General features: G+C 33.8%; 7 protein-coding genes across 8 annotated transcripts; 2 read left to right on the top strand and 5 right to left on the bottom strand.

The window, feature by feature from the left end:
• Positions 1 to 17557: 17557 nt before the first annotated feature.
• LOC7463101 (GRAS family protein RAD1) lies at positions 17558 to 19430 on the top strand. Its single transcript, XM_002322191.3, has one exon. It carries the CDS (start codon positions 17634 to 17636, stop codon positions 19203 to 19205), a length of 1572 nt encoding a protein of 523 aa, XP_002322227.1. The 5' UTR covers positions 17558 to 17633; the 3' UTR covers positions 19206 to 19430.
• Positions 19431 to 21313: 1883 nt separating this feature from the next.
• On the bottom strand, positions 21314 to 23167 carry LOC7463100 (uncharacterized). Its single transcript, XM_002321642.4, has 2 exons — positions 22767 to 23167; positions 21314 to 21967 (listed from the first exon to the last, which is right to left on the bottom strand). The coding sequence occupies exons 1-2, from the start codon at positions 22858 to 22860 to the stop codon at positions 21492 to 21494; spliced, it is 570 nt and encodes a 189-aa protein (XP_002321678.1). The 5' UTR covers positions 22861 to 23167; the 3' UTR covers positions 21314 to 21491.
• Positions 23168 to 25896: 2729 nt separating this feature from the next.
• LOC7463099 (uncharacterized) lies at positions 25897 to 31936 on the bottom strand. The gene is made up of 12 exons (XM_006374492.3): positions 31544 to 31936; positions 31316 to 31444; positions 30690 to 30884; positions 30408 to 30455; positions 30208 to 30336; positions 29114 to 29238; positions 28280 to 28390; positions 27909 to 28017; positions 27526 to 27644; positions 26999 to 27152; positions 26268 to 26412; positions 25897 to 26191 (listed from the first exon to the last, which is right to left on the bottom strand). Exons 1-12 carry the CDS (start codon positions 31658 to 31660, stop codon positions 26127 to 26129), a joined length of 1446 nt encoding a protein of 481 aa, XP_006374554.1. The 5' UTR covers positions 31661 to 31936; the 3' UTR covers positions 25897 to 26126.
• A 1549-nt stretch (positions 31937 to 33485) lies between these two features.
• Positions 33486 to 39238, bottom strand: LOC7454687 (26S proteasome non-ATPase regulatory subunit 6 homolog). The gene is made up of 8 exons (XM_024586860.2): positions 38994 to 39238; positions 38791 to 38905; positions 35123 to 35213; positions 34880 to 35025; positions 34554 to 34773; positions 34357 to 34465; positions 33970 to 34138; positions 33486 to 33878 (listed from the first exon to the last, which is right to left on the bottom strand). The coding sequence occupies exons 1-8, from the start codon at positions 39127 to 39129 to the stop codon at positions 33704 to 33706; spliced, it is 1161 nt and encodes a 386-aa protein (XP_024442628.1). The 5' UTR covers positions 39130 to 39238; the 3' UTR covers positions 33486 to 33703.
• Positions 39239 to 44084: 4846 nt separating this feature from the next.
• Positions 44085 to 47035, top strand: LOC7463098 (probable ubiquitin-like-specific protease 2A). The gene is made up of 7 exons (XM_002322190.4): positions 44085 to 44383; positions 45578 to 45830; positions 45915 to 46082; positions 46170 to 46301; positions 46383 to 46464; positions 46551 to 46661; positions 46753 to 47035. Exons 1-7 carry the CDS (start codon positions 44323 to 44325, stop codon positions 46822 to 46824), a joined length of 879 nt encoding a protein of 292 aa, XP_002322226.2. The 5' UTR covers positions 44085 to 44322; the 3' UTR covers positions 46825 to 47035.
• An 805-nt stretch (positions 47036 to 47840) lies between these two features.
• Positions 47841 to 54515, bottom strand: LOC7463097 (uncharacterized). 2 transcript variants are annotated; one of them, XR_002978229.2, is made up of 13 exons: positions 54235 to 54515; positions 54057 to 54165; positions 53787 to 53961; positions 53370 to 53555; positions 52876 to 53036; positions 52053 to 52329; positions 51520 to 51734; positions 51178 to 51276; positions 50558 to 51087; positions 49420 to 50189; positions 49023 to 49221; positions 48398 to 48541; positions 48023 to 48254 (listed from the first exon to the last, which is right to left on the bottom strand). XR_002978229.2 is itself a non-coding variant. In XM_024586943.2 (12 exons), the coding sequence occupies exons 1-12, from the start codon at positions 54433 to 54435 to the stop codon at positions 48096 to 48098; spliced, it is 3081 nt and encodes a 1026-aa protein (XP_024442711.1). In that variant the 5' UTR covers positions 54436 to 54514; the 3' UTR covers positions 47841 to 48095. The 2 variants fall into 2 exon arrangements, 1 of the variants encoding a protein (XP_024442711.1); XM_024586943.2 differs by lacking the exon at positions 48398 to 48541 and having other exon boundaries at positions 47841 to 48254; positions 54235 to 54514.
• Positions 54516 to 57601: 3086 nt separating this feature from the next.
• LOC7454686 (uncharacterized) lies at positions 57602 to 59985 on the bottom strand. The gene has a single exon (XM_002321637.4). It carries the CDS (start codon positions 59502 to 59504, stop codon positions 57726 to 57728), a length of 1779 nt encoding a protein of 592 aa, XP_002321673.2. The 5' UTR covers positions 59505 to 59985; the 3' UTR covers positions 57602 to 57725.
• Positions 59986 to 63234: the final 3249 nt, after the last annotated feature.

Here is a 63234-nt window from a genome sequence, read left to right as displayed (position 1 = left end):
AATTTAAAATTTAAATCAAGTAAGAAATGGGGTTAACAAGTTTGAAGATCATTTGATTTAATAATATTAAAAAAATACAAAAACCTTCATTCTCTTAATATTTTTAAGTGTGAACACAACTAAGGATTTGGTGTCAGCTTTTCAAGGTTGTCTTTTGGGTATAGCAAGTTAGTTTCAAAGTTAAATTAGTCTCTGAAAAGACTTTAGTCACATGTAATAAATAATCACCTAAGACTATACAATCCCGTCATTGTAATTCCATGTTTAACGCAACTTCAAGATGTATTAATCATCATTGAGAAGTTATAAATCATAATGTACCTATACCATGTTTGTTTTTGAAACACAAAAATAAATATGATATAAGTCTAAGTAATATGTTTTATTTTATTTTATTTATGCAGAGAATTCATAAGAGATTTAATTAACAAATGTACTACTATTCCTTTATAACTTAAAGTCTATAAGATTCAATAGTAAATACAACTTTATAAAAAAATTAAAACTACAATTGGCAAGATAAATCTACCAACGAATTACATAATGTACATTAATTATTAATAATTTTGGTAATTTATTAAATTCATTAAAATCCATTATTATTGGTAAAAGCAAGGTTGTATTAGTCCACTTAAAAATGATAAATAGAGGCTATTAAGTAAAAAAAAAAATCACTAAAAAATGTTAGATTTCTCTCATTTGCATTTCTTAGAAATGTTTGGCTAACATAGATTTTTTTTTTCAGACGTAAACTGATTTTTCCCTCTTACAAAAAATGGTCCTATTTGGATTATCTCACTCTTGCAATTTCCAAATACCCATGTCCAATGGTTCGATAGTCTAACACAATGCCAAAATTAATTTATAATAAAGAGGAAAAAATATCAATATTATGAATATTTCGTAACCAGGGGTGGACAAAAAAACCAAAAAACCGATTAAACCGAGAAAATCAGAAAAAAATAACCGAAAAAACCAAATCGTGAAAAAAACCAGATTAAACCGAGTAAAATTTTAAAAAACCGACCGGTTCGGTTCGGTTTCGGTTTTATAAGCCTGAAACTGAAAAAACCGAACCGAACCCAAACCGAAAAAACCCAAGTCAAACAGGAAAAAACCGAGCCAAACCAAGCCAACCAGTTTGAACCGGTTTTTATCTAAAAAAACCAAACCGAAACCAGTCGGTTTGAACCGGTTTCGGTTCGGTTTCAGTTTTTTTTTAAATTCGGTTTGGTTATTTTTTTGATAAAAACCGAAGCGAACCGAAAATGATCACCCCTATTCATAACTAATACCTTTGTTGGATATCCATGCATGCATGTATGGGGATTTAGGATGGTAAGTATATAATTCTTATCATAAGAAAATTTTTTTTTTAAAAAAACTTTTTTATTTTACTTATATCTCTACACATATTTAAAGTTTTTTTTTTAATATATTTTTCTTAAGTTTCACTATATATTTTTTTATGTATTTTATTATCTCAAGTTAACGAAAATAATGATTAAAAGGTTCAAAACTTTGTTGTTATATCCATAAATTCTAATGGATTATTGTACTTAGAGAATGAAGCATATTATATTTAAAATTATTTTTGTGCAGAGGAAGTGTTTTTTCTTTATGAATAGCATCACTACATGCTACAATCCTAAATTTCTTCTAAATCTTTACTCTTTTTCAGATTTAATTTTAATTATAATTATTTTTATTATTACTTTTAATTTCTGATTTATTAATAAAAAAAAACTTGGTGGCATTTTGTTTACCTTATTCTTTCCATTTAATTCCCGAAGGAGAAGGGCTGGCAATGCGCGACGTTGAGATGAGCCGAACCTTTCACTAATTATATATACCAGCAAAACAGCCCAAGGAAACTAGGAGGAGTAGGAGCATCCTCCATCAAAAGCTCAAAATGGCTGCCCCAACATCTATCCCGAGCCCAATCCATAAACACAATCACCACTTAAATACTACCACTACATACATAGACCACTTATTTTCTCGTTAGTCCACGGTATGCAGAGAGGACGACAAAAATCCAGTTTGCAGCATATATTGCTAGCCCAAGTGGCCAAGTGTATCTGTGTGTCCTACAAGAGATTAGATTAGCGACGGTATATAAAATACTATAAATTATATTTTGAGATTTTATTTAATAATCTAAGTTATTAAATTTAGATAATTTTTTAATAATTTTGATGATCAAATAATTACGAGTTTGAATCTTATTATTTCTATTTATTTGATAAAAAATCAAGTGTAAATTTTAAATTTAATTTTTTTTAATTATAAAACTATATTAAAAAATAATATAAATTATATTATAAAATCTCTTTTATTAGTTTAAGATATTAAAAAAACACAAAAGATAAGATCAATGGAGTTGTCAGAGGAGCTGCCGTGCTCAAACCAACGAAAATGACTTGTTCGAGCGTGTTTGATAGTGTGGTTGCGGATGCTTTTCAAATAACTTTTTGTGCCAAAATACATGCCAATGATGTTTTTTTATTTTTTAAAAATTATTTTTGACATTAGCACATCAAAACGATCCAAAACATACCAATCATATTAAATTTTAACAAAAAAAAAAAATTCAATTTTTTTGGAAACACAGCTGCAGCCGCGTTCCCAAACGAGCTCTGGCGAACATCACATTTTGCCGCTGCCATGTTTAGAATTATGGGCTCCTTGCTTCAACCTCCATCAATCCATTAATTGTTTGTTTGATTCAATCACAACAAATACAGTTTCGAAGCTTGGTCCCTTGATGAGTTGATGATGTTCAAAAGAGCTACAATAATGCACTGCCTGTTAATTTCAAGCATGCTAATTAATTAACTACATGAGATCATCCCCCATGCTATACCTAGTTCTTAATTATTTCTACAATGAACAAGTTAAAAGACAGCTTCCTCTAAGCAGGGTGATGTGAACCATCCCCATGTGAAAAGTGATCATTACCTGAGTCCAGTTTGCATGATTAAACATATTTAATCGAGAAATTGCATTTCAAATAATATTTTATTTTTTTTTAAAAAATATTTTAATGTATATTTTAATTGTTTTGATGTGTTTATATTTAAAATAATTTTTAAAAAATAAAAAAAATATTATTTTAATATATTTTTAAACAAAAAAAAACTTTGCAAAAATACCACACACCTTCAAAAACTAGTTAGCCTCTAAAACTAGTTAGAAGGCTGGCTTGGGGGCAGTGTGACAATATGGAAAACTGAACATTCACCCTTAACAAATCAATTGATTTCCGTGCTTTGAGTCAAACAAATCAACAAAAAGAAGTGTTTTGCTAGATTGCCATTTTCTTTCTATGCCTGCAGGGACTGAATTAATGCCGAGACATGCAATCGTGGGACTGCTACACAATCCCATTTTCATTCCATGTACATTCGCCAGTGGCAAGTTACAAAGTATAGTTCATGCACCATGTAAAAAATTGTCTGAACCTAGATGTTTGCGACCAAGAATTAGCATTGGTCGTGTAACTCAGTTAAGAGCCAACGAGAGTAAACGCCAAGTAAGATTGAAACTTAAACTATAGTACTATAACTGTGATTATAGAACAACAATGAGTGAGCGGAAGAGCAGGGAAAAAGAAACCTCTGGGCCCTGTGAAAAAGGGCTGGTCTAGCTAGGACAAGAACATTAACACATGATCACATGGCTTTGCACATGCAGACTCCTTTCTCTCAGAAGTGACGACAAACTGCAATACGGGTCAGCTCCAATGGCTTGAGACCTGGGGCTTAGAGTTGCTAATACTACACTCAGACCTCTCATGTACACAGTTACAAGCACTGCTTTCATCTTCATGGGTATACATAATTTGATTAATGCTGTTCTCTTTTAGCGTACAAATCCAATTCTAAGACATTGTCTCTGTGTGATCTATGATTAGCTAGTTACTCGGATATGTCTTTTTTTTTATATATTTTTAATGCATGTTCTAATTAAGAGCCAACTTCTAATCCATGTACTAATTCTTTAAATTCCATACCAGCTAAGGACAATCATTGCCCTACTAATCATGTAGTAGATGATGATCATTGGGCATTCGAAGAGAATCCAATGCGCCAAATTGCGAACACTTCCAGCTGGAACGATCATAATACGAGCTTGTTTTACAATGGCAATAATACATGCTAAACTAATTATTAGTACTATGATAATTTGGAAATGAATCATGAAAATGCTTGTAGAACTTGACCTTTTTAGACGACTATATATCTTATTCTGCTCAATGCATATTTATAGGTTCATTTCTTCTAATGATTGCTAAGTCCAATTTAACTCATTTGCTCTATCAAATTCTTGATCCGAATTATAAACTCTATATCCTATTGATGATATCCCAAAATATCCAAATAACTTAAAAGCAATGCTTATGTATTTGATAATTGGTTAATTTTAATTTTAAGAATCTGATCTATTTCCCCCCAGCCAAGATGACTAGTAGCTTGTAACTAGTAGGTCAAAATGATCGATGGTTAGTACTTGAAAAAAATCTTTTTTATATAGATTTGAGACTATTAGATACTTAAGTAAGTATCTTTTTAGATAAAGAAAGTGTAAATATATTTTAGAGATATAGACTCTGAGAATATATATGCTAAAAATATTAAGAATGAAGAAATCATGAACCTAAAGCTTGAAGGATTTATGGGGTATTTATAGCCTATAAGTATTGTTCTTTAGCGGAGAGGAGGGGCTGAATTACATTAATGCGATGGAAAAATGATAGGCCACTGAAAGATTTTTTATATATCTAGAGATGCAGGGAGAGTAGGATATAAAATGTAGTTGAACTCAAGGAAACTAAGCTCTTCCCTTGGCCGTTCCCATGACATTAGGTCTAGGCACGTTGCGTGAGACTGTGAGTTTTTGGATCTTCAAGTTCTTAGGCTTGTTAAATTTGAGTTTGTCAGTAGCATCCCAAGTCTTTATAATATTTATACGCAAAGACTTGTAAAAATACCTTGTACGACGAGTTTATCAATTTTCTTTGTAAAAAAAAGAGGGGTTGAAACCATAGGTAACACACAAGCGAGTTCGTGTGTAGGGGTGTGCACCATGGTTGAAAAAGAATTTCTAAGTATGTAAAGAGAAAACAAGGAGGAACCAATACTTAGAAAAGTTTTTTAATAGGTGAAGAAACCTATGAAGGGTGAGCCTATACTTAGAAAATGTTTCTAAGAGGCCGGGGGGAACCCGTGGAGGGTGGAGCCTATACTTAGAAAATTTTCAAGTGGCTTGAGGGAACCCAACGAGGGTGAGCCTATATTTAGAGAATTTCTAAGTGGTTGGAAGAACTCAATAAGGGTGTGCCTATTCTTAGAAAATTTCTAAGTGACCGAAGGAAACCCATATAGGGTGGAGTTTGTACTTAAAAATCTCTACGTGGCTGTGGGTTCCTTGGAAAGTGGTGTCATTGCACTAGAAAAACCAAGTCCATCCCTTGAAGAATGATGTTATTGCACTAGGAAAACCAAGTCCATCCATTGAAAAGTGATGTTATTGTATTGAGGAGACCAAATCCTTTCTCTTGAAGGGTTGTGAAGCTATTTCCCTATGAAGACCTCATACTAGTCTCTTGGAGAATTGCAAAGCTATTGCTCTAGGGAGACTACATACTAATCTCTTAGAGAGTTGTAGGGCTATTGCCTTAGGAAGATCAAGTCCATTCATTTGAGAGTGGTGTTATTGCACTAGGAAGACCTCATACCAATCCTATATGAGTGATTTTATTTTGATTCAAGGGAGTAATGAATTTTTAGGATACACCAAATGCCTATAGGTTGGTCCCTCATGGCTCTTCCTTGAGCTTTTATTATTTCATTTGAAAGGTCTTTTATGTTGGTTATCTTTGTAAAAACAAGAAGGCTTATGTCGTAGCAAACTGACCTTTTCCACCTGTATGTGATTTTCTATGACTTGCTTTACCTTGAGCAAGTTTTTGTCCAATAAGATATAAAGTTTTTTCTAGAAGAAATGTTCCCTTACCCCTCTTATCAAGGCCTCTAAGGCTACTTGCTCAAGCAACTCTTCCACCTTGAGCATCTCCTCATTGAACCTTTTTAAATATGCCCGTGTAAACTCATCCTCTTGCTGGGTAACACCAAATAGCTCCGTAGAGCTTTTATTGATAGGTATGCTTGTACTGAAATGCACCGCCAGCTTAATGTAGAGATCTCTGAGTCCTTCAATAGAGTCTGGTTCCAAGTTGTTATACCAAGCACGCGCAGCCTTATGAAGGTTGTATGAAGTATTTTGCATACTGATTCACTGTTTTGGATGACCAATTTTAAGCTATTGCGCACATTCTATACATGTTTTCTCGGGTCGACCAAGCCATTATAGTTGTCCAGACTCATTTTTATAGAAATATAGTCCTTAAAGAGTCGAGCGTTCAATAATTATTTGGACAAGGGAAAACCCCTCCACTAATAAAAGATATAAACATTCTCCTAGGTATGCTCATGTACATACATTCTCTTATCTGTTAGGCTCTTAGGAGCTCATAGAGTTTGACATGGAACGACGGTTACGGTAATTGGTGTCCATCCCACAATAGTTAGGGGGAATACGTTCGAAGTACTGGCTCTGTACATGGGTATTATAATGGTGTGAGTGGCCCTTTGAGGGACTTTTATAAATGTCATTCTGCCTAGTCTACTCTATGTAGTGTAATTGTCTATGAGTGCCTGGTGCGGCCGATGGCTGTGACACTAAAGCATTTTGTGTTACTGAAAGTGTTAAGACTTGTTAGGGTGACAAGGTCTAATTTTGCCCTCAGGTTGCCAACACGATCTGAGTAAAGAGTCACACTTGACTAATGAGTTGTTGAAGATCTAGTTGGGTATGATTGTCTACAATAACAAGTAGACTTGTCTCGCATCCTGGCCTAGGTGAGTTTTAGTTATGTGTAATGGAATAACTTGAAAATCCCAAAAACAAGTTTTAGGAAGAAACCAATGACTTTTTGATCAGTTTTTTTATAGACGACACCACTAATGATGTCCCAAAATATACAAGTAGCTTAAGAGCAAGATTTATGTGTTGGATAATCGGTTAATCTCTTGGCTATAACAATCTGATTCATTTTCCTTAGCTAAAATGACTAGTAGCTTGTACCTGGTGCCTAGTAGCTTGTACCTGGTGCTTAGTGGCTGATACCTATAAAAGGTCTTTATTTATAGATTTAGGGACTGTCAGATGCTTAAATAAGTATCTTTTTAGAGAGAGAGTGCAATGATATTTTAGAGAGATAGACTCTTAAAATATGTATGATAAAAATATTAAGAATAAAAAGATTATGAACTTGGAGCTTAAAAGATTCACGAGATATTTATAGCCCATAAGTCTTGTCCTTTAGTGGAGAGAAAGGGTTGAATTACATTAATACAATGAAAAATAATAGGTCATTGAGAGATTTTTGTATACACATAGAGGTGGAAGAAGAATATGATATAAAATATAGCTGAGCTTAAGGGAGATAAACTTTTTCCTTGGTCGTGCCCAAGAAAGCTGAGCTCTTTCCTTGATCATGCCCATGACATTAGGTCCATGAATGTTGCTTGAGACCATGAGTTTTTGAATCTTTAAAGTTTTCAAACTTGTTAAATTTGAGTTTATTACCCATCAATTTTAGAGTATTTTACTCCCTTCATCTCCACCTGAATTACTAGCTAATTACTAATTATCTTCATACTTATCATTTTTATTAAATGGGAGATTTCAAGTAATTCAAAGCAAGACTTGCTATTTAATTTTGCTTCAAGCAATTGATTATTTTTAATTGATAACTATAATAGAACTAAAGGTGTTGACTTAGATACAGTAGAAGATCATTAATTTGATGTTGGACCGTCCTTTGTAACATTGGATTGATTATAAAGTACATGCATGTATATCATGTATTCTAGCTAGACAGCATTTGTGGCAAAAAAAAAAAAAGAAAAAAAAGAAAGAAAAAGAAACACAAAAGGCCACAACCCCACCATGCAATTTATCTCACCGGATATACAAAACACATGTTCAGGGAGTATAAAATTTCTTTCTTTCTAAAACATGTGGGGGTGGGCGTGGGACCTGGAGATCCCAGCTCCCAAGGTCCCACAAATATTAGTCCTATAAGGTGATTATGGAAGGAAATCAAGGGCATATTGGTATAGCTATGGGCTATAAACTGAGGGCATGCGTGCCTGTTCCCCTTGCACAGACTTCTTTCTCTCACTCTCTTCTACAACTTGTTAGTCGTAGTGACAACTGAGTTTCCTCTATCAAGGTCTGAGAAGAAGAAGATCGTAAGCAAAGAAGTCGAGTCATGAAGAAGAGGCAGCAGCAACCACAAGAACAACAGAACAAGGGGAGGGAGAATTACAACTATCAACAATACAATCAGCACCAACAGCATATGAAGAAGCAGATTCAATGCAACAAAGGAAAAACTTGCAAGTTCAAAAGAAGCAGCTCCAGTCTTGAAGAAGATGGTGCTTCCTCAGCTATTCTCTTGCTTGCTTGCATTGCCTGCTCTCCCTCGTATTGACTGCGAAAGAGAGCTAGCTAGATACATATATATATATATATATATATATATAGCTAGACTGGTGAAGCTCTCTAGATCTCTATTCACTCTCTAGTCTCAAAATCACCTTTAATTCTACCCCCCAGACTCTCTTCTTGTTGCTTAATTTTCTTGGGATTTAAATATTTCCTAGAACATGCATTTTATGAAGCTTTTTTTCTGTTAATTTCTGTCTTCCATACTGGACTTCGTTGCCATCATCATTCCCTCTTTGGTACGAAGAAGTAAACTAGAAAATAAAAGGTTTATGTTAAATATTTCATAACATATGAACCATTAATGAAGGTAATGGTACAGAGTAACGCCCAAAGATTTCTAAAGCCAACAACAAGAACAAAGGATAAAAAAGAGAACACAGGAGCAGGATCGGTTATATTTTCAGACAGTGAGGCCCATTTTCATTTCAACTACAGTTTTTTTTTATATATATATAAAAGATCTTTCGGTTTCTAGAGTAAGTTGAGATTTTAATTATTTTGTTTTAGAAATGGGAAAAGAAGAAAAAAATTCCATGAGAAAAGAAAACGAAGGCTGGCTAATTATGGAGAGTTTATTGATTTATATTGCCCCACCAAAATTAAAGATTTTGTTTTGCTTGTTTGCTGAAAAATGAATTCCAAATTTCAAGGAAAATGATTTTTTTTAAAATAATTTATTTTTAGATGTTTAATTATAAGTGAAAAATGAGATGAAAAATCATATTTTAATGTTTGGTTGTGTAATGTAAATAAGCTAGAAAATAATATTTTTTAGTTATTAGATTTTTTAAAATAATAGAATTTCTAAATTATTAACTTCATTCACGGGACTCATTTATTCATTAGAAAATAAAATTTGAAAAAACGAATTACTTTATCGTAGTTGGTTGTGCAATAAAAAACAAGTTGAAAAATATTTCATAATACTTGTATTTGATGTACATTAAAGAATTAATTATAAAAATTGACCTGTGACATGAAAAGCGAAAAGTGTTTTCCATACCTCGAAATTAAAATATAAATGTAATATTCATAATTAAAATGAAATTATTTTAGTTTGTTTTATAATTCATATTGAAAGTTAAATATGTGGAGAAATAAAAAAATAAAAATGAGAGTGAGAAGTAGCATGGAATTAAAAAAGATTTTTCACTGAACAAGAAACTTCAAAATAGTTTAAACTAGCAATATGTAAACATAAATAATAATAAAAATAATAACAACAACATCATAAATTATAAAATAGATTTATTTTAAAAAAAGGTTTAAATGAGTTTTTAGAAATGTAATAGCGATTACTTTTTAAAATAATTTTTACTCAGAAATATATTATAATAATATTTTTTTAAAATTTATTTTTAACATCAGTTTATCTAAAAAAATTTTAATTTTAATTTTAATTTTAAATTTTACAAACCTCTATTTGGGCGTAAAATTGAGCTTGGAAGAACACTTTTCTCTCTTAAACCTTATATTTTTCTTTGACTGAACAACTCTTTTCATTGACTTATTTTCCAGGAGTTATCAAACAATCGGAAAGTGAGAAAAGTGTTTCCAAAGAAACAAATTTCTTACTACCAAACAAAGCGTAAATGGTGATTTAACTGCAAAAGAATGCGTATCTTCCACTTGTAAGCAAGATAACAAAAGTAAAATAATAAAAAAATGAATTCTTTTGAGTGGCCTGTGTTAAAAAGTAAAGACCATAATTTTTGCTCAAGAAAATAAATATTATTGTTCAACCTAAAAACAAATATTATTCGAAATATTTGATTTGCACAATTTCATGTCTTCACAAAAATCTCAATATCACATTACAATTACAAAACATAATAAAATGCCTAGTTCTTTTACTGTAAAAATTTACAGTACTTATAAATATTTTTTCTTTTCAATTGCATTCTTTTTTTTTTAATTTAATGATCAGTTTTTTTATGAATCGTTAGGGAAGGAAAAAATTCAACAAAAAAGGACTAATATATAAAAGAAAAAGAAATTGCATGACAAATCTTAAATTCACGTGAAATATTTTTTTTAGTCCACGTACTTTTTTCTTTCTTTCTTTATAGTCCATTTAGTTTTTGTAATTTTAATTTTGGTCCAACATTTTATTTTTGTTTTTCAGTCCCTAAGTCTAAGAGAGAAGAGAAAAACTCATCGAAAAATAACGAAAAAGAAAGAAAGTCGCTGGTTGGCTATATTCTAGTAATTAAAAAGGTCAATCTAAGCATCAACAAGTTTCATTCGACAAAAGAAATCTCATTGTGGTGTTTTTAGACTTTCATCTTACTTGAAAAAAGTAGATTGAGATAGAGAGAGAATTTTTTTCTCAGTGTGATTTTGTATTTTTAGACCAATTTAAAGGGGTTTTGAGTTGAGATATTAATTTATTGAAGTGCATGCTAAGGATGTTTATTTGATATTTTTGATCAAAATAGGTTAAAAATAGGTTTTTGAAGCCAAAAAACCCTACCTCGATTTTTTAGATACCTCTCTGTTGGTTAGAATTTGGGCAAACAAATGACACGTCATCTAATTTTTCTTTCAAAAAAAAAAAATAGACGACATGTCGTTCATCTTTTAAAAAAGAAAGAAAAAAAGGGCCACCGGCGTGGGCCTAGCCTTGTAGGCCCGAACATGTGTGGCCCTCTATCTATTGGGTCAGGCACTAAGTCGTGGCCCATTTGTATATTTTTTTTTATATACATTTAAATGCACTAGAATTTTTTTGAAACATTAAATTTGAATTATTATTAAATTTTGTCAAATTTCTCAAATAATATCAAAGGTTTTTATGATAATGTTAACATTTTTTTCTTCCAACTATTACATGCCTAACATGAGAAAAAGCTCACTAATATTCCATTGAAATAAAATTTATTTTTCAAAAAAACTCTTAAATTTTTTTTAATATAATTTTATCATATTTATCAATTTTTTTTTATCTTCAATCATATACGGAATACCATGACTTTATTTTAATATATTTTTTTAAAATTTATTTTTAATATCATGATGTGTTTTTGTTTAGAAAATAGTGCTCGTAATTTAAAAATATGTTTTTGCTAAATAAATAAAAAAATAGATTTTAGATTGAAGAAATATATTTTTTTCTTCTTATTTCAAACAAATGAAATTTTGTTTCAATAGAGTATAAATTATTATTTTGGTTTGTACAACACTTGAGTCGGGGGATAGGATGCTGGGATTGTTGAAGGGTTACACTCCAAATTTCATATCCACTTCCATGTTTGGTAGAGATTTAATTTTCAATTCTTCGTACCAATTTCCACTGAGACGTACCTCTAATAAATGGAGGTCCATATTTTTTTATTTATCATGTTCTATTTATATATTACACGCATGCCTGCAACGGTCTCGGTTACTAGCTAGTTGGGGTAAATGATCTGCAACGGTCTCTTGGATTTTCATGAAACCTTCATCCCAGTTGCTAAGCATGCTTTCATTGGTATGCTTCGAGTGCTTGCACATCATCATAAATGGAACATTTATCAATTAGATGTCTCAAATGATTTTCTCCATGGCCATGTTGACTCAACCACCTGCAGGTTATGATGTTCCATCCAAATCTCACTATGTTTACAAAGCTTCAAATATCTCTCTTTATGGGCTCGAACAAGCATATCAAGGCCATGGTAGTACTCTTGTTTTTCACAGTTTCTCCATCATCTTCAATTCAAAATGAGCACAACAGAGATTCTTCTATATTTAATCAGAGAGACAATGGCCACCTCATATATATTCTGGAATACGTAGATGATATCATTATTACTGGAACTAACTCCCAGTACGCCTTTTCTCTTATCAGTACTCTTGGATAAAAGTTTTGCATTAAAGATCTTGGCTCTTTGAATTATATTTTGGGTACAATCCAGGTGCAAAAAGATGGAGATAGTCTCATTCTTCATCAGTATAGATATGCTCATGACTTATTGGTATGGGCAAAAATGTAAGATTGCAATCCAACTCCACCACCTTGCTCTACCAAACCAAACAGAAGGACTGTCCAAGATGATCCACCTTGGATGTCAAACGTACGTATTTTACATTAAATCAAAGGCATAATGTCTCACGGTTTAGCATTTTCTCCCAGGCCACTCACCATCATTGCCTACAGTGATTCATACTGGGAAGGTACTGATCCTCTTGATCGAAGTCCTGTAAGTGGTTATTGTGTTTTTATTGGTTCGATTCCAGTTATTTGAAGTGTAAAAAAACAGAAGATATAGTTGCTCATAGCTCCATATAGGCAGAGTACCTTGCACTTGCCCAAGTAGCAACTGAAGGTTACTCCTCCTCACAAATATGAAAGTTTCAATGGCTACTCCTCAATCTCTATTTCCTTGGCTTTGAATCCAGTCTTTCATGCTCGCACAAAACACGTCAAGGTGTATTTTCATTTTATACGAGAGCAAGTTCTTGCCAAAAAGGTTGCCCTTCATCGTATCTCATCAAATGAACAGCACACATGCTGCTGAGTTGTCCATTTCTCAACATAAATGTCGAACACACAAGCTAATGACAGTACCTAGCTAGCTACTCGACAGCCTGAGGTTGATGTTAGATCGATCATCTGTCATCAGCAACTGCATTTCATAGATTATGCATATTTCTGTTGTTGAATGGTTCTTATCTACAAATAATTAATGTAACAGCAAACTCTATAAATAAGAGTCACTTGAAAATCATTGGAAAATGAATAATAAAAACATTCTTTTCTTCTTCAAAAGGGACATGAAAACAAAACTCCGGTGCATTTTCAGTTAATGGACTGTAACATGATCCTTTGACTGGCATGATTATTATTATAAGAACATTTTATTTTCTTATTTTAAATTGCTTTGAATTTTATATGTTCTTTATATTTACAATTACAAATTTAAATTTTATCATAATATTTATAAAATTCATTTCATATCTCTAGAATGAATAAATTATCTAATCACATTATTACTTTTTTTTTCTTATTTTTTTAATGATATGCAATAAACTAAAAAAGAATCAAGTTTAATAATATTTTATTGAAATAACCATATAAAATGAAGAAAAATCTAATTTCGTAATATCAAATTGATAATACAACAGTTACACATATAGTTGATATGAATGTTGATAAAATGGCATCATTTGACAAGAAATTGTTAAAACTAGTTCTTGATATTTTTATTTAAAAAAATTAGTTGAAAATTCCATGTTAATTTCTCAAGTTGTTGAAATTATTAATGGTAATCAGAAAGATGCTCATGGAAACAAATCAATTGCAGCAGTAAGCCAGCAACATGGAAACAAATCAACTCTCATCAACTGCAACAGTAAAGAAGGTTACGATGGAGGACATGACAGAAACAGAAAGAGAAGTTGGCTGATTAGAATTAGATCAAGACCAGCAACATGAAAACAAACCAACTCTCATGGTAACAAAACACAAACAGAAAGAGACGTTGGCTTATTATGAAAACAAATCAACAGCAGCAGCAAGGAAGGTTATGATAGAAACCAGAAACAGAAAGAAACGTTGGCTGATTATGGAAACAAATCAACTAAGAATTAGGCAATTCAATTTATCCAAATTAAGGAACTTGTACTCGTACAGAATAATATGTTGTATATTCACGTTAATGTTAAAAGAAATAGAGAAACCTTCTTTCCATTGAAACATCCTTTTTTCTCTAAATTTCTGCTGAAATGATTTTTTCAAATAAAAATTTATTTCAATTTGACATTTTTATTTACGTGAAAAGATTCATTCATCTCTTAATTAAGGCCAGTTCATTTGATTTTTTAATGAAGGAAAAAAGTATAATTTCACTGTTAAAATCTATAATAAATCATGGTATATATATGCACAATACTTTTCCAACATTGCTTAAGTTTTTTTTTTTTTTTTAAGAATAAAAAACAGAAACTACCCTTGGGTCGCAGAAAAAGTTATTGTGGTCATTGTCTCAAATCAAACTTGATTATTCCTTGATCCATTTAATAAACACCTTCTTCTATATCTAATTATAATGGGAATGGATGAGGTCAATTTTCTCATCTTTCCTTGTTGTGATCAAAGAATATAATCTGCATGTCTTCTATATATATCTTGTATCCCTTTTGAATTTGAGCTGTTGGAGTGTGTGTCCATTTCCAATATTAATGGCTTGTTGCTCATAATAGAGTCAAATCTCTCTTCGCAATTTGCATACTTTAAGGTGGCGGTATGGTATTTATCCTCGGATCAAACAAAACTGTAGCCCTTTCATTATCCTAGAAAAGAGAGATGAGAAGATTAGCTTAATATATATCTCTATCATTGAAGAATTATACCAAGTTCTTGTTCGAGAGAGACCATCACAAGGTTCGTATTTCTTTTGCATGAAAGCGATATATATGTTTTGGTCCTCAAGGTGTCTAGCGTGATGATAAAAAGTTTGAGATCTGTACAGCAGGTCTTGAGTTCGAGTCAGGGCATGTATTTCTTGTAAGAGCCTAGAACAGCCGGGGTTTTACTCACTCACCTGGGCCCATAAAATATGCTCTTTCCGGGAGGTAGGGTTTCCTCGAATAAAAAAAAAATGAAAGATATATATGTACGAGCTCAAATTGAAATGGAGATTTTTCACATAAGCTATGATCAAGAATGATGTGTCCTGTCTGAAAATCACGTTAAGATTAAAAATATTTTATCTTATTTAGTTCATTGAAAGGTCCAAATTAACTGGTATCAAAACTTTCATCTTCCCTTAAGTTAAAAGAATGCCGCCAGAATCCTAAGAACTCTTTTATCATTTGGGTGGTGGAATTTGATAAAAAAAAAATAAAAAAAAATTCATTCAAAATATTTATCTTATTCTTGGCATGGAGATTGCTGAAGTAATTCATCTTGGTTCTGCCTTTATTACTAAACTATAAATTAATATGAGATGTTATACAGCTAATAACTTGAGTTTAAAAACGTGCTTGTGAGATTTGAAACCAAAGGACCAAAAGTCAATTTTTTTTATAAAATTCATTAAAACAATTGTAAAGGTAGTATGTTAATTCTAGTTTAAATATTTTATTAGAAAACTACGTACAATGTTTCCCACAACATAGTTTATAGGTAATGTCGAACTCGAAATGTGACCTCGCCACTCTAGCAATTGCTTTCACAGCTGTGTTCCCCCGTCCTTGTCCAAGGCACAAGGAGGTTCCTCACTTCTTTATTGATACGTTTAACTAGTTATGCCCGTTGTCTCTTCTTTCGTGTCCTGTATTTCACACACAGCATATGCGGCTACAAAAAGGAACCTTCTTAATTTCTATAATGAAAATCGGACAGACAAATTATATTCCGAGGAGCATCCCCGCTGTCCAATGCAGGATCATGACAGAGACAGTGACGTTGACAAAGTCTGTGCGACAGTGGCATGAATGTCTCTATAATTTCTTGTTACTCTGATATTGCTAAGTTTCAGAATATGCTAGCAAAGCCGGAAAAACCATAAAAAATGAGTCTTGTAACTTTGAATGATCCATGCATTAGAGTTAGGATGGCATATACCTATTTTATTTGTATATGGTGTATGTATTCTTAATCCTCTACTGGAACTACTCCATGCCATCTGGATCATGTGTGTTCACATTAATCCGATTTGCACTTTATGGATGTTCTCGATCATATGAGCCGGCGAATCATTCCACATTGAATTTAAAGTTTTTTTTAAAAAATTATTTTTAAAATTATAGTTAATTGGTTAAATTAAAAATGAAAATTATTTTTAAAATATTAACTTGATTAAAATAAATTATGGGTGAAAAAAAAATAATCTAAAAAAATTCTTAGTAGGCATGTTTTATGTACGTAAAAACCATTCATCTCATGTTGAAGAATTACGTGACCTTCTTCTTCTGACTTATATAGTGAAAAATTGAAGAGTTAAAAATTGACGTATAGAGCATCAAGGTTTTCAGACAAGAGAGACCTAGGTAAATAAGTTCTGAGTTTAAGCCACACGCACTCAACTCAGGCCTTGAGTCCTAAAGTCCCAGGTGGTTTTTTTTTTCAAGTACATATATAGCAGTGAAGTATCAAATAATATGAATGATATCAAAGTTATATATAGATTATGATATAGAATGAACAATAATTTCCTCCGGAGGAAATTCTCTCCTGTCATAGAATATAGGTTATAGTGTCATTAGACCTTGTTTGGTCTGTCGTCAATCTATTAATTTGTTAATTTAAGTTCTTGCTTGGATTAGATTTATGTTAAATTAATTGAGAGTTGATTAGTAATTAAAATTTATTCGAAAACTACAACTTGATTAAAACCTATATGAAACATATTTTATTTTAAAATTCTAAAATAATATTATTTTAATTATTTTAAAAAAAAACTTAAAACAAAGTAATTTTAAATTTACGCGCTTAACGGGTGACCCGTGACCTATATTTTATAACTATGGTCACATGTATACCGAATTAAAGCAAAGTATTAGAGAAAAAAAGGAAAGATTTATCAAGATATAAGTAGAAGGGCATGATACTAGTGGGTATATAAGGAAGTTTTCTCCGATCCGGAATTGAGGAAATTATTATTCTTTCAAGATGGTTATATTTTGTTTTTTTTTTTCAAATATTTTTGTTGGGATTAATTTTCGGCTTGAATCCGAAGACGTACATGGCCGTTTTCATATTTGTCAATAGTTAGAATTAGGAATAAATAAAGTGGCCACCTGAGCTGGTCCAAAAATCTTGGAGAAAGTAATGGGCAACGATTGCTCTATGCGTTTGCATTTATCTTATGCCACAGATCAGGCAGACATTTAATGCGGACAGATTAATAAATTTGTTTTTACTTGCTTGGTTTCATATGAAATTAATATGCATTGGCCTAGTGATTCTCGACAAGGATATCGATCGATAGCGTAGCCGCTACCTCTGCTTTATATCATGCCTTTGCTTGGTGAAGGTTCTTTCAGGGCATTAGTGATATATCTATAGAAACAGAGAAGAATTTTGTGCGCCCGCGCGCGTGTGTGTGTGTGAGGGGGGAGAGAGAGAGATGGCTCATAGTTTCTTGTCAGGGGAGTTCAATGATGAAAACGTAAGTGAAACGAGTGGCCTTGATCTCAGTCTTTCAGCTATGGCTTGCTACCCGCGCCCCCCTTATTTGCCAACATTTGATAGCAATGCCGTTTCATGGATCCTTCCTTTTTCGGATGACACCAGAGATGCTAAGAGGATGAGACGATCCTCGAGTCTGGTTGAATCCATAAGAAGTAATAATAGCAGCCTTTATAGTGGTGGAAGCAGCATTTGCCGCAGCATTAGCACTAATATCTTGAATAGCATCCCTAAGCTTCATTTCAGAGATCACATATGGACTTATACGCAAAGATATCTTGCAGCTGAGGCTGTCGAGGAGGCAGCATCAGAAGCGATGATCAATGCTGATGAAGGTGGAAATGAAGAAGAAGGGAATGCTGATGGAATGAGACTTGTTCAGCTTCTAATTGCTTGTGCTGAAGCTGTGGCATGTCGTGACAAGTCACATGCCTCAGCCTTGTTATCTGAGCTCCGATCTAATGCTTTGGTATTTGGCTCTTCTTTCCAACGTGTGGCTTCTTGCTTCGTCCAAGGCCTTACCGACAGGCTCTCTCTGGTTCAACCACTAGGGGCGGTTGGTTTTGTTCCCACGATGAACATAATGGACATTGCCTCGGATAAGAAGGAAGAAGCTTTACGCCTTGTTTATGAAATTTGCCCACATATTCGGTTCGGTCACTTTGTTGCCAATAATGCTATTTTGGAAGCCTTTGAGGGAGAGAGTTTTGTTCATGTGGTGGACCTAGGAATGACACTTGGATTATCACACGGTCACCAATGGCGCCGGCTTATTGAAAGCCTCGCCGAACGTGCTGGAAAAGCACCCAGCCGCCTTCGAATAACTGGTGTTGGCCTTTGCGTTGATAGATTCCGGATCATCGGTGATGAACTCAAGGAATATGCAAAAGACATGGGAATCAATTTAGAGTTCTCAGCTGTGGAAAGCAACTTGGAAAACTTAAGGCCTGAAGACATCAAAATCAATGAAGGTGAAGTTCTAGTAGTCAACAGCATTCTTCAACTCCATTGCGTGGTTAAAGAAAGTAGGGGAGCTCTGAATTCTGTCCTGCAGATTGTTCATGAGCTCTCACCAAAGGTTCTTGTTCTAGTTGAACAAGATTCAAGCCACAACGGTCCATTTTTTCTAGGAAGATTCATGGAGGCACTGCATTACTATTCCGCGATTTTTGACTCCTTGGACGCCATGCTGCCCAAATACGACACCAGGAGAGCCAAGATGGAGCAGTTTTATTTCGCAGAGGAGATAAAGAACATTGTGAGCTGTGAGGGGCCAGCAAGGGTAGAGCGGCATGAGAGGGTGTATCAGTGGCGCAGGAGGATGAGCCGTGCAGGATTTCAGGCTGCCCCCATTAAGATGATGGCTCAGGCAAAGCAATGGCTGGTGAAGAATAAGGTTTGTGATGGATACACAGTTGTTGAAGAGAAAGGGTGCTTGGTTCTTGGCTGGAAATCGAAGCCTATAATTGCAGCTTCTTGCTGGAAATGCTTAATAAATAGCAGCCAATAAATTTGCAGTTCTTGAATAAATTGGTCGAGGTTTCATGAGGCCATAATTGGTTGCTGTGTAATCGCATGGTGTGTTTGATCTCCTACGACATGTCCATGTACGTAGTAATGTCTATCATCAGTAATGTGCAAGCACAGACCTTGCACTGAAAATAAGTACAGATGATTTTCAGTTTGAATTTGAAACTGTTCAGGTGACTGCACAGATGAAATAAAGAAATTGTATTGTTCGTTTGGTGTGCATATCTGTATTCTGTTGTATTAAAATTGTACATATCAATATTCCTTGATTCTTTAATTCTGATATTTGTACGGTAGAAGATCTAGCTGCTTCAGGCATGAATAATTCTCCTGGTGATTCTATATGGGGCCTACTAAGAACATGGAATCTCGAAAAGATTAAATATATAATGAATCAAAGCGCAACATTTATGAGAAATATCATATATCATTAAAAAAAAAGCTTTTTATTTAGCAACAAGTATTCATACATCACCAAGTACAAAAATGAAAAAAAAAAAAAAAGCAAAAAATATCCTAATAAACTACTATGATGACCTTCCTTATCACCCTTTTTAAACAACCATAAGCTCCCGGCTCCCCCTCACAAGCCCCAGAGGAGATGCCTACCCCTTTCATCTAAGAAACCTCGCATACAATGGTAATTATTCAGAAACTACTAATGGTGACTTATCAACATCGATCAAAGACATTTATCCCTTAATTAGTTTCTAAGGTTATTGGTCATCGAAGGGTCTTCAATCTCACTAGGGAGTCTTGTTTGCAGGTTTTTCAATGATCCCGGCCGCCGTTCTCCACCATCAAAAACCTCAATCCAGTCTCGTAAAAAGTCATCTCATCATGTTAGGTTTTCCAACCTCGCCACACATGGCCCATTTAGGAATAACCATTTTTTTTCTTTGCTTTTTCTCCTATATTCTTGTTCTTCTTGTTCCAACTTATTTTTAGAATAATTTTAAGTTCTTTCTCTATTATCAAAATGATTTGCAACAATGGCCAAACAACATCGTAATTATCTTCACCTCCTGAAAGCATTATAATACCATAAATTGATACGGCAATCCAATTCTTAGATTACTTCCAGATCCAAATATTTACTTATGGATTTTTTTTCCTTGTTTTCTTTGGAAAAAGAGCTCTAAAAAAAGGGCAATAAGCTCCTACAACTCTATAGTCACCAACCAAAACTCAGGCGCCTTTATAAACTAACACCAGCGGCCTTTTTAGACTCATATTCCTCATTTATTGACTTAGTTATTGTATGATCACTCATCCCGCCAAAGAGACTTTTATTGCAATTTTTCTAGCAAAACCGACCACCGTTCTCCACCACCAACCACCTCAATTCAACCTTTTGAAAGTCATCTCATCATAGTAGGTTTTCTAACCTCATAGCGCATGATCCAATGAGTGATTTCTATTTATAATAATTTCATTGATCGGTTTATTAATTGTTTACCAACTAGTGTATATAAACCGCGTGGAGTGTTTTTGTAGTTTATCTCCTCTCTTGTGTCTCTTTCTTTGTTACTTCTAAAGCCAAAATTACCAATCTATTTGCACTAGTATTGGCCTCGAGGTAAAAAAAAAAAAAAACCTGCCTACAACTCCCATGTACCCTGTTGATTATTTAACAAAGACACCAACCAAAATTCATGAACCTCTATAAACTAAATACATGTGCACCTACACAGACACCAAAATTACCAATCTACCTGCACAAGTATTGCCCTCAGGGTAAGCATGCAGCGCTTCACTCTGCAATTTCATCAAGTTTTTTATGTTCCAATTTATATTACTTTCAGTGCCAGTAATATTGATAATGGAATTCTGATATCTGCTCTTTGTATAATCAACGTAGATTTATGATTGAAAATTCTCCATTTTTTTTACATCCACCAATAACAAGGTCATCCTAATGTTTCCAGGTAGAGAATCTTAAGAGTAGCATAATGTCCATCCATTTATGAAAGCTGCCACAAAATGTAAATTGTTGTAATGAAGTGAATCCAACCCCTGCAGCAAACTAGTTCTATGGAAATTTTTATTGCATTTAAATGAAGAAAAACTTGATAAGCTGCCACTGTCTTCCAAGAATGATACACTAATTCCATAAACACTGAAAAAACTTGGTGAAACAAAAAAGAATCAAATCAAGATACAGTTGAGTGATCAATCAGGTTGCAACCCCTTGTTTTTACCCGTCTAGGGATCTCCCAATGAAAGATAAAATAAGGAAAGAAAGGCATAGATGTGAATATAAATCCTACATCTGACAAGCAGAAGAGGAACTAAGACATTCATGTTCAGATTGCTCTTTTGAGATGCCCAGAGATTGAGAGTTGCTAGAACTAGCATAAGTACTCGCAGAACAATTGCTTGCTATCAGCATTGCCTCTCCAGAAGGGGTTAATGCTTGTCGAGAATAATTATATTTGGAAAAAAGATAAAGCACTGAAACATTCCTACTCCGCTGATCTTTTGAGTCACCTGTAGATTGCATAGCACTAAAACTTAACTGATCACTGGCAGAAGAACTATCTGAATCTATTGTCATCACCTCCTCATCGGGTGAGGTTATAACATGCTGTAAGCTTTTCAAGGCAGTTGTTGAGGTATTATTGGACTCCACGAAACTTGAAGCACTTGTAGTGCTACTCTCACTTTCCATTTCCACAGTCTCCTCAAAGGGTGAACTTTGATCACGCTGGGAACCTAGTTTAAGCTTCATTAATGTAGCCTCTGCATCAAAAAACAGATAATTCAGCAACCTTGGCATTTTATTCAACATCATGTCATCTTGTAAACACAAAGACGCCAAAGAGGAAAGGACCTTGGATGGAACACTAACTTTATAAAGCACTACTACATACATGCATACATACATACATACATTTATTTATTTTTCAACTAAAGGAGAATTAGCGCAAAGCAGTTGCCACAACGAATTCTATTACTCCTATGAAGGCAACAAACAGCCCAATCAAAGAACCTTATTATACAGCAAAATTCACAAAGTTTGCCCTTTATTGTCTGCAAAGAACAAAAACGATCCTCCCTCGCCCACGGTACTAGCATGAAAGTTAAATCTTAAACAAAAAATAAAGACCCAAATTTTATCCTATAAATGACTAAAAAATAACCATCTCACAATCACTATTTGACCAATTACGAGAAGCGGTTCCCACAATTACAACTTGCAAGGCTACTCCATTTCATATTTCTACAAGCAGTGGGATATCTTCACCATTTGGGAATAACCGTGCCAGGTCAAGCCAGTTATTGGATCGAAAAGGGAAGGGCCGCCTTGCTCGTTTACAACGCTACTTGTATAAAGGCTGATTATCAAACATTTAATTAAAGACTGAAGGTTTTGGGCACTGCACTGTTAATTGTGAAAAAAATTCTTAAGAAATTCATTTGACCCACATCCTCATTTATCATAATCTGCAAAACCCATAATTTGCTTCTCAAGTTCAGGGCTTAAACCTAATTAAAACAAAATAAAAGAGCACATGATTTTATCCAAGAGAGAGAGTACCGTAGATAGAGAGAGTGTCGTCTTTGAGGATCTTGGAAGATGGTCTCTCCAAGCTGTCTGGTGAAGAAGAAGAAGCCCTTACTCTCCCAAACATCCTCCTTTCCTTTGACACACACACACACACTGTCTCAAAACAACAATCTCTTTTAGAGAGTGAAAATAAAGATAGGATCTGGTTTTGAGAAAAGACGAAATGAAAGATAAGAGGCTTCTTGGGTGGGTGGACCCCTTCTTTGACATTTGGCGCCTTAATTCATTCCATAAGGGCGGGAACCGTACTTGACGCTCTTCTGATTATTGAATATTCTCTTGGGCTGGGCTGGGCTGGGCGCTTCGGAGAGATTTTTGTTCCACACTATTAACCCAACTAACTTTGTTTGTTTAACCAGAGAAATTGATATTTTGAAATAAATAACATTATTGTTTTACATAGGCCAGCCCAAGCATATAAAGTCCCTTCCCTTTTCTTCTTTGACTAACAAAAACCTATAGCATACCCAGCATGCGCTTAACATGATCCAGGAGTTCGGGTCAATTTAGAAAAATAAAAAAAAATTATATTTAAAATTTTAAAATTTCATATAAAAAAGTTTTGAAATAATACATATAAATATAAGTTATAAAAAAATAAATATGAGGTATGAAGTATAATATAGTATAATTATCTCACATTCAAAAACTTAAAAAACAATTCATATAGATATAATATAAAAAAAATCTGAACTTTCAAAACTTAAAAAATAATCCATATAAACATAGATTATAAAAAAAATTATGTCATTTAAAAAATATAAATTGACCATGTTAACCTGGGTTAATTTATTTGATCCATGATTTTTAATTTATCTCGTGTAAAGCCGAGTTAGATTATATTTAAAAATTATGGAATAGAGAATTTGAAAACACTGTGCCCTGTGAAGCCCAGATTTATTGAATATGAAGCCTGTAATATTGTGGTTGGGAACCACACATACACATAATATCACATTAAATAGAAAGAAATAACCACACAACACAGTGAATTCCAAGTACACTCAATCCTCGTAACACACAATAACTCATAAGAGGATACAATTTGAAACAGTAAAGAGAATCACATGTATATAGGGAACATGTCTTGTCCTTAATGGGTAAGGGATTTGTCACAAATCCTAATCCTACAAGGTTTCCATTCCTACCCACAGCCAATCCTAAGCCAAATAATAATTATATCAAGTCCTTCTACAATTATAATTAAAATTCACATCATATCATATCATAACAAATCTCCACTTTGACTAAAATTCTTTTAATATCCAAAACTCTCCAGCTTTTCCACCAAGCCCTTTACAACAAAGTCATGTTGTTGATGGTTATAGAAAGCAAGTACAAACAACTTTTGAGTTTGTTAAATGGAAGTGACATAATTGTGTTTGAAAACGCGGTTCTACCCGTGTTTTTAAAAAATTAAATTTATTTAATTAAATTTTTTGTATGTTTTGGATCGTTTTGATGTGCTGATCTTAAAAATAATTTTAAAAAAATTAAAAAATATTATTTTAATGTATTTCAGCACGAAAAACACTTTAAAAATCAACCGCAATCACATTACTAAACATGCACTTTTATATCAATGTATTAGATGGATTATTCCAGTACCGATTCTCTTCACAATAATATCACCCAAATTAACACTATCATGAATAAAATGACACTTGATATCAATGTGCTTCATCCTTTCAAGAAACATATGATCCCTAACCAAATAGTTTATTTGATTGCTTCAATCACTGCTAAGTACTTTGCCTCCATGGTAGACATCCAATATATTAGAATATAGAACATAAGACATGTATTCCATATCCTCATCTGATTACATATAGTAGATGACATGCAACTTGAAATGAGCAGCAAAGAGAGTACCAACAGGTTTAGCATTCTACATGCTAAAATGTTCATATGCCCTTTTAGTGTTTTTTTTTTAGTTAAGTACAAACATCATCTAGATTCATCTTTTTTGTTAACCATCCTCGTAATCATCCAATTCTTTATGTAGAATGCAATCTTGACATCAAGTTTTTCTAACTCTAAGTGTCAAATAGCAACAATAGACTCCCAAATTAGAGTAATCAAGAGGGCTACCAAACCATACCTTATCAAGAGTTTAGCAATAGGAGAGGGAGACTGAAATTCTTAGCCATGGCTTCCCAGACTGATAAATAAATAACAACGCCGTTAACAGTAATAGGCATAAAATCTTGCTGGCTGCTGGCCTGCTCAGATCTGCTATGTCAACTTGCTCATATTTGGTGTTTAGCCACTAAAACATGTGCGATTCGGGGCTTTTTTCGACAGTCAATTGAAATGTTCGGGACTAGTCCAGAATTATCTATGGACACAAGATCGAGGTAATCTAAATAATTATCACTGGATCAACCCCAAGAATAAATAGAATGGTTTACTGGTTAATTCCCAAAGCCAGTGATCCATACATAATTTCCTTATCATGCTCTGAACTCTCTCCTACCGTAGTTTTATAACATCAATCTACTTTTTCTTTCATGTCTCCCTGAATCAGTGGATATGAACCGTAGATTTTACTCTCCAGTTAAGAGCAGTTTAGGATGAAAGTAGAAGAGACTTCTCATGTTGGCATTGTTTCATTAAGTGGTTTCCTCTTGAAAGAGTTGTAATGGGAATCAGGGGATTTGAAGAAATACTTTCACATCCAGCTCAAAGATTTCTTGATTCAGTTTCAGGTTTTTCAATTAGGTGTGAAGAAGTTTTGGATGGAGTTTGAGAGATAATTTTGGGGAAATTTTGAGAATCTTGTCAAGAAAAAATCAACAAGGAATCTACAAACTAAAAGGATAGAGGAAGTTGAAATACTCTGCTGTTAGGGGGGGAAATCAAATTGAACCAGTCATGAACTTGCTATGAACAGTTACCATGACATGAGGCAACCATTCATACATTCGGTACCAATCCCAGCATTTGTAATTCGGGATCTTTGAGCATATTTTGGAAAGAACTTGACTGAAAAGATGAAATATAACTTCAAAAAAAAAAAAAAAAAAACAAAATGAGATACAAACTGTCATGGGGGTCGCAAGTTCAACTTATGCCAAACCCAAACAACTCTAGGGATCAATGAAGCGCGGAAGAGAACTGTTGTGCACAGATAATCATTAAATATCACGTCTGACATGAAATCATTATAAAATTTCTATAAATTGTACATGGTGGAAACAAGTGCCATATAAGGACTTGTGAATAACAACTACAAAAGAACAATGGCGTGTGATAAGCAATCAGAAAACCTAACCATTCATTGTCAATGAACTCATATGGATGCAAATGCTTAATTCATCAATAGCCAAGTCACTCACTTTGAAGTAATCTCCTGAAAAAACGTTGTTTGCGATGCTTAGTCTTGAGATCTGTATCTGAAATGATAAAATGAAGGATGAATAACTTCTGTTATATGGTGTTTATGAATTCAGCTGCGATTTAGAAAGTCACCTTTTAATCTTCCAGCAAGATACAATGCTTCTTCTGCAATGGGTCTCCATTGTTCTGCACACGAGTAGTTGATACCAAGACCCACACTAAGACCTCTCAAAAGATGCACTGTGCGAAGAACAGAAAATAGTTCCTCTGGGAAAGCCTGCATATCCAAAACACAGAATCTTATGATGAATAAAAATTGCAGTAGCATGATTGTCCTTGTTCATTTTCTTGCTCAAGTTCCCAAGCAAGGTTATCGAACTCAATCCTTATCTTTTTCTAATTTCCCAAGATTGGTTATAAGACACAGAGAACACATCCAGCAATGAAGCAGAATCACCAATTTCACGGGTTCAAATTAAATTCAGCTTGTTTACAGCCTAATTCCTTTCCTCAGGTGGTTCAATAAAATACTGAACGACCAAAGGGGCCATGTGACTGGTTCACTGGTCCAGACCACCCTGGAAACCGAATGATAACTACAGTTCCAGGTTCAATCGCACTCTTCAAGTTCATGATGCTAATTAACACTTTATGTTGTTCATTACTGGAACAACAGCACCAGACACCATATTGCTAAGAAACAACTGACAATCAAATGGAACAAAAAAACCTTGAGAAACAACGAGGAAATGAAACTGACAGTAGTTTTTTATTCTGTTCTCCAGTGGAAAATTTGGATACCATCCAACTACCAGCACGGCACTGCATAGATTAATTCATCTTCTATTATAACTACCACTTACCTCAACAGAGACCTTTTTGATGGAAGAATCCTCTGCGAAAGGTTGCAACATTGCCACTCCAGGTGGCAGTTTTGTGTCAAACATTGTTTCTGCCAACCTAAACAATTCCTGCAGTTCATTCTCGCATTTGCTTGAGGTATCTATGCCGAGGTCCCTAGAACAGGATAAACAACAAAATATGAACAAAATATACATAGCAGTACAAGAATTTACTATGGTTGAAACATAAAATCAATCCAAAGGTATTTGCTAAACTTTTTAATTGTATCCTAGATCGTGTGAACTGAATTGATCGCAAAATGAACTTCTAAAATGCTACCAACAATGGACGAATGAAATATAGAAAACAACTAGGCAAGCATTAGAATCACCAAATAATATCCCCTGCTCATCATCAGTCCTTTAGAACCCATTACTAATCCATATACTAATATGCACCCAGTAGCACATCAATTCTGGCCCTAGTTTCTCCTCTTATCTTGGAAAATAATTGATAATTTTCGAATAGATGGTAATTACAAGCATACCTGTAGCTTTCTGCTGCTCTGATTGGGTCACAATCAGCAATAGCAAGTACCAAATTTGCATATCCAAGCCTCAACTTATCCGGGAGATCCTTCACCTGCCCGTAGTCTAGCAAGGCAACCTAACTTGAGGTGAAAGTGGCATACCAATAAGGTTCAGAGCTGAACATTAAATTCACAGAAATCAATTATTTTACAGATAGTCTACATCTTGTTTAGATCATTTCATGAACAACTTTAGGTAACTACTGGAAAGAGAACTATAAGCACCATTACAACCAATTAATAGCATACCAATCAATAGCATATAATATAAAAGATCGCACACCAAAATTCAAGGAATATAAAGCAGAGCACAAAGAAACAAAAGCTAGTTGCCTACTTGCCTTGGAACCTTTACAAATCAATATATTTCCTGGATGGGGATCTGCGTGGAAGAAACCACTCTTCAGTATCATTTGTCCATATGCTAGTGTCAAACTTTTAAGTATGTTCCTGCACTTACAAAAATTTTAAAAGGTGTGTCATGCTTTTCTTATTTGTTAGGGGAAGACTGCAATTTATGAAATTGTAAAGCGACAAAAAAAAATACACATTGATTTGTTAGGAAGTACAATGACAAATTGTGTACCAACAAAATGATTTCAAGAAAGCTTAAGTCATAATTTCAGGCGAGAAGCCCCTTTAAAAGAAAAACCAGAAACAAAAAATTTGTGCAGAAGGACTCCATACTCTCTGGGATGATCTAGGGGCTTACTGCTTTGCTGCCGCTGCAATCTTACCACCAGGATTAATTCCTCTTTTGGCTATTTCATCACCAAGATTCAAAATCGGGGTCCCATCAATGTATTCCATCATTAAGGCCCTCCTGCATAAATAGAAAGACATTGATCACTGAAAGGTTCCTGCCTGATGTTATATGAGCAATGAAATAGAGCAAAAAAGTAACAAACAAACACCACAAAACAAGCAGCCTGACAATTTTCAGTGTTTAGGGCAAAAAGAGGAGGTACAGCATATGAATGAAGGTACAGCATATGATCGAGTAAAGTGGAGTAACTATTTGAATGGCCCCAAGCATGAACCACAAAGATCATTAGATTAGTGTCGTTGCTAATTGGGTCAATCTACAGAGAGATTGTCATCCAATCAGTAAAAATGTGATCACTGTAATTTCTTCTCATCACATGAAGCGGTCCCACAACTTATGTGGTATCTAACTTTGACACCATAAGTCTATTCTCCTTGTTCATTGTGTTCAATCTCATTTTCACTACTCCGACTACAGCATGACAATTTATCTATGTTCCTAGTATCTCTGACCCACCAGGATATTGCTCTCAGTTTGGGACCTTTGACTAAACCACCAGTTCCATCCCTTAAATGAAAAAATAAGTAGGAGGGAATTCTGCAACTGCTACAAGAAGAGCACATTTAAATAGTTTGTGTGTCCAAAATAAAACTGTTTACAATGTAGCCAATATAAATGAAATAGAAAGAATGCATCTCACTGCTTTAATTTTTTTATGCAACTTGACACGGGGTAACCAATGAAGCAAAGCACCTCATAAATTTTGTAGGACAGACATACCTGCTGACCATATCCTTCAGCACTCGTGGCACTATAACCGGACTTGCTTTATTATTCTCGTACAGAAATTGCCGGATTCTTTCCATAGCATTAGCCTCCCTCTTGAAATCAAATTCATATCCAATCTTGAATGGGATAGATGAACAAAGAAATATTACTGGGAGTATTTTATTAGAATTGTAGCCATGCAGAAAGAATCTAAATATTTAAGCACTTCACAGTTTCTGGAGTAAATTCCATCAGCACAAGGTTTAAATCGTATAACTGCAGAGGCAGCCACAAACCTCGGTTTATGAAAGTCAAACAAACAAATAAAGAAACAACATTTAACTTAAAAATGTTAAGAAGCAAGAAAAACCAACAGTCTCTTGGTTAAAATACAAACCCACAATTCACAAAATAAAAATGAAACATAATTCATTTCAAAATTTGAAAGTAATCTGCTTGTTCTTAAAGGTAAAATAATTATATTGTTACCAACTCTTCAAAGAAAGACTCGAAAAAAAATCTTCAAAGCAAGAAAAAAAATTTGCAAAGGCCCAACCAAAACAGGAAAAATCAGATGACTCATTAAAAATGAAAGATTTTATCGGCATTACAAACTTTAAATACCATTTCAGCAAGCTATGAAGAACAGTGAAGATGATTAGTTGACTGAGTCAAAAGATTAAGATAGCTGTAAAATGAGCAGATTTTGATATGGACTTGATCAACTACGGTGATTCTTTGTTTTGGAAGAATGTAGATAGTGAAGAATTAGATAAAACACACAAAATATGAATTTGAGAAACTCCATCTCCTTGGGCTTAATAGTCTGATATTACTTGTTCACAAAATGTTGATTAAGATAACTAATGCTTAGTGGTTGAAGAATAAACATTTCACTCTAATTTGCTAGATACTTGATCTGTTATACAATATGTTTCATTGACAGTGATGGGCATTTTTCTCGTGCTACTAGTAGTAATCCAGAATCTTAACTTGGAATCCAAAACTTCAACTTTACCAATTGAAACAATATCTAACCATAAAAAACAGAAAGGTAAGAGTACTACCATAATCTACAAGAATTGTAATACAAAAATAATGGGCACCTGTTTCTCCATTTCCTTTGTCACAGAGTACAGATCAAATTTGATATCTGTCTTTTGCATGTATAAAGCAAACGCTTGAAGGTTATAGATGTCTGTCATCATCAGATCCTGAACTCCAGGATGTTGGACCTATAATACACTTGAAGTTATAATCTTGCAGGCATTACAGAGATTAGAAGTTAGCATCCAAGAATCCATACCTTGACAACAATATCACTCTTGCCACCTTTCAATCTTGCCCGATGAACCTAATTTGGCAGGGAAAACATGTCAGATACACATGATACAGTAAGCTGCCATCCATTCTGAAGTAACCAACTCTTCAACTTCAAAACCACAGTTGAAGCTCAAAAGCAACTTATATCCCAATGTTTATTAACAGCAACTTCAAGATTCCAGGTAATGCCTTGATGAATAAAAAATGAGTAGCATGAAACATCTACACTTCTAGCCAGGCAGAGATTTTATATGAAATGCATTACCTGTGCAATTGAAGCAGAACCAAGAGGTTCCACATCAAATCTTTCAAAAATGTCCTCAATGCTTCGACCTAACTCTTTCTCCAGCACAAGCTTAACAGTATCAAATGGAGTAGCCGGAGCTCTATCACACAAAGTTACAAGCCTTCTCACCCATGCTGCTGGAGCCAAGTCAGGCTTCCCAATGACTTGGGCAACCTAATTCAAGTCCAGTAAATTAATTTGAAAAGGCTTATAGTAAAGAGCAGCTTTGTCAAACCAAAACAGCATAAAACATCATTAACACCCAATAATCAAAATGGACTACAAAAATAAACCAAAAAGAAAAAGGCTTACTAACAAGGAAAAGATAAAGAAGAACATAACGGATTGATTCAAACAGTTCCTAAACCAATTTCTACAGCAGAAAAACGAACCTATCAAACCCCTGATCCAAAAATAACAAAACTAATAAAAAAGCAAGACAAAACATAATGAGTAGAGACAAGTGATAAGATAATTGTGTAGAAAGGAAGCAAAAAGGTCAAAAATTAATTGGAATTAGACTAATTCCAGTACATGATTCAAGTTCAAAAGGTTCACAAAAGCAAAAGAACCCTACACAGTAGAGTTACAAGAAGGAAAATTACCTTGAGAAAGAACCCACCAAGATCAGAACACATAGCATAAATCTTGTCAGCAGCAAACTCATGCTGTCTTTCCCACATTGCCTCCTGCTTTTCCACATCCTTCACCAAACTCACTCTCAGTTGAAACACCTACACAAAGCCCATCGACCAAATCCAATTAAACGTTCAGATTAACCCACTTAAATCCACATGCATGCAACAATATCAAGATAAAGACGAGAGAGGAACCTTATAGCCAGTGTAGATATCAGCAGCACGAACCCAGAACTGAAAAGAGCGTTGCCATGGTCTAAACTGAGTAGAGAGCTTATCTTGAATGTCTTTAAAATCTATAAGAGGAGGCATAGTGGCATGGAGCAACAACAATATCTTTCAATTTTACTGTCTGAGTGGAAAAAAAGGCAGATTCCTGAGTCTGAGTTTTCCCGGGTTAAGTGGTTACAAGAATGGATGTGATACTAAGCTATTAGAGAACGTGACGTGTATTTAAGGTTGTAGCTGAGGAACCAAAGAGTGATGGTGCAGAGAGACAGAGAGAGAAGGAGGTGATTTAACGGAAGGAACGTTCTATGACTACGCTTGTGAATTGTGTTGTCTTTCGTGTGGGGGATATGGAAAAGAAAAAAGACAACTGTATCTTTGTTATTATTGGCGACTCTGGGTAATATTTTTGTTGGGTTTGATTATTTAGATTTTGTTCCTAACTTGCAATTAATAGTTAAATTTTAAATAAGATTTGATTTTTAAAAATAATATAAAAATAAATAAGAGGTGAATTATGAATAAAAAATTAATATTTAAACTAGTTTTTTTAAAATATTTATCCCCTTATCTCTATTTTCAAGAAAATAAAATAAAGATGAAGAGGTTAATATAAAAACTAAAATGAATTTAATTCAATTCAATTCAATCTCTTTTAAATACATGAATTCAAATTATTTATCATTTGGTTCCAAACATGATATAATAAATTCATAAAATTAAAAATTAAAATAAATGTTTTTAACCACTAAACTAACAAGAGCATACACAACCAAGCTTCTTATTTTTTAGTTAAATTTTAGCTTAAAAAATCATTTTAATTAACTCTCTAAGAAATGTAATCACATCCATGCTTTTCAAAACAAAAGGACTGAAATTTTGGTTATAAATTAAAAGCAAAGTTGCTCCTACAGCAGCACGTCTAGCAAGCAAAGTCACTTCTCTGTCTTTTTAAGTTTTTAGATGTCTCCCCGAAAAATTAGTTATTCGTTTTCTAATTGTTTCTGTCCGCTGTACAATATTAGTTTTTTTTTTTTTTTAGTTTAATGTGGGTGTTCGAGCCAGCTTGCGTGTACCTTAACTAATTCTTCGGGCTCTGAAATTAACAATCATGTAAGCCTTCAGTGGTCATCATATGAACAACCACAGAGCTCGAACCTAAGACCAGAAAAAAAAAATATTAGCACTTGATGATGCCTGTAATGCCCTTTTGCTATGCTGATAGCCTGTTACAATCCACGCCATGGTGATACGTACATTTTTATACATATGCTCGGGGACCATTGTCCTTCGGAGAGCTATCCGAATATACAGCAGACGACATGCTCGTCCTAAATGGACCATGAACTCCCTAGTATTTGTGGCCATCAATTGATTTGGTTAGAAAAGGTATCCTCGTCTCGTTCCATTCCAAGAGATCGAAAGCCAAAGCTTACATCCATAATGGAGAAGTGGAGACCAGTCGGAACATCGTAAAACATGAAGCTTCATGTTTGAAAGTGCTCTAACCACTTTCTTTATTGAGCGAGCAGCGACAGAGGATCGACAATTACCGTCTAACCCTTCCAAAACCAATGCATGCTGGTGAAGTTGAGTGATGAGTGTTCTTAAAGAAACATATCTCCCTCCCGACACTCATCCTTTTGCAAGCAATAAGAAGCTTGATTTAGCCTCAAGTTTAGGTCCATACGCCAAAGAAAACTGTTTAGTCGACGAGTAGAACACAAAAACAGGAGCAGCCTAGTTAATTCATGTGTCTTCATCGATGGAATCATGTTCCATTGACAATGACCATCAACTTTCATGCCAAGCTACTTATAGGCCCACTTTGGAAAAAGATTCGCTGGTATTCATTATTAGAGGAGGCGGCAGCTCAGGCCGCTTGGATTGATAACTCCGACGGTCAAAATAAGCATCTGAAAAGGAATTCAATTCAGAAAATAAAAACTGACACCCGTGATCATGCTCAGATTCTTAACAATACCTGGGCAAATAAACAAATAAGGAGCATTTTAACTAGTATCACATTGATCAAATGATGAAAAAAAAAATCAACATGCTCCATCTTTCTCTGGGATTCTCAAGTTTCAGAATCATTTCTGAATCACAACAAAATGTCTACCTACTTCAAAGATCAATCACGCGAGACAGCTTCTGGATCCGGTTCAATAAGAAGTCTCCTTGCTTGATAGTTGCTTGGTAGAGAGCGTTCTTCGCATCAGGGCGGTTGGTTTCAAGAACACCTGCAACCTTATCAATCTTGCAGTGAAGCTTCCCTGCTGCAATGAAACGTGATAGTTCCCTGCAGGCACAGAAAAGTTTAATTCAATACAAACTTCCATGTAACACAACTGGAAAACTCTAGTTAAGGAGCATGAAATTCAGCCACTCACAGATCAATAAAATCCACTGTCACCCCGAAAGCCTTAGCCATTGCTTCAATGGTAACACTCTTGTAGGATTCCAAGAACTGGGAATAGACAACAGTTCTGACCTCCCTCATGTAATATCGGAAGTGTGGATGCAAATAACGGTCCAGTTTAATTTGCTCGGTCAGGCCAGCTGCAAATAAAATTGAAGAAAAAGGAATAAAACTGTTTCCATTACCAAGGGACAGACTGTTTCCATTACCAGGGTACACTCTTACCTCATATGACATAATGGGGGGGGAAAGGCTACATGATAGACATACTTATTTGCAGAGGGAGTGACAGTGACAGAAACAAGAAATGTGTAAAATATATTCATACATGTTGTGATGCATGCGGATATCTACTTACCAAATGCTGAGAAAAATGATTTATATTGACAATCATACAATGAGTTCAAAAACTCTGAAAGATATGGGATTTTCCCAATCACTGTCAAGATCTCAGGAGCATCTACCACCTGCCAAAATTCAAATAGAATTAGAAACACTGAGGCATAATCAGATAGGAAATTATACGACAGAAAACCAAATCATAACCATAGATACCTTTTGCTTCAAAGAAACTCTATCCAGTGATATGATGCTTGTAAGGACAGTATAAAATATGAAGGTATCATATGGGAAAAGTTCATATGTAGTGAAGGTTGAGATAGAATCTAAAAATAAGTCAGCTGCCTTCTTGAAATTTCGAGAGGACATGCAATACAAGCCTTCATAAACCTTTAAGCGGTTCTTCCTTTCCCAGTCACCTCCCTCTTCAAACAAGCTGCCATTAAAACACAAGCACTTGTAAATGAAAAACACATCTTCAATGATTTTGAGAAAGCAGAATCAGTGCAAAATGCAATTAAAGAATTTATGTCTGTACTTACTTCTTTGCTTTGTCAATGCTCTTGGAAATGAGATCAAAATCCATGTAGAAAAATGCAAGCTGTAAAGTATAGAACACCAAGTCCATCCTTTGCCCAACGGCAACTGTTTTGCCTTCTGTCACCTTGAGTTGTTCCAATGCTTTCTCCTGGTTCAAAGGGGGATAGTGTGTGAGTAAGATATCACCAAAAAGGAAATATATGAAGCAAACAACCATTACAATATCATAAGTAACCATTAATCACCTTGTCACCAATCCGAATGTAGAACAAGGATTTAGCTAAATGAGCTTCTCGAACTTCACTTTCACCTAAATTTTCTTCAGCGTCAGCAATCCTATAAAACAACCAGAACTGACCATATTAGAAGAAAACCAGTAACCAAGCACTCTACACATTTCAAATCTGAATAACCTACATAAAGTAGAAGACAGTACTTGTAGTTCAACCTGACCAACTGAACCATGAGGGTGTCCCATCTTTGAGACTCTATGGCTTAGATTCTAAAGAAAAGGTCCCAAATCCTTCTGTAATAAGATCCATCACCGGCACTAAAGCAATTGATCATTTGACTAAATAAATATTTCAAAACTTTACCGTATCTAATTAACAGACAGAAGACAATAATGACCTCTTCACAAGCATCTTCTAAATCCTAACCAACACTTTAGCAGTGATGTGGGGACATTCTTCAATATTCTTGGCCTAATAATGTTTATTGCATTATTTCATCAAAAGATTTTTAGGTTTAGAGTTTAAGAAAAGTCTAAGATGCAGTTTGGTAAATCAAGCATAATTTTTAATTCAGCCATTGAATCGAGCAGAAGATTCTGGAAGCCCTGTTTTCTACCGGGAAAAAATTTCATGATGATCACAGATTGGGAAGGCAGTAAATAAAGACAATCTCGCACAGTGACTTCCAAGTCTTATTTAGATTAGGATTTTCAATTTAATTAATATATTCTAGTTAGGAATCATAATGCTAGATGGATTATGTAAGTTAAGTAAGTTTTAATTAGAAATCCTTTTCTTATAAAAGATTTTAGGTCTTAAACTAATATAAATAGGGATGTCTAGTTTATGTTGAGAACATTCAGATTCAGATTATTCATACTTTTTATAAAATATCAGAGATTTTCTCTATTCCTCTATCATGTTAGGATTGTAACCTTAGAGCTTAAGAACCCTAGTTTTTATCCACACTATGTGCCGCGTCAAGTAAGCTAATGGCTGGGAAGATTTGAAAGGCATTAAGGCGTTAAGATTTCCAAGGCTTAGCTCAAGACCCCACTACCCGTCATAATAGAATATGAAACCATAAGCTTACAAGTAGTGGAGGAGCCGTAAGCTTACAGGTAGTGGAGGAGCCCAAGGTTGTAGCTACCTTACAATCATTTTTGCCTTCATCTCTAGACTATGTTCAAATAATCAAACTCCATTACTTTTCAAATACATGTAGCATTCCATATATTTTTTCTCATCATTTCATCTGTGATAAACAGAAATATACACACACAATCAAGTTGAGTCAGCTCAAGATTAAAATAATTAAAAAAATAAAAATAAAGCTGGGAACTTACAATCTTAATCAAGTCTAAATCAAAGTAAACCTCATAAAGCATGCCTCCATTGGCTGCAGGATCTCTCACAATCATGATTCCCTTAAGAGCAACTTCAAAATCTAACACTCAAGTCTATTTTCCCCTTTCAAGTTTCTAGACATGATTTACTTGAGCAGAAAGATAAGCAAATTATGCACACTAAATCAAGTGAGTACATCCTAACCAACTTCAAACCTAATTGAATTGCACGACAAACAAATAAAATACAAAAAACAACCAACTAATCCCATCACATCATCAAGTTGCAATCCTATCTTTAGTTTCACCTCTTGGATTTTTATCCCTCAGCAAAATTGCATGCTAAAGATGCCAAATCCTTTCCAAACTCCAATGTGCACACCTATTTCATAAGCCCATCCATGATAAGCCACCCAATTCATTCAGACCAAGCTTTTGAAAACAGTACATTTACATCCCAAATGCACCCACCAAATCAAGAATAATTAACTCTTCTTCAGTTCACCAAATTAAAGTTACATTTATATTCTCCTCGACTGTGAAACACATGCTAAATTAAGAACAAACTGTAACAGGTGATAGGTGTTGTAATGAACACAAATTATACATGCATAATATAACTAGGAAAATTAAGAGAAACATATTAGAATTCAAATTCAAGTTTTCCCGTATCCATTTCTGCTCATATTCATCATTTCAGAGAAAAATACAGTTTACTTTAATCTCCACGTCCATCAACAGTCAAATTAGGGACCAAAATCTAAATTAGTTGGGAAAAAAAAGTTAAATAGTTGAGCCAAAAAACAACTATTCGTATTCATTCAATTCCCTCTGTGTTTTCGTTTAATAAAAAAAATCCACCAATTTTGAGCCAGTCTAAAATATTCAGAATTATATTTAAATTTGTCATCCCCAAGCTAGTATTTAAACCATGTCATGTTTATTCCTCGCATATACAAAGATGTATTCAGCTGCCAAACTAGTATTAGACAAAAGGGAGCGCATATGTGTTTATAAACTTGCTTCTGGTTTAAGAAATTAAGAAAGCATAACATTCCTACATTTACTTGGAAACCCCATACCAAGAGTGGAATGGAAGTTAAAAAGAAACTCTTGCAAAATAAGCATAAATCTGATTTCGCATTGTTTGAATAAATAAATTTTCCAGGAGAAACATGTATTTAATGAACTCACAGCACACAGCAGGTGACATGCTTACCTCAAAAAAAAAATTTCTAAATCCCAAACCAAAAACATTTATAAATATTTTATTTGTTTATCTGCTTGTTCATTTCATTCATTCTTTTTTTTTTTTTTTTTCATCTGGCATCCCTTGCTATGCACAATCAGGCTGAGAGCTACATCCTATGCATGTCTAAGCCTAAGTCAACCTCTTACAATAAAAGGCATACCTTCTTAATGGTTAAAGGGTCTCACGTAATCATTGATATGGCTCCCTTTAAAGCATCTTCTAAATCTCAAAATCAAGTTTATTTTCCCCTTGGTTGGGCATACATCATTTAATCACAAACTGAGATGTACAGTGCAAATATTAACATAAAACAATCAGAAGGCTTTGAACCAACAAATCCCATCACAGCAACAAGTTCCCGATATCTACAAGAGTTTATCTAACCTCTTGAATTTTCAACCCACACTCACCAAAACTCCCACATATATGCTCCGCCATTTTTGCACGCCTCTTTCATTAACCCTTTCACAACAAGCCAGCCAATCCACCCCAACCAAACTTTTAAACAACATTATTGCCTCGCAAATACAGCTATGAATCTAAAACCAATTACTTTTCTTAAGCTAGCAACTTCCAGCAACATCATGTACTCCTCAATTGTGGATGTTTCCTAAACCTAAGAACAATACTAGCTAGTGATATCAGTAGTTTGATAAGCCCCAAAAATGATTCAACAAAAAAGAAGGAAACATGAAATCAAAACAGAACATAATCATAGAACATCCATGTTACAATGCAAATTCATGTTTCCCTATACTCATTTTTACTCATATTCAAAAGCAAAACACAAAAACATACCTCACTTCGATCTCCACATCAATCAACAGTTCAATAAAGAACAAATTTTAAATAATTGATACTAATGAATAAAAAAAATAATAGTTTAGCACCACAAAAAAAAACAGTTAAGCTTGTTAAATTGGTTCCCAGATTTTTTCTATTTAATAATGAGCTCCACTGATTTCACCTTAATCCAAATAATTAAAAAAGAGCACACTAAGCTACTAGGATTCAAAATTAAAATATATTGAACCTTATAAAGCTAGAAACAGGTCCAAAAAAACAAACCCCTTAAAACTCACTTCTCATCGAGCTTCTTAAGCTCGTCTTCATTCTTAGCTCGCATCGAATCCAAAAGACTCTGATCTTTCTCCAGCAATGACTCCGCCACTAGGGTTTCATACAACGGAACCATATCTACAAAACAAAAAACAAGAAATTAAACGATTTAGGTTATATTCAGCACAGTAATTAATCACTGATCTGAGACTCGGCGAGTAATTACCGTCGGATTTGATAGTGGTCAAAACCTCCTCCTTCAAGCGGACCTTCTCGATGTCTTGGACGTCTGGGTGAGTCAAGAGGAATAGCTTGTGAGAGAGGACGAGATGCGGTTGCTGAGTTTCCCCTTGGTTTTCCATTGTGAGTTGGATCGGTTGTGAATCGGTGAGTTGGGTTTCTAGAGATTTTACACGAAAGCAAGGGTTTGTTTGAGAAAGGAGAAAGCGAGAAATAGGAAATAAAATTGAGAATTTTCCATTTGTAAAATAAAGGGGTGTGATTGGGTGCTACTTGGAGCACATTGTAACAATGGTCCTGATGGAGATACGTGGGACCATGGCTCTTTACATTTTATTTTTATTTTTGTTGAATAGAAGCATGAAATTTGTCTCGCGTGGAAAAGTTGTTATTAATTAAAGAGTTTTTTAAAAATATATTAAAATAATATTTTTTTATTTTAAAAAAAATGATATTAATATATTAAAAAATCTAAAATAAATGCTAATAATTTAAAACAAAAAAATATATATTTTAAAAACTCCCAATAAAATATTGTCAAACATTCACTCACATTACAATTACATATTATTTTTTGAAAAAAAAAAATGAAGATAGGAATGGATGCATTCAGAAGTGTTATTAAGTAGTCTAATTCTATGGTCAAATGCCGACCTAATTAAAAATCATTTGCTTCTCCGATTCTAATCCAAAATTTGATATAAAGCATACAATAAATCTTTTATTTCTATTGTATTGTATTATTTAAGTGTTTTTTTAGATACCAAGTATAAAAAGTTTGAAATAATAAAAAAAAAACAAAAAGAAGTTTTTTTATCAATTTGTTGAATTACCTTTGTACTGGCCAAGTTAATTGGTTCATGTTGGGATAATTTCTTCATGATTTAATTTTAAATTGTAATTACACAAGAAGTCGAATTAAAAGATTTCAAAGTTGATCTGTTAGGTCAGATTTAATAACAAAACCCGATAATTTTCTATAATCTAAATATTTTTTATTACATTCAAACAAAAATTAATCAGAAGCAAAGTAAATTACTATTTAGGGTTGGATTTTGAAAGGAATATGTGAAAATAATTTTTTATTGAATGTAAAATTTTAATGTTATAGTTAAAATAAAATTAATATATAAAAAAAACATTGATGTCTTAATTTAATTTGTTGAGGTGGGTTTAGGAATTTATTAATTAACAATTATTAACAAAAGAAATACTAAAAAGAAGGGGAATTTGCTACACATCTCCTTACAAAATACTATTTATTTAAATAATTTTTTTTTATGTTTTTTGGGTTTTTTTCAATTATATCCCTTAACATTAAGTTTATTGAGAATTGGACATCATTATTTTTTTTCAATTTGTTTTTTATGAATATATTCTAATCTTATGACCCGGATTGCAAGTTTGATGTGTAATAGCTCGATTTTTTTTTCTTTCAATTTTATCATTCAATATTGGGTTGATTGAGAATTAGGCTTTTTAATTTGTTTAATTTTTTTATGATATTATTCTCATTTCATGACACGGGTCATGGATTTAGCAAGTTAATTAGGTTGATTCAAGTTGTTTTTTGTGTTTTTTTTTTAATCAACTTTTTTTTTTCAATTTCATCTTTCAACACTGGGTTGATTGAGAATTTAACTTAACAATTTGTTACAATTTGCTTTCTATTGGTTTATCCTAGTCTTATAACCCGGGCCGCGAGTTTGACAGGTTAACCCGGGTTGACTTAGATCATTTTTTTATTTTTTTTTCTTTTAATTTATTTTTTTCAATTTAATTATTTAACATTAGGTTTATTGAAATTTACGGTTCATAATTTATTTTGATTTGATTTTTATAAGGTTATCATGGTATAACCCAACATAAGAATTGGTTTATTGACTCAGGTTGACCCGAATTGTCTTGATATATATAAAACAATCTCATATTGAATATTTATTTTGAGTCAGATTATATTTTTACTAATCATCTAAGTTATCTTTAGACCTGTCAAGTTGATCGGGTCACATCGGGTCAATCCTAATACGGTTTAATAAAATTTTCTACTAAAAAAAACATTACTTAGATATTTTTTTACATTAAAATTTTTTTTTTACCCAAAGTATAATGTGGACCAATGATCTAGTTGGGTCTAGATCGCCTCATATTAGTTTGATTTTTGTCATGTCTCATGAGCAAGGTTCCTTGCACCTGAATAGTCACGAACCCTACACTTGTAATAATAGATTACCTACATACTAGATCATTCTACGTTGTGGGTCAAATTAAATTTTATTTTGGACATAAAAAAAATATTCAAATACTGTTAATGTGTTTTTTAGCATAAATTATTTTCTTAACTACAAGGAGATTAATCTAATGTGACCTAATCGACTTTGCAGGTCCAAAGACAACCCGGAGTACCGATAAAAATATAGCTCAACTCAATGATGACTACTTTTAAAAAAATATTTAAATGAAAACATATTAGATCAACTCGGGTTAACTTGTCAAATTTAATGTCCGGGTTATAAGATCCTGATAACTCTATAGAAAACAAATGAAAAAAATTAAACTCGATTCTCAATCAATCTAATGTTAAAATATGAAATTTAAAATAAAATTCAACTAAAAAAATAAGTTGAATCAACCCGTGTTAACTTATTAAATATGAGTTATGAGATCAGGATAATCCTAAAAAAATAAGTTAAAATAAATTATAAAACTCAATTCACTTATACTTCAAACCCACCTAAAATTGATCTATACCAATAATCAAACATCATTGTCTCTCTCGCCTAGAAAAGTAATAGTAAAATATAGCAAAAATAACAATTAAAAGAAGTAAATAACAACTTCAAAAATAGCATGGGTGATAATAACTAAAACAACAAACACCACAACACCAATAATAATAAAATAGCAATAGTAATGAATAACCTAAATTTCATGATCCATGGTCTCATCTTCACCTTAAGCATTTTAGTTGACAAATTGCTCGGAATTTTGATTAGTTGATTTTTATTTTTCTAGTATTGCACTTATTATTCAATATTATCTTTTTACATAGATTTTTTTAAAAAAAAATCTTACATTTCTTCTTGCTCGTTGTTTGTTTTCCCATCACCCAACTTTGTCATTTATATTTAATAATTGGCCTTTTTTTATTAACTATGAAGCTTGTCTAAACTTGTAAGAAATTATGACTTTTTGCTTAATTAATCATTTACACTTAGATGTTAAACATTATGTACTTATAATCTTCATGGTCTATTTTGGTATTGATTAATCTTAAAAAAAAAAATAGAATTGGCTTTATTTTGTTATTAGGTTTTACTTGTAAAAATTATTATGATCTCAATTATATCTTCAAGTCAGTGTTTCATACATTTACATAATAATCATTGTCTAATTCTAAGTATATCTCTATCATAGACTTGACCTTAAATGATGCTCTTAGAACTATTCAAGAGCATCTACTATTCATTCAAGTTTAGATTATCAACATTTATAATGTAGTCGAGTCTATAAATATTTTCCAAATAAGGTAACCTAATGATGATAAGAATTTCAACAATAACCATCTTATGCATATTCATCATAAATTACCCCTGTTTGATTATTGTCTGCGCTACAGTGTGGGTCAAATCAAATTTTATTTTAGACGTAAAAAATATTCAAGTGTTGTTAATATGTTTTATAGTATAGAAGTTTTTTTTAACTACATGGAGATTGACTTAGTGCGACCTGATCGACTTTGCAGGTTTAAAGACAACCGAGATGACCGAAAAAAATATAGTTTGACTCAATGATGACTATTTTTTAAAAACATTTAAATAAAAATATACTAGATCAACTCAAGTTAACCTACCAAATTTGATGCCCAAGTTACGAGATCCTGATAATCCTATAGAAAGCACATAAATAAATAAATAAATTAAATCAAGTTCTCAATCAATCTAATGTTGAAGGATGAAATTGAAAATAAAATTCAACTAAAAAATGAATTGATTCAACCAGTGTTAACTTATCAAATCTGGGTTATGGGATCAAGATAACCCTATAAAAAATAAATTATAACAAATTATGAAACTCAATTCACTAATGTTTCAAACCCACCTAAAATCTATCTAAACCAATAGTCGAACATCATTGTCTCTCTCTCGTGGAAAAAAAAAACAATAGTAAGAAATAGCAAAAATACATGAGTTAGCTTGGTATTTTACACATTGAATTCATGATTTGTATGTTGGGGTTACAAAATAAATTCAAGTAAATAATGCCCAATATAACTTTGGTTGATTTATATAAACATCACAATGCATTTAATGTTAGAGACTTAAACGATATCCTAAAACTAATAAAAAATTGTAGATGCAAGGCGTTGAACCATTCAAAATATTAAAGAGGGTTGGATCAAATGTTTATGATATTCAATTATTCATCAGTTAACTTTGATATTAACTCTATTTATAAAAAATAATTGTATACTAATTCTATTATTAGTAATATAATGATCGTCGTTGAGACACTAATCCTATCATTATTAATATATATTAATGTTATTTTGGATGAATTAGTTTTTACTTGGGTTTGCAAGATTCATTGATTCCTAATTTGTTAATTAAGATCACTGGATTCAACCTATAAACACTTTTGATTCTAATATATACTAGAAATTATAGTTTTAAAACCTGACCCGACCCGATGCTAGAATCGGGCCGAGTTGCAGAAAAAACAGGGAAAGAAAAAACTCGATGTGACTAGGCTAACCCGGCGACCCGGTCAAAAACCCGGTTGTAACCCGTTGACTTTTTTTTTATTAAAACGATGTTGTTTTAATTTTTTTAAAAAAAAAATTAAACCGGACGACCTAATAACCCGATCAACACCTAAAACCCGGATCTTAAATCAGACCGGCCACCAAACCGGATCTAAAAACCATGCTAGAGATATTAGGATACCTTCGCTATATTAAGTACAAGTGCAAAGGGCATTGAAATATTTAGGGTTTGTTTTAGAATATTAAATATGAAATTGACAATTTTGATGATGGATTAAAAAAAAAAGATTGCATCTTTGCAAAACACGTGTCTTTCTCTTTCTCTTTCCCTCTCACTTCTTCTTCTTCTTCTTTTATTCTCTTTCTCCTCTTTAATGTATTATTTTCCTGCGTCAGAAAGAAAAGAAACTATCCACCTACGGACAGCAACGCTGCATGACCATTTGAATAGATAACACGGCGTGACTTGGGTCTTGGCGCTCTCTTCATAATCGAGAAGACAAGCTCCAAAGAGAGAAACTTCATTTATTTTCTTTTTCCAGGAACAACAATGGCAAAGAGAAAACGTGAAGATGGAATAAGTTCTGCTGACACCAAATCTCCCATTTCAGGTAAAAACATAATCGATTTTGTCTCCTCTTTTGAAAACCCTTCTCATGTATTGGCAATGACCAATGTTGTTAATTTTGGTCTTTGATACTCGAAAACGATCAGAGAAGTCGAAGTGTTCCGGTGTTGTTTGTGAGCTTAATCATTAATAGTGGATTTTTTCTCAGTAGTAACCCAACCTAAGTACAATTGTCATTCAATTGATCAATGTTTTCCTTAAAACCTTGAAACCCTTTTCCATTTCGCTTTCTTTGTCGAGTTCTAGTATAGAGAAAGTGATTGTTGTCTAGGTTTCTATTCATTTCTTGATGAATAATCTTGAATGGTTTTACTTGAATAAGTTTCGTCTTTCTTATCGTTATGATCTTTCTTGGACTCTTTGGTCTCATAAATTCCAATTGTTGTCTAATCTTATTGACTGGTGGTGTTTTGATCCATGTTAACTTGCTTCATGATGTATTTAGGTTAACTTTTGTAATTAATTTAAGTTGTTTTTTTTTTAACTTTTAACTCAAATAATAGTCATAAGTATGTTTGGTTAGAAATATTTTTTAACTTAGATAAAAAATTTGTAATAATTCAAAATTTTGATTTAATCAAAAGTTTCAATTTTTAACTTCTAGCTTAATACTATATTCCCTCTTCAAAAAAATTGTTTGAAGTCATTTTTACCAAACATACTTTAATTTAAAGTCATTTTAACTCATTTTTGCTTTAAGTCGTTTATGGAAACAATTCTTGGATCATGACACAAATTCAAAAATTACAATTCAAAAGTCATGCCAAAAGACTCTAAATGAACAGTTATATGTCATTCTTTTCCCTTGGGTAAACAATACTTGTTGGATCCTATCAAAATATTCATAGAGGGAATTTCTTTTAGGTAAACACAATGTACAAGTGTTAGAATTACCAATGAAAAGATTAAGAGTGATTGTCAAAAATAAATAATTAGTCAGGAAGCTTAATAGTGTGTCTGGATTGTTGTTTGACTTGTTTCTCTAGGGCAGTGATTGTTCATTTACAATATTAGATATATGTTTGGTAGTATAAATAATTGAAAGCATCTAGTGGAACAGCCTATATTGGGTGCTGAATGGAGAAATTTTATGGAAGAGATTTACATAAATGTTCCCAGCTGGTTCAAGACTGAGGTATTGTTTAGTTGAATTTGAGTTCTTATCATGCTTTGGCAGAGACCTATGAGCGGATGGCGAAACATCGTTCATGTTGGATACATATGCTAGCACACATGTATGCTGGTGGAAAGAAAATAACTAAACAAGAAGCTGAAGAATTAAGGAGCTTTAAGTTAACATCTCAGTGTTATTTGGGCACATTCCCTTGCAGTGCCCGATCAAAGAGGAGAATTAAGCGCAAGAAAGCAATTGTAAAAGAGATAAGAGAAAAGATAAAGCTAGATAGCGGAGCATTTGACTGCTACTTCGAGTAAGCAGTCACCCCTAGAACTATACAAGCCTTAAATTGTTTAATATGTCGACTGTGTCTGAAAATATGTCTGAATAAATGCAGACACATGTGGAGGAACTTCTCGGAAGATAAGAGGACTTTCATTACTTACTTTGATTGCTTATGGTTTAACCTGTACACTAAAGCATCCTTTAAAGGAAAGGTCCTGACATGGATCAAGAAGAAGCAAATTTTTTCGAAGAAATATGTTCTTGTTCCCATCGTCCACTGGTAAGGCTCTGCGTAACAAAGCTACTTGATGTCTATTCTATTGTCAATGCATAATGTTCAAACTTTTGGATTTTTCTTTCTTTCCAGGAGTCATTGGAGCCTCTTGATCTTCTGTCACCTTGGTGAGAGTCTCCAGTCAAAACTCAGGACACCGTGCATGCTGTTGCTGGATTCACTTGAAAAGGCAGGACCCAGGTGCCTCGAACCAGATATAAGAAAGTACGAGATCCTTCTGCAATTGATTTTTTTTTCAAGTAAATATTTCTAATGGGGTACTTAACACGGGTGCTTTTTTTTCAGGTTTGTATTGGATATTTATAAATCAGAAGGCAGGGCTGAAAATAAAGAGCTTATTTCTAAAATTCCATTGTTGGTGCCCAAGGTGACCATAATCCGTCCATCACTTTCTGCATCTAGAATCTGAGGATGTTCCCTTAAATTAAACCTACCTTGCTGAAATCTTTCCAGGTGCCACAACAAAGAGGTGGTGAAGAATGTGGCAATTATGTTCTGTACTATATAAATTTGTTTGTTCAGGGCGCTCCGGAGAATTTCTGCATGGATGACTACCCTTACTTTGTAAGTTCTTGCCGTTGCATCGTGTTTCCGTGAAGCATAATCTGTATACCACATTAATGGATTGGGATACCCTTTCTTTGATGCAATGCAGATGAAACAAAACTGGTTCAGTCCTGGATGCTTGGAGGCCTTTTTTGAGAAACTGGAACCAATTGAAATGTAATCTCATCAATTTTTACGGGATGTGAATATTTTTGAGGGGTGATGCATGGTAGTTTGCCCACTTTCAAGCGACCTTGCTGGCATTTTGGCAATCTGTTTGTGAGTGCTGGTTCCCAGTCATTCTCTTTCCTTCCAACCTTTTAAGCAACCTTGTCTAATTAGGTATTATAAACACCAGACTTTTCATTCTATAAATTAACTGTTTGATCTCACATTACACTGAAGGTCCACAAACAGCATAACTCGTCTAACACCAAACAAGGCTAGAATCCAAAAGCCAGATTATAAGATATTCCACAGTTCCAAGCTTCTACATATCGACACAAGTGTCAATGAGCATGATCATGAAGCAAAAACAAAAGAAATGTTAAGACAAGACAAGCGCTGCTATCTTTTTAGGCTGTGAGATTTGCTGCTCCCCATTCCTTTTATTTATTTATTGGGGAGGGGGGGGCGGACCTCAATGCAGTTCCCTGACCAATATATGCACATTCTCAATTTGAGTCCCAAACCTTTAAGTTTTATCAATTTGGTTTTGAATATTTCAGACAATTCTTTAGGTTTTTATGTTATTCTTTCACTTCACACGGTTTGTTTTTCACACAGTACTGTGTTTTTGCATTAACTTGAAAAAATATCAATTTAAAGTTTTTTTATTTAATATTTTCTGCTATGAAAAAAAAAGACCATTTACAAAAAAACAACAAATACAAAAGTCATCACCAATCCTTCTAATTTCAAAGCAGCAAAAGACTAAGAACTGGTTCAAAGTTCTGATTCAATCAAGGTGTTCCCGCACGCATAATTAATTTTCCCATCCAGGCCATCTGAAACATAACGCGTAGTTTTGAGAGAAGAAACCTAAATTGATCTAAACATAACTTGCAGAAAAGCTTTGCACTACCTAGTAATAAATCCATTACGACCATGGCTCATGGGGGCTGGGCGTGCCAGTTAGACAGGCCTGCCCGCCGGCAGTAATGAATACTACGGAAAGTTGGAAACAAGGTTCCAGCATTGAACACCAAACTCCACATGATTGTTTTTTTTTGTATTACTCTAATCTGTGCTACCTGGTTTCAAAAAACCAGCATGGTTGGCGTGGGATTTCACAAAATGCCTCGGAGAAATTAGACAAGTACACCGTGTGTGTGTTCGTTATTGATCTATGTCCTAATTCTACTCCGAAAAACGAGTGATGACTTTACAAAGAACATATAATCAACCTAGAAACTGTACAAAAATGGTGTATAATTAAAAAAGATCAAAGATCTAGTATTCTACATTTGAGAAGGGGATTTTGATTTTCGTCATGGATAGGTTGGAAGAAACACCGATGCTCCTTGGCTTCAATGTACTTTCTGCGGACTCTAGTACCCTGGAAGCTTGCAGGGCCATCTCAGCATGAATTCGGAGGCATGACACGGCCATCTAAGATAAAATTTAACAGTGTTAGATTTAGAAATGATTCGGATAGCATGAAATCTGAAACGAAATCAAGTATTTCAAATATGAATTGAGATAATAGGCCAAAATGCATATTCCAGGGTATTTTTCATATGGCATGAACTTACAAGTATTTCAATAGTATGCTTATTCACGAGCAATTTTCAACTAGTACACACAACTACTGAAGCAGGTATGGAAACAATGGGTCTGACATTATCCCATCCAGTATGTGTATGCAATTACCCACATGCGTTGATATCCAGACATCGCTGCCATTAAGAAACAAGAAAACATGCCTTTTTCAGTATGGCACACATGCTACCATGATTATGCATTTCTCTACAGTAGACAAAAGTTCTTTCAGTATTACTATGCTCGCTCTTGCATCATCCTAGTATAGTCAAGCTCAACCTGTATGGAGGAATGTTCCTTATTACCTATGACCCTTTTTTACAGCTAATATTTTCAAGAATTCAATATGTTTAGGACATGGTTATTATTTGAAGAGGAAGAAAATAATTAGATTCACATAGAAGAACATTCAGAAACAAAAGTGCAACCTAGGAACTATATGGCCCATAGAGTCGTGAAACTTCTAGATATGAATGTCTAGATAGAGTTCATACAATCATAATAATAGTAATAATAATAATAATAATAATAATAATAATAATAATAATAATAATAAACAATCAAAATAATAAAGCAACACGGAAATTCCCATATGGAGCACCAGAGTTCCTTGCTTACTGTATAGCACTCTCTGTCTGTATCCGACTCAGCTACATCAAGGGCCCAAGTGCGAACCCACTCAAGCCCCTTAGAAACTTCAAGATTTCCTTCGGTTAGGGTTGATGCAACAAAAGATGGATTAAGTGACACCAACACGCTTGAAGCAGCAAAAAGGACAGCTCTTCTGACATAAGCTTCTTTGTGATGGCATATCTCTCTGCATAAAGCATGCATCATTAACTTGCCAATAACATATGTTGTCCCCCTCTAAGCAAGCACATAACAAACTGATGTAAGGTGAACTACAATCCACTAAATATGCACGTAAACTTAATTTGGACCAGGTTATGGAACATTGATCCCAAGATGCCATTTCCATCACTTAATAACACAATTACAAGTTTTTATTCATTACCTGGATCTTAACATATCTAGAAGAGAAGGAGCCAATGCAGATGCTTCAGGATGCATGGAAACACATCTCATACAAACACCAAGCATGTAGATGAGTTTCCCCAGGACAATAAAATCTCTACCAAGTAAGTCCACACCATGCCTTTTCTTATCAAAACCCTCCATCGCTGGAAGCATAAACGCTGCTGAATAAACAGGGAATTTATTTTGGGTCCATCCCGACTGATTTTCTGGTGCGTTTGCTGATCTGACACTCCATCTACGAATCTTCCCTTTTCTGATCTGACCTGGTTTGAGTGGAAGTTCTCTCTCATACCGATTAGAATAGTTCAGCAGGGTTCCTGTTTCTGAGACCTCTCTCCAAAAACCAGCTCCAAGAGGCCCCATGCTGCTAGGTAAGAACCAAGCTTGGCTCTCTGATATAGTTGATATGAGGGCCCTTGATTGATGTGTTGGTTTCATAGTCTTAGAATCTGCAAGCTCCTGAGCTGCTTCAGTCATTACATCAAGAATCATTATGCGTTGGCTTGTGTCTACATTTGGTGAATATAGAAGTTTGTTTAGACTTTCGAGAGACTGGAAAGGACAAGAGACAAGCAAGGCAACCAAGGCTCTCTGCCTTTTTTCTTCAGCTGTTTCTTCCTCACCTTCTACAGCCAAATCAGAGCAACGAACCTGTACAAGAGTTCTAACAAGATCCCCCGCTATGTGTGTAAGTTCATCAGGTGATGCTCGCACAAGCTTTTCAACAACATCAAGAGCCCGCTCTACCTGTAACATAAAATAAGGTCACTAACTACAAGAAAAAAAATATTTTCCATCAATTATTCATAAAACAATTTAAGGGTCTCACAGAAAATCTAATTACAGATGTCATTACAGTTCCTTGGAAAACCATCCAAGAAATCCCTCATATCCCAGGATATTCCAACCATTGAGATAAAGAGTAAATCATTACAGTTCAAAATCATAATTTCATAGAATAGATGACAGCAGATCATTTATAGACAAATTTCACCAAATGAGATCTCACATCTCACATGACATGTGAATCTTATGGATAAAGAGTAACTAATTGGACATCACTCTTGGTGGAACCTTTAAGGCATAAAACCAACCAATGAACTCCATTGACTTACCCCATCAGCGTCATCAGATTTACGTAGGGCTCCAACTACATCAACCAACTGTGTAAGTTTTCTCTTCAAGTCTGTGTCATCATCTGTCAAATCATATGGCTGCAAAGATGAATCACTGGAGGAATCAGAATTCTCACTTGCAGCTTCATCCTCATCTTCATCAGAGGCTGATCCATAATTCAGAGTAGCTAGATCGATAATCTCATCAGGATCAAGCAGCTTAAATTGAGACAATTTCTTACTTTCAGCTTTCTCACTCTTGCCCCTTCCTTGATTTGTAGAATAGTCCAGGTCCTTTTCTGTCTGTGAGGTGGATAATCTTTTTGTTTCATCAGTGTGCTTCTCTGTGTGATTATGATTAGACGGAGTATCTTTCTCAGGTTTAGTAAATCCAAACTCCCAGTCAAAAGTCTCTCCAAAGCAGTTATCATCCAGGTATAGAGGATTTTTGGGGTCGATTACTTGAGAGAACACCAAAGCAATATTGCTAGCCATTTTCCGAATCAAATAAGTAGGGCTCTCTAGTCTAACTGCCAGCAATAAAGATTAGATATTAGGGAAAAAGTATAGCAGAGCTCATTGCAGAATTCTTAGGAAATTGAAGCAGAACAGAAATATACAGCTAACTCCTTGAAGAATTGAGTGCATCAAATCCTTGGAATTGTCTAGCTCCTCTTTAGAAATCCTCTCCATGCAAAGACCTATAGCAGCAGTTACATCTGTATTGTAGATGGAAGGGTAACCAAAATTGCAAAGAAGACTAATAAGATTAATAGCATGGTCCTAACATCTCAGGGATGTGCACACTTGAACAATCCAGGGTTTCTTTTAATGCATCAAACCCCATTATGTAATATAAGACTTTATGAATGAATCCTTCTCATTAATAAGTAACCTTTCACAACTTTATGTTAAAGAGATCAATTTTATGAATAACTCTAAAAATAAGTGAGAAAGGATACAAGCTTGCTGCTCCATTGGGGTTGATTGCACGAACTCCCGTCGAGACCATACTGCCATCAGATGCTGCATCATGTCTACGAGACCACGGGTTTCACACCCTTTAGTAAGTGAATTAGAGACAGGTGGACATTCAAAAACAGCAAATTGAATGATCCATCGTAGGCAACAGAAGGGAAATATTTTCCATAGTAAAAATTTGTCCAAAAACAGGGACCTGCAAAAATAATAAACAAAAAATGACAACCAGTATTACAGTAAAGCCGTTCCATAAGAACAATAAACATAGCATTCTAAATTTATCTCAATGTCCTTGTATGCCAGAACATTCTTGTTTGTTTTTTAAATTCCTGTGCAGAACATGATTGGTGATTCACAATGAGCTCAGCAGTAGGAATATAACATCATCAGAGCTTAATTGTCATCCATGAAACCAAAGAGAGAATTTTTTGGGGGGAAGGTGGAGTGGGTGGAGGCTAAAGCCCTAACAGAATCATCTCCATTTTTATTGGGGAAAATATATCATGTTGCTGACCTGACAGCTGGCTGGTTATTAAAGATCCGATTAAACAATATCCAAAGAATCCAGTAAGCTTCAGTATCAGTTGCATGTTCAATTGACAGTTGACGCAGGAGCTGCTCAGAGATTCTTTCAACAGCATAGGGGTCTTTAATTGCTCCCATTATCTTTAACCAAAATTGAGATCCAGCATCTGACTCAAGCAGATCTGCCATAACTGAATCAATACTTGATGATAAGAAGCTCCGGATGTGTCCAAGAACATGAGAGACTAATTCTCCTAGTAGCACATCTGCAAACATGACAATAAATTCCAGTTGCATCAATTCTAGTACAAAATCCTAACAATGAAACATCTCAGAGTGGCTTAGTGATAAACCACTTCTACAGGAAACTCCTAATAAAGTTAAAGTAAGCTTGAATAGGAATCTTGTAGGCAATGTGTTCATCAAAGACTCCTAATCAAGTGCAAACAAAATTAAATCAGGGGAGATAGAATGTAGAGCCTGCTTGAAAATTGAATGTAACAACCACAGGGCCAGACTCTATTACATTCTTTGTAACCATTGCCAGGGGCCTGATACTGGGTAATGAAAGTAGATCACATTTTAAGCCCTGTAAAATATGAACTTAAGTTCGAATTAGTTGCAGTGAAATAAGAAATTTCCATTCAGAATTTTTTTTCTGTGATTTATAGTAGACAGCTTCTATTTCACACTTGATGCAAGCTAAATATAACTTAATACAGGATTCCTTCTAAAGGGAAGTTATACGCTAACCATTCACATCTAGCAAAAACATGAATTTGGAACTGTAGTGCTAGAAATATTTCAATTACCTGAAGCCCCACGTCGACAAATACGAGAAAATGTTTCCCCGATAAATAGCAGTATACCATCCAGTTCAAAATTATGTGGGGTAGCTTCTTCATCAAATAGATTCTTATCCCTCTCTTCTGCTCCATGGAGAAGCTGAAAGGTGATCTGCCTGAAGAACGAACTATATAACTCTTGTAAAGCAAAACAATATACTGGAGTTTCGGGGAAGAAGTTGCTGTATGATCAAGTATTGATATTACATTTGCAAACCATGAGAGAATAATTAAGAGAGAGTGATAAAACAAGTATACAACATCAAACTTAAAACAGCGATTCATGGAACCATGGAACACATGACCATGCATGATGTCGAATATCACATCAGAGAATAGGGGCATTGGAACTGGGTCTTAGTGTCTTAGTCATCCTTACCAAGATTTGGGAACTAATACACGTACATATGCACAAATACTCAAATCCACAAAATAACTACCAAATAAGAGACCAAGGATACTGTGATGAAAGCGAAGTTGGGGCTCTTGGTTGTGCTTTGTCAGGAATAGATGCAACAATTTGAGCCACCCTAGACGCCAATGGTTGGAGCTGTACAATTGTAAAATCCTCATAAAGTTGAGAACTGCCGAACTCTCTAGCAATTTGTAGCACGCCATCATTTTCAAGCAAGCACAATACAAGTAACCTGACAGAATTGTTAAAAAGATGTCAACAAGTAGAATAAAATCTTTCAACAATATTTCATAAACCTAATCAAATGTACAATAACACAAACAAAACCACGAAAATGAAACCACAATTATCATCAGTTAAATGCATTCATCACAGCATTGCTTTTAAAATAACACAAAGCATCATCATCATCCCTGAATGGATAAAATCAACAATTATTCTTCCACACAAACTAAATTTATACCTTTCAGTATTGGATTGAACAGCGTTAACATCAACAACACTTCCATTTCCCTTGTACTGTAGGTAAGGAACTAAAGTCTGAACAACCTCCGTGGCGAATCCATTGACAAAGAAAACATCATAAACATGCTTTTTCGCCGAAACCGGAAAACAAGCTAACCAGTCGGACACAACATCTACATCGAAGTGCAAACGGCAGTATACATACATCATCAGCAATCACAAATAATTAATTGAAAGTTCCAGATTAATACTGTTTATTATTAATTACCAAGTAATAAAACCCTAGCAAATGTCGGAAACGCAGCTCCTCTGCCTCGGTAAAATGTTTGCCACCACTCGCTCCTCTCGTTTGCAGAAGGAATTTTAGCACTACGAATCTGAAAAAAAATATTTATTTATTGATAAAATAAAGTTAAAAACAAAAGAGAAAATCAATGGACAGTAACCTGTTCTCTGAAACTTTCATCAATAGTAGGTAAAATGAGGGATGAATCTAGAGGGAAGAGAAGGAGAGCGAGAGAGTGGAGAGAGCAAATGAGTTGGTCTACGTGTTTGGCAGATTTTATTTCTGAAATAATTTGTCCAACTTTCTCGAGAATCCCGCTCTCCACTTCTCTCCTTCTCTTTGCATCTCCCTCCGTTTCCATCTTCACTTCTGCAATTTTGCAAGCTCTCTCTCGCTCGATGCTTTCTCGCTGTGGAAATGGAAATATCAAATTAATTCAGCCACGCTTATTATAGCATATCAGTGAGCTAGTTTCAAAGTATTTTTCATTTTTTTAAAATTAAAAATAATAAAAAGATTTCAAAAAGTAAATAATATGTTTTACATTTTTATACATATTTAGTTTAAATTATTAGCTATTGAGAAATTATTTAATTAAAAAATAAATAAAGGTGCATATCCTAAGCCAATTTTTACGGCCCAAATTTTTCAATAAAGGTGATAAGTACATTACCTGTAATATAATATAGGAGTTATCATTTTTTTTCGTTTGGTTTTTATTAAAAAAAAATAATTAAATCAAAAAATTTTAAAAAAAAAACCGAAATCGGTTCAAACTGACTAGTTTCGGTTCGGTTTGGTTTTTTAGGACTAAAACCGGTTCAAACCAGTTTGGCTCGGTTTTTTCAGTTTGGCTCGTTTTTTTTCGGTTTGGGTTCGGTTCGGTTCGGTTTTTTCGATTTCAGGCTTATAAAACCAAAACCGAACCGGTCAGTTTTTTCAAAATTTTAATCGATTTAATCGGTTTTTTTCCACAGTTAAGTTTTTTCGATATTTTTTATTTCAATTTTCTTAGTTTAATCAATTATAATCAATCATCTTCAGCAATTATAATTATTTTTTTAATATATCTTTATATTTAATTAAGTCGATTTTATCCTTGAATATATGTTAAGTTTCTAACTTGTCATCCTGGTAAAACTCTCAGCCCCGACAACTTAGAATTACTTATGTGTTTTGAACATAATTATTTTTCAATTCCAAAATACCCTTGCAAGTTAGACAAATAGAAGTACTTTTTGTGCATATCAAGTGATAAATTCTGTTGGTTTAGTCTAAAAATCATGCTATAAAGATAGATTAAAAACTTAAAATATATTTAAGGATAAAATTGATTTAATTAGGCATGTGGGTATAGATTAGGAATTACCCTATTATATAAATATAGATCAAGCCAATATTAACCCTAGAAATTGTTGTAAAGGTTTTTTCTAAGACAAAAAAAAAGATAATAAAATTTTTAAATATACTGATTTTATAGGAAAATATAATAAGAAATAAACTTATACTGATTTTTTCTCTTCAACTTGATATTAATGTTTTTTTTTCTTTAATCTATATCTTGATAACAGGGACTCAATGCATATGCTATTTATTCAATAGATTGCAAAACAAGTATTTTTGTTTACGTGATTTTGTGGGGCCATTTTCAAAGTAAAATTTTATTTAATTTTATGGTAATTTTAAAAAATCCTCGAAACATTTACAATGATTTAAATCATAGAGTAAAATAATATATTTCTTTAGTCAAGATGTTATTTTTTAATTTATGCATTTTTATTTTATCAACAACATGGTTTTTTTGAATAAAAAATTCATACAAATTCAAATGCTTTAAATTAGGAGGAAAAAAAAGCATTCCTTTAGCCAAAACTCCCTTTTCATTATTCACTTATTTATTTTGATATAAAAAAAAAACATTTTTTCTATTAGAAGCATGGTTTTTCATATAAATCTTATCATGATCCGTGAATCAATTTTCAATAAAGAAATAAAAAAATAGTATCAATAAAGGGGATAAGTTCCTAAAAGCAGTGAAGAAGGGCCCAGGGATAACATTCACAGATCAAATTCCAGTCATGCAGACATAGCAAGTCATCACAGGGTACTTGAAATTATTTGAAAAGGGCTTTGAGTTCGCAAAGTTACATCTTACTTGCAATAACTTTAATGAAGCTCAAGTCATTAATGCCAGTATGACAAGATACATAAAAGAAATGGGAACTGGGAACCATAAGAGCAGCTAAGAAGGCACATGTTGCTTTAGAGTTGCAGGTATTACAATAGGGATGCTGCTACGGCTTCATTCCAGGACTCATTCTATGCTTACAACTAAGCTCTTATGAAGAGACGGTTTAAGAAAACCTAGCAATCAATGTATAGATGCAATTTGATGATGAAGAACAATCAATGATCACGTAGAAAAGCTAGAAGAACGAGTGAAATATATATAAATGCAAAAGAAAAGGTCGCACTGGGTGTGGGAATCCGGTGAGAATTTGATTAAGCAGATTTTCCTCTCTTCATTCTCTAGATCTAAAGTGAGCAGCAATATCTCCTTATTTTTCTAAAGTCATTAAGGTTTCCATGCGGCATTAAGCTTAAGAAACAAAAGTGTGCAGACTGTGCTTTTGTACTTCTCAGTGAGAAAAATACAGGTCACCACTCGAAGAGCACTTCTCACAATAATAAGTGGTAGATTTCTTCAAGCTCTTACGAAAAATATGCACATTTAATTCAAGTTGGATCACTTCTACAGTTTCTACATCTGGGATAAATACACTAATATGCCATTCTGATATCTTAATGATCCAAAAACCTTATACTGATCAAAAGATTAATTGTCAACGAGATAATTGAAGAAAACATCAAAATGTTGCTAACACTAAGCTCATGTTAATCATCAGGTATAAGAGTACTCCCAATATTCAAGGAGTCAGATAAGAGGCGAGGCTTCAAACAAAATCAAAGAAAGGATGCTGAGCACTTGGTTTGACAGGCTAGTAACCAAAGCAAGGTGCAAAAGGGCAAGGCCATCATGTGGTCCATATTGCTTACCTCGTAAAAGAACAATCAAGGCCTGTGATAAGGCCTTATTGTCCTGTCTACCTCAGAAGCTCTTACTAGAACACCCTCCAACCACCACCACCAATGGATCTTGCACTAGAACCAGTGTACCCTGTTGAGTACATTGTGCTAGCAACATGCAGAGTAATATAATATCACTGAATAACATTCCACAATATATGAACATTATCATTATATCAGACTCCCAATACTCAAAAGCAACTTATAGAAGGAAGTCAAAGCGAAAGCATAGTGCTTGAACAATGAACATTAACTTGAACATCTCCAAATCTTTACGATTAACAGCTATGATGGCACAAGGATAATTTGCTACGTCAGTGCATTTATCTAATGCAAAATATATTTCGCCAACAGATTTTACTTTTAGCAATTACTATAGTCAATGCAATACTTAATGACAATACAACAGCTTTTGAAGAAGAAAGAAACTATTCTTGGCAGAATAAAATAAATTTTCTTTTCTCATTTACTAATTATTTGAAACACACTAGGAAAAAAAAACTAAGAGAAACATAGGTCCTCTCCTGAGAACAGTACAACAAAAGTTTTTCTGACAGTTTTATATCACAGTTTCTCAGTTAATCTGATCATAAAGTTATTAACTACACCTTTGTCTAAAACAATCCATGAAGATTCAAACAACTCATGAAAGAACTCAGCTCCAATCTCTTCAGCTGCATTTCTGAATGCAATCCCAAATGCATTTCCTTGAACTGCCCCAAGACGAGGCTTCCCACAAACTCCAACAATCAACATCTTGTTTGGCTCTTGCGACAAGCAGGCACAAATCAAAGGCTTTGCCCTGGCACCTTTCTCTCTCAAAGCATCCATCAGAAAATAGCAGAATTTAGTCAAAGCCTGGGGGTATCCCAACAGTTTTGTATCCACTGAATCCTCAAGCTTCACCCACCTGAACTTTCTTCCACTTCTGATAGAACCACTCTTCGTTATTGCTGCACTTCCTTGTCTAAGAATTGCCCTCTGGACCTTGATCGCTTGTTGCATTCCAGCTTTCAACTTGTCAAGATTGTTCAAGGACAGAGCATCATAAGCTACCCCAAACTGCTTAGAAGCACAAGACCCATCAGAACTCACAAATGACTCGAGCAAAGCAGTGACACCATACACAACATCTGCTGCAGACACCCTCGAGCTGTACCCATGTAGCCTCAGAAAGCTCCTGTAGTAAAAATCAGAAAGCCCATATTCGGGTAAAAATCGTTCAAACTCGTCTTTCATCTTTCTCTTCACTTCAAGATTCATGTACTGAAACTTTTGTTGGCAATCCACTAGGGCAAATCCCATTCTAGCAAGAAGAAGCTTAAGCTTCTTCATTCCATTGTCATTCCATGTCTTCAATTTTGTAGCAATATATGAAGAACACAGCATTGAATCGAACAAATTCCACTCCCTCAACAACATAAGTCTAGGTTCATCTTCATAGGCAATCCTTGAAGACTCAGGTGCTCGAATCTTTGTTCCATCTTTGAGGGTCACCACAGTAACTGCCTCCAAATTCCCTGAACTGTTAATATGTTGCTCCAGCTCCATGACCCCAGCTAGGTACCTCTCATCCGTCAACCTCTCATGAACAAATTGATCAGTCAGAGAAACACAAGCCAACCAAAGCAGCTCATTCGTGTTCTTCCTCAGCAAATGCGATAAATCATACATCAAACACCCTGAGGGCTTTCCATGAAAAGTACCCCTGCGATAATACTCCCTCTTCAATTTCCTAAAAAGCTGAACTGGATCAGCTTCATCCTCATTAGAAACCCTCCTCCGCTTCCTTGATGACCCATCATCCTCATCTCCCTCACTTTCACTATCTTCCTCATCTTCACTGTCAGAGTTCTCTTCCCCCTCGTCATCACTATTCAACTCACTCGCATTAGCCAACTCCGAAACTTTAAAATCATAAGCCAAATCAGCTTGTTGCTCGTCATCGCCCGTGTAAAGAACAACCACACTCTCATTCTGGTCATTCAAGTTATGCAAATGGATGGGGCGGTGACTATCAACCACGAAAACACGTGCAGCAGGGCCTAAATTGAGCAACAACCTCAAATCACGCTGACAACCCCAATTTACTAACAGGATTGAAATGGGTTCACTAGAAAGTGAAGTCAAACCAGCATATTTGTGGATTTCTTGGAAGGAAGAAACAGGATAGCAAGCGTAACGGACAGAATCAGATTCAAGAATGTGGAAAATAATTTTAAGAGCACAGAGGGAGTCTGCATCAGAAGTTGAGGGAAATATAAGTAGAGGAGAGAGGGACGAAGTTGAAACAGATTCGCGGAGGCGGGTGTAAAAGGACTCTACCCTTTGCTCTCTAACCATAATTATTATTATTATTATTCCAGGTCTAATAAAGATTTGAAATTAAAAATCCCAGAAGCAATAATAGTTCATGATTTTTAGGTAAATTGGGTAGACACAGATTTGAGATTAACTACTTCGAATTGGGCATCAGGTTAAAGGGGAAAAAAATACTTAGTCAGCAATTTCAATGCATCAAACAAGTGGAAGAAAACAGAAAGGGACGAGATTTGTTCTGGAAATACCTGGAAAATGAGAGGGGTGATTTTCAATTAAGTAGAGTCTTACCTGACGAAAGTGAGAAACCCTCCTCTTCACTGGTTCGATCCTAACATCCCCAGATCTAGACACACACACACACAAGGGGAGAGGGAGAGGGAGAGAGAGAGGATGGGAGAGGGAGAGGAGAGCGGATGGGAGAGGGAAAGAGGGGTTTGAGGAATTTTGAGTTTTTCGGTGTCTTTGAATGGAGGGAGGCCTCCGTGAAATTTGAATTTTTTAAGCGGCCGCCAAGTCTTGGCGCTCTCGGGTTTTATATTCGTGTTGGTGAGATCAGATCTACCGACCTTCTTTTTATAACTTCTAGTGACCAGAATACCCCCCCCCCCCCCCCCCCCCCCCCCCCCCCCCCTCTCTTTTTTTCAATAGCTAGCATTGGCAGAAGGAGAAGGCAAAAATACCCGTGCCCGACAGACAGTGTTAGTTTTTTTGGTTTGGGATTTTTTATTTTTTATTTAACTATTTATCAATGCATGTAAAAGTCAGTAATAACCCAAATAAATTAATAATAACTAATTTACTGTGTGAAAAAGATAAAAATATCTCAAATTCAAAGACAAATATTTTTTTTAGAATTACAAAAGGATCATTACACTATAATAGTAAACAAGATAATATAAGTGAGGCTATAATGAATTTGCCTTCGGGTTTTAGTTTTTTTATATATATTACTTTTTATCAACATCCACCAAAATAACATGCTTATTTCTCTCATTAAGATTATGAAAAAAAAAAAAAAAGGCATGCGTATTTTAATTGTCCATACCTTTACACGACATTGTGGATCATAACAAAGTATTTTTTTTTATAGAACTTTATGTTTTTTATTTTATTCCTTGAACCCTTTTTTCATATTTTATTTTTGGGCAGTTCATTGTTTCAAAATTAAGCCTAGTGAATTTATTTTACTTGATTATCGTGGTGGTGTTAAAATAAATTCTTAATTATAAAAGAGAGAGCAAATTTGGGGAGGGGGGGCAGTATTTTCTATATTGTTTCGGTCCAGAATTTTATTTTATTTTATTTATTATTTTGATTTTTCTATTTAATAAATGATAAGGGGGAGAGAAAGCCATTAAAAAATAAAAAAAAAGTTATTTGTCACATTTCAATTATGAAAAATGTGTTTCTTGATTTCAACATATGTCATTTAATGAGAAAAGTTTCATCAAAATATTTCTTCTTTTTATTTTACTGGAGAAAATAGATTAAGGTTAAGTGAAGATTTTTTACGTTTAACGTTTTGCTTTTTGACAAGTTTATAAGTGTTTTGAATTAATATATTGGTTTATTTAACATTATAAAAGTGTTTATTATATGTTTTTAGGTGAAAATAAATTCAAAAAAATAAATTTTTAGGTAAAAAAAAATCACATGCTCAATTTTTAACCCCTTCTCGATGATAAAAAGTTGGGCAAGTAGGCGACACTTTGTTGCTTTTTCTTTTTTATCCACTCCTTGTCATAATAAAAAAAAAAATACAAAAATAGGTGTAAGAGCCTAACCTTATAGGTCCACGTGGCAATTTCTCTTTTGGGTGGGTTTACTTGGCCACCTAGACCTAGGTGTTTAGCCCTTTTTTTTTCTTTATTGTTTTTGACTTTTTTGGTTTAAGTTTAGATTAATTAAAATAGATTAGTTAAATATATGCACAAAATGCTTGGCCCGGTAAGTTTTCAATTTTAATTGAGATTAATTAAAAAAATTAGGTGTATTTTTTTAATAAAATATCATTTAGTTTTTATTTAGTTTTCAAATAAAATTATAATATTTTTTAATACCAGCTCATGTTATTTTTGTGCAATCATGTATAGTGTTTTTTTCCTTGATTTTTATTTAATCACTTCCATGTGATTGTTTATTTTCATTATCTTTTAATTAAATATATAATTGATTTTATAAAAATAAAGTTATTAAATTCAATAAAATTTGGTGTGAGATTATATATCTTAATCTATATTTATTTTTTAATTTTTTTTTAATTAGTATCAATATTTTTTTTTTTTTGCACTTGTTACAACATATAATTATTATTTTTTAATTAAATATATACATATTTTTTAACTCATAGTTAATTTTTTATGTAAAAGAAAAGGCGTTAAATATGCATGTATATTATTTTTTTGCTTTAAAAAAGTTTATTATATGTGACTAGTATTCACCGACTCCAATGCATGTGTTTTATCAACTTCCAACTTCCAAGGCACTCGAAGAATCCGTGTTAACGTCAACTCATCAAGACAAGAGATGTCATGAGAGAATCCTTATTAACTTCCACAATTCTTGCAAGACCTGACATATCTGTTATTCGGCCATGACCTTGCCTTTACCGGATATATTTAAAATTACTGTTTATTTTTGTATTTTAAAAAAATATTTTTAAATAAAAATAATATTTTTTTATTTTTTTATTTGCTTTAAATTAATATTTTTTATATTTTTTTAGATTTTTTAACGTGCTGAAATCAAAAATAATTTTTAAACCATAAAAAAACAATCATTATTATATTTTTAAACATTGATTTACTTGTCGAGTATAATGATATATATATCATTAACATTTATATTTATTTATATATAAAAGTTCCACCTCCAAGTGGTGCCCTTTACACAATACTCCACCTCCTAAATAATATTTAGTACCGATAAAGTATAGCTATTGCACTCAATTTAGAAGTTGTTTATTTTTATATTTTAAAAATATTTAAAAATAAATTAAAATTTATTATTTTATTTATTTTAATTTTTATATATATCTATTTTTAGATCGTTTTGATGTAGTGATGTCAAAAATAAAATAAAAAACATAATTTCAATGTATTTCCGAACAAAAATAATATTTTAAAAAGCAACCGTTACTACAATACCAACAAATTGATTTAATTTATTTGTGATATAGAGTCTAATTTAAGTATGGTTTCAACTAATTTTTTTTTTTTAAGTTATGATCTTGTTGATTCAGGACTCAATTGACTCAATAAAACCCAAGTTGAATAAGGTTGGGACAACACCAAGAGTATTTTTAAAAACAAAATAATTTATCAAAATTGATGTAATAATCTATGAGTTGAGCCAGCAATCTTATAAATCAAATTCTTTTTGGGTCACTCTCTAAAGACGAATATGATGATTATAGAGTAGTGGGCTTCACTTGGAGGTGACTAAAAATTAAGGGTGATTATTTTTAGTTTGGTTTTTATAAAAAAAATAACCAAAACCGGTTTTTTTTGAAAAAAAAACGAAACCGGTTCAAACCGACTGATTTCGGTTCGGTTATTATAGGGAAAAAAACCGTTTCAAACCGATTTGGCTCGGTTTCTCCGGTTTAGCTCGGTTTTTTTCCGGTTTTGCTCAGTTTTTCAGTTTGACTCGGTTTTTCCTGGTTTGGCTAGGTTTTTTTTCGATTTGAGTTCGATTCGGTTTTTTCGGTTTCAGGCTTATAAAACCGAAACTGAACCGGTCAGTTTTTTTC

This window comes from Populus trichocarpa, chromosome 15 (genome assembly GCF_000002775.5).
Source record: "Populus trichocarpa isolate Nisqually-1 chromosome 15, P.trichocarpa_v4.1, whole genome shotgun sequence".
Taxonomy (NCBI): domain Eukaryota; kingdom Viridiplantae; phylum Streptophyta; class Magnoliopsida; order Malpighiales; family Salicaceae; genus Populus; species Populus trichocarpa.
Note: the sequence above shows the minus strand (reverse complement) of the source record. Positions and strands in the feature narration are given on the sequence as shown.

Coding starts and splice junctions, on each gene's coding strand:
- LOC7463101 (XM_002322191.3), top strand. CDS start 17,634: ATGGCTCATAGTTTCTTGTCAGGGGAGTTCAATGATGAAAACGTAAGT.
- LOC7463100 (XM_002321642.4), bottom strand. CDS start 22,860: ATGTTTGGGAGAGTAAGGGCTTCTTCTTCTTCACCAGACAGCTTGGAG. Junction 21,968..22,766: donor CGACACTCTCTCTATCTACG/GTACTCTCTCTC, acceptor TTTTTGATGCAG/AGGCTACATTAATGAAGCTT.
- LOC7463099 (XM_006374492.3), bottom strand. CDS start 31,660: ATGCCTCCTCTTATAGATTTTAAAGACATTCAAGATAAGCTCTCTACT. Junction 31,445..31,543: donor ATATCTACACTGGCTATAAG/GTTCCTCTCTCG, acceptor GGCTTTGTGTAG/GTGTTTCAACTGAGAGTGAG. Junction 28,391..29,113: donor CTGAAGGATATGGTCAGCAG/GTATGTCTGTCC, acceptor CTATTTATGCAG/GAGGGCCTTAATGATGGAAT.
- LOC7454687 (XM_024586860.2), bottom strand. CDS start 39,129: ATGGAAAACCAAGGGGAAACTCAGCAACCGCATCTCGTCCTCTCTCAC. Junction 35,026..35,122: donor ACATTCGGATTGGTGACAAG/GTGATTAATGGT, acceptor CCTTTGAACCAG/GAGAAAGCATTGGAACAACT. Junction 34,139..34,356: donor ATCATTTTTCTCAGCATTTG/GTAAGTAGATAT, acceptor TTTTATTTGCAG/CTGGCCTGACCGAGCAAATT.
- LOC7463098 (XM_002322190.4), top strand. CDS start 44,323: ATGGCAAAGAGAAAACGTGAAGATGGAATAAGTTCTGCTGACACCAAA. Junction 44,384..45,577: donor CACCAAATCTCCCATTTCAG/GTAAAAACATAA, acceptor ATGCTTTGGCAG/AGACCTATGAGCGGATGGCG. Junction 46,465..46,550: donor TTCCATTGTTGGTGCCCAAG/GTGACCATAATC, acceptor AAATCTTTCCAG/GTGCCACAACAAAGAGGTGG.
- LOC7463097 (XM_024586943.2), bottom strand. CDS start 54,435: ATGGAAACGGAGGGAGATGCAAAGAGAAGGAGAGAAGTGGAGAGCGGG. Junction 53,962..54,056: donor TGCTAGGGTTTTATTACTTG/GTAATTAATAAT, acceptor ACTTCGATGTAG/ATGTTGTGTCCGACTGGTTA. Junction 53,556..53,786: donor GTTCAATCCAATACTGAAAG/GTATAAATTTAG, acceptor CAATTCTGTCAG/GTTACTTGTATTGTGCTTGC.
- LOC7454686 (XM_002321637.4), bottom strand. CDS start 59,504: ATGGTTAGAGAGCAAAGGGTAGAGTCCTTTTACACCCGCCTCCGCGAA.